At 41.2% G+C, this 60,948-nt stretch overlaps 2 protein-coding genes and 1 long non-coding RNA gene across 4 annotated transcripts; 2 read left to right on the top strand and 1 right to left on the bottom strand.

Moving 5' to 3' along the window:
- The first annotated feature begins 4,323 nt into the window (after positions 1 to 4,323).
- On the top strand, positions 4,324 to 17,405 carry calcoco1a (calcium binding and coiled-coil domain 1a). The gene is made up of 15 exons (XM_027155288.2): positions 4,324 to 4,509; positions 5,797 to 5,946; positions 6,043 to 6,145; positions 7,521 to 7,723; positions 8,621 to 8,812; positions 9,136 to 9,284; positions 10,525 to 10,594; positions 12,231 to 12,386; positions 12,711 to 12,965; positions 13,537 to 13,662; positions 13,770 to 13,865; positions 14,055 to 14,142; positions 14,343 to 14,587; positions 15,121 to 15,209; positions 15,893 to 17,405. Exons 2-15 carry the CDS (start codon positions 5,815 to 5,817, stop codon positions 15,918 to 15,920), a joined length of 1,932 nt encoding a protein of 643 aa, XP_027011089.2. The 5' UTR covers positions 4,324 to 4,509; positions 5,797 to 5,814; the 3' UTR covers positions 15,921 to 17,405.
- Positions 17,406 to 18,495: 1,090 nt separating this feature from the next.
- On the top strand, positions 18,496 to 20,150 carry LOC125140080. Its single transcript, XR_007139308.1, has 2 exons — positions 18,496 to 19,084; positions 19,221 to 20,150. It is a non-coding gene; the product is annotated as an uncharacterized LOC125140080 (long non-coding RNA).
- A 2,424-nt stretch (positions 20,151 to 22,574) lies between these two features.
- On the bottom strand, positions 22,575 to 57,053 carry rarga (retinoic acid receptor gamma a). 2 transcript variants are annotated; one of them, XM_027144828.2, is made up of 9 exons: positions 56,792 to 57,053; positions 47,726 to 47,998; positions 27,934 to 28,082; positions 27,451 to 27,592; positions 26,313 to 26,476; positions 25,904 to 26,080; positions 25,612 to 25,816; positions 25,016 to 25,174; positions 22,575 to 24,799 (listed from the first exon to the last, which is right to left on the bottom strand). In XM_027144828.2, the coding sequence occupies exons 2-9, from the start codon at positions 47,880 to 47,882 to the stop codon at positions 24,420 to 24,422; spliced, it is 1,533 nt and encodes a 510-aa protein (XP_027000629.1). In that variant the 5' UTR covers positions 47,883 to 47,998; positions 56,792 to 57,053; the 3' UTR covers positions 22,575 to 24,419. The 2 variants fall into 2 exon arrangements, with proteins under 2 accessions (XP_027000629.1, XP_027000630.1); XM_027144829.2 differs by lacking the exons at positions 47,726 to 47,998; positions 56,792 to 57,053 and adding an exon at positions 38,158 to 38,731.
- Between the last annotated feature and the right edge of the window lie 3,895 nt (positions 57,054 to 60,948).

A 60,948-nucleotide genomic window follows, 5' to 3' on the forward strand; every position in this document is an offset into this window, starting at 1 on the left:
ATGTGATTTAAAATGCCTGTGTGAATAACCCAGTGTGAATTTGGAGTATTAATCAGCCATAAGCTCTGTAGTGTGTATCGAAAGGTCATGTGGAGTCCTGGCCTGTGTCTTAGAAGGCAAGACAGATGATCAGTGGACAGTGAAAATAGTGTAAAGTCATTGACGTGTATAATGAGGGTGACTTTTAAAGAAGGGAAGATAGAAGGAAGTCTTTCTCTGCCAGAAATGAGTGGATGTTAAGTCAGTTTTTAAAGTAGTAATAGTATGCAATATATAATAGCATCATAAAACTATTATTAAAAGGACAACTTTGGCTAACTCTTTTCTGACAATGGCATCCTAAAGCTGAAAGAAGCAATAATGTAAAAAAAAAAAAGTGTGTGAATGTAAAATCAAACAAAAAAGCATGTTATGGCCCGAGTTACGGTCTCCTCTTTATTTCTACATTATGATTTTATTCAAAATATTCTCTCAAAGACATCTTAACATTGAAATCTCCTTTTGCACTCTACTGAAGAGGACCAAGGAAAACATTTACAAAATGAAGATAAATGCTAAATTATAGTTAAGATTCTCTGCATGTGATTCCATTTAGCTAGATAATATAACATGTCCTAACACCTAGCTGGATTTAATCAGTGTTAGTGTCAGTAGAGAGAACCTCATTTTAATTAAGCACTCTGATATCAGCAGATGCACAGTGCCAACATATTTTATCTCATCTCTGAAAAAGCTTGTTGATGAACTAATTAGGTGATGAACTGATTATGGACAGGATTAAACATAGTAAGGAAACATTTAACAATACAAGACTGCAGGACCAGGAGGAATCACTGTGTAAAGTTTTGGAGGAAACTATTGACTACTACTGTTACAACAGAGCGGTCAGTTTGCATCGGGAAAAAGTAACCGGTCAGTGGGTTAGCTATCAATTTATTTAGTTATTAGTGTGGGAAAAAAAGACAGTATGCCAACAACAAGCTCTGAAATTCTGTGCAAAAGTATGGACATACATAGCTTGGACTAAGGCTTTACATTTACTCTTCTATATCACGTCAAAACGACATGAGGCATGAAGCTTGTCATCCAAGGAGGTCAAGAACACCACATCAATCAGTCCTTGTTCCCATCCCCCAATGGCATGCAGCCTTGCAGCACCACCCACTCCATATTGCTCACATGCTATCGGTAAAACACCCTCAGCCCCTTTATAGGCCCTGCTCATTTACTGCATGCATAGGGATTTGCAGGCTGGTAGGGTAGCCATCTTGTTAATAATGGCTGCTGTTGTCTGCTTAACGGTGTACGGTCGAAAGGCACGATGTCAACTAATAGACATAATATTTGGATGGTTACAAAGTTAAACTTGAGGGAGATGCTGATCGTTAATAGGATAATTAGAGATTAGGGAATGAAGTCGAATGCTAACTTGTACTGTAAACTTCAGACTCACTGTAGTATAAATATTTTGGTATTACCTCCGAACTCCAGCATGGGCCAAAATTTTATTCTAACTAATCACACAGTAAAAAAAAAAAATCTAATAAATAAGCATGAGATTTACTTTACAGTAACCCTCCCTATTAGCTTTGCCTCACATGCAGCTTATAAACACCTCATTAGGAAATTATAGCTTGAACAGTTTTTATGTCATGATTTTATATACATTTTTAAATATGCCATGTTTTATTACTTGTATAAATATAAAGGCACAGAGTCCTGATGAAGAAAAGCAAAAGCTAAGGACCGTACAGGCCAAAAAAATACATACATATAATGGAAAAGAATGACATTTATCTTATTTGCTTAGAATATGTTACTTTAATAAAATGTTTTAAATCACAATTCTTTTAAATGTCAAACACACTACCACTTAAAATATAAAGCCAAAAAAAAAAAAAAAAAAAAAATGGGACAAAGGTGAGAAAAGATATGAATGGTACTGAAAAAAAAACCTTATATTTTACTATATATATTATTTTTGTATAACTGTTACTGTAATAAACCTGACATTGGGAAAAATATAATAATAATAAGCCACTTCACACATCTGGTTATGATTATCTTTTTTTATAAGGCCTTTTATAACTTTAGTAATAGCAATGATAATGTTTCCTGTTATCTCTGTTAATAACTGCAGTATTATAGACCATAGCATTATTGGGTTCACTCCACTCTTGATTTTTTCAAGGAGAGGAAATATCACACATCCATTTTTTTTACTTCTTCCTTCCTGTCCTCATTCCCTTTACTCGATTGTTAAGGTGCACTGCCATCTAGTGGTCGAAGAATTTTATCTTTTTGACCCAGCCATGTTAAGTACACATTCATGTAGCAATAAATAAATAAAAAATTAAATAAATCATATTCCAAACCATGACTAAGTCTCATGTCTATTTTTGACTATAACTGCCTCAACTGGTTAAGGCTCTGGGTTGTTGATTGGAGGATTGGGGTTCAAGGCCCAGAACAGCCAAGCTGCCACTGCTGGGCCCTTGAGCAAGGCCCTCAACTCTCCCTGCTCCAGGGGTGCTGTATCATAGCTGCCCCTGCTATCTGACCGTTGGGTATGTGAAGAAAAGAATTCAACTGTGCTGTAATGTATATGTGGTGATAATAAAGGCTTCTATGCCCCTTCTCTCTCTCTCTCTTCTATAAAGGTAGGCTTTCTACAAGATTCTAGAAAGTGATTGTTCCTATTCAGTCAAATGATACATTTTTATGTTAAGCAGCAATGTTGTACAAAAAGCCTTGGCTCACAGTCACTGTTACGATACATCTTAACAGTGTTTTGAGGCTGAAGTCATGGCTCTGAGCAGTCCAGTGGAGTTTCACACCAAAAACCATTTGAACCATGTCTGCGTAGATGTCGCTATGTGCACAGGGGTTAAAGTTAAAGGCCTTCCCCAAACTGTTACCATAAAATTGGAAGCCCACATTTGTCTAAAATGTTTTTGTCTGCTGTAAAATAAACATTACTCTTTACTAAGAGGCCTAAACCAAAACCTGAAAAACAGAATCAAACAATTATCGCTGCTACACCCATCATTACTCTATGCATACTAGTAGGTAGTGTATTCAAAAAACATCTGACAAATCCAGATTCAGCCATCAGACTGCTAGGGAATCGAAAGGATGACCAGGGCCTATCTATCAGAGCTTTCATAAACTCAGAAATTTCATAAACTGACTATTGGCAAAGTTGGCATCCTAACACAGTGCCACGTTTAACCTTATTGCATCTCTTAGTACTGTCAATATCTGTTTGTGGGGACTGTATAGCTATGAACCATGCACATGTTAGCAATGGGCTTGGCTGATTGTAGTCAAAAATAATCTGAACTCAGTAATTAGGAGAGCTGTGAACATGAACATTAGGAAAAGTGTGACCATTATTACATATCAATAACATATAAAAGATTAAATCAGCAACATAATAAACAATTTAAATAAGATTCACACTTATAGGATGTTCCGTGTATAATTCAATTCAATTCAATTCAAGTTTATTTGTATAGCGCTTTTTACAATGGGCTTTGTCTCAAAGCAGCTTTACAGAACATAAACATAGAACAGAAGGTAAACATAAAGAGAAATATGGAGAATTAATATAGTAAAATTCAAGATATATAGTTCACAGTGTGTATGTATGTATGTGTGTATATATGTATGTATGTATGTATGTATGTATGTATATGTATTTATCCCCAATGAGCAAGTCTGAGGTGACTCAGGCAGCAGTGGCAAGGAAAAACTCCCTTAAATTGGTAAAGGAAGAAACCTTGAAAGGAACCAGACTCAAATGGGAACCCATCCTCATATGGGTGACACTAGAGGGTGAGATTACAAATATACAGTCAAACAAATGTTGAATTTGTGTAAGGGTCACATGGAGTTCAGATCTCCTCTTGGTATTTTAGAGTCCAACTGGAGCTGGTAGATCTCTAGATGTCTCAGGATTCTCAGAGTCAGCCTCATCTCAGTGGAGGTCCAGAATCTTCATCGCATGGAAGATGATCGGAGCTGGTAGACATACTGCACACACACACACACACACACACACACACACACACACACACACACACACACACACACACACACACACACACACACACACACACACACACACACACACACACACACACACACACACACAAACCTCGCGAGAACTGTAAGAAACCTAAACCAATCAGAATCGTATCCGCTGTTACGCTCATGGTGACGTCACTCGTTGCTGACCAGTCATACTGCGTCTTTCTATTTGGGAATTGGAGTTTTTTTAAGACTCGGTTGTATAGACTCTCTACTGATGAGTACGACATTTCCCACAAATCAACTGAACTATGCATAAAAAAAGACGTGGCTTTGTTTTTTGTTTTTGTTGTTAAAGGTTTAAGGCACAGCTCGTTCCTGACGCATAACTTTGACAACATTTCTAATGACACTAAATCTTAAGCTAATCGCACGCTTGGCTTTTTACAGAAAACTGCACTGAGTAGCTGAACTCGGGTGAGTTATTTGTCATCATCTGTGATGAAGATTAAACAGTGGCGTAGCTGTCTGTACAAAGTGTGAACGCACGCATGGCAGCACGCAGAATAAGAAAAGAAAGCACTCTGGGTCGTGAATGACTGCAGACGAGCTATCTGTAACTTTTTATCATTCCTGAGAGTTGTATTCTTTATTGCTTTTTAGTTGCAGGTCCGTAAATCGGTCACCGCGTGCAGCTTTGGTTGTTTAAAGGGCACAATTGTGTAACTACTTACGTCACCATAGTAACAAGACACGCGTTATGTTGCACCTTGTTCTTGCTTCATCGCTGAAGCTCACGGAATAGTTTCTATTTCGGATCAATTGTAACGTTAAAAACAAACCGCAGCTTATGGTCACGTGAAACGGTTGTGCTTTTTCTTAATATTGTCAAAATACACTATATATGGTAGCCTAGTGGTTAAGGCGTTGGGCTACTGATCAGAAGGTCATGGGTTCGAGTCCCAGGTCCACCCTCAGTTGTATAGGTTGAAATAAATTTTATGTCACTCTAGAAAAGGGTGTCTGCTAAATGACAGAAATGTAAAATATCTTATAATATTAATATTTTATTTTGATATCGTACAGTATGTGTGTCATATCCTTCACCTCTGTAGGGTTTTATATATAAGGGTCTATCAGTACACCAAAACCTGTAATACAATGTTTTGCAATTCCTCTTCCAGTTAATTACTGCATATTTTGCTGGATTATTAGGGCTTTCACAGCACTTGAAAATCGGTCAATACTTTATACAATAATGTTGAACATAATCCATAACTTTTGTTGACCGTGCCTTATTTAGCTTTACGCGGACTGTGTGTTTTAAACCAGGCAAAACACTGAACTCTCCAAGGTCACTCAGGAACTCACCCCAATCTATAAATATGCAACTTGGGTACTTATCGTGCTCCACCTGTCATGCTGGATCGACTGTACATGAGACCCACCATCTCCTATAGCTGTTCTGCAGCTTCAGCATGTGAATTCCTGCCCGTGTTATAGGAGAGGTGATTACTGTTGCTATTGTGGCTTGCGGTCTTAGTTTTCTACGCAGGTGGCCTGAGTTTGACTTGCAGTATGGGAACTTGTTTTTACCTGCCTCAGGAATGAAAAACTCGGGACAGTTTTTTCCCCCTGAGCTGTACCACTTTTGCTCAATAACAGACTGGGCAAACGTCATAAACACGACCTTATGCACTGCAAATTTCGAATGTCAAATAATGTGTGCCTTTCAGTTCAAAAAGATTTTCCCTGTTTCTTTAGAAGCACTTGTTTTGGATTATGGAGAAAACATGGAAGGTGGAGTTTCAGAACGTGGGTAGCAGCTACTACCCACAGAGACGAGTGGAATGCCACTACAGCATCAGCGATCAGCACAGCTGGACCAGCAGTGACTGGATCGGCCTGTTTAAGGTGACAATTAGGCGGTCAGCACGTCTAGTTTAATTATACATTTGTTACATCTAATAGTGTCCATATTCATAGATTATTGTATCTGACTTTTCCCAGGTTGGCTGGTCATCTGTGAGGAACTACCATACATTTGTGTGGGCTCTTGCTCCAGCCAGCTACAAGGAAGGGACTCAGGCTAACTGCTGTGTCAACTTCCAAGGTACAGTAAAAGTCCCCCTTTTTTCTTCATGGGCCTTATTATCAAATGATCAAATACTGAAAGCACTTACAAAACAATTGTCATGTGTGCATCAACCGATAAAATCTGGTAATTGTCAAGGACTAACTGATTGTTTATTTAAATTGCATGCACAAATATAATGATCAGTAGTTTGATAGTAATGAAACCATAGAAAGACTATGAAGATGATGAGGAAGGAAGGAAGGAAGGAAGGAAGGAAGGAAGGAAGGAACTAAGAAAAGAGGGTAAGCAAGAAAGAAAAAAGAAAGAAGGATTGAAGGAAAGAAAGAAAGAAAAGAAGGGGAGGAAAGGGGAAAAGAAAGCAAGAAAGAGAAATTAGGGGGGAAAGCAAGAAAAAAGAAAGAAAGAAAAAGAAAGAAGGAGGGAAGGAAAGAGGAAAGAAAGAAAGAGAAAGAAAGAAAGGGAAAGAAGGGGAGGAAAGGGGAAAAAAAGAAAGAAGTAAAGAGGGAAATAAAGAAGGAAGGCTTAGGACATGCTTTTTTGCTGTTTAGTCATCTTTTTGTTGTCTGGAGTTCTGTGTGTGCAGAGCTTTGCCTTCTATTGAGTTTCAGCACATCTCTAAATGTAAATCAGTTAAAGCTTTTTGGTAATTTAATTGTTGGTAATTGCTGTTTGTCATCATACACATCGAGCATTAAGAAATTCTTTGCCAAAACATTTAATGGTTTTTGTAGGCCAGCTAATGTGACCTAATATTCACAAAAACTGCTAAAGTTAAGAGCTATCGAGTTTTCTAATCGTCATGATGAAGTGTGTTTAGACAGTGATTCAGTCAAGGAAATATATTAGACAATAAAAAAGAAAAGTCTGGATCAGCTCCTGTGTTAAATGACTCTAGGCTGTGTATGTGTTTGAGTGAGTGGAGCTGCATGGCTTTGAGGTGATCTCTTCAACTCGGTGAGGTCATCGGCCGCTGATAACAGGAGCTGTGCAGGAAATCGAAACTATATATTAGCCGCAAATAGCTAAAAGATGTTGATATAAAATCATTACAAAGGTTGTACTTGGAGGGCTTTAAATCCTCAAGCTCATGTGGGTTCTAGGGATATTCATGAACCTGTAAACCATAGCCATGAGGATCATTAGTTTTAATTTAGTTACAGCTGTGGAAATCACAACTTGCCATTATCATAGGTATAATTATCATAGAGTTTATAGTTATTAGCCTGTTTGATTGCTCCATTCAATTAAATGTGGTCTAGTGCAAATCTCAGTAAGTCAAAAACAAGCATTGCGTAAATCATTTAACATTGTGAATGATTAAATTGGATTTTATTTTATTCCATTTTGGTGTACAAGTGTACACATGTAACCACGTTCTGTTTTCCCCCAGCTTGCTATTTGCCAGGCCCCAGTACTGAGCAGTACCAGTTTGTGTATGTGGACGGGAAAGGCGAAGTATGCTCCCACAGCCCTGCTTTCACCTTCTCGGCTCCAAAGCCACTGGAGGAGTTGGTGACACTGGAGCAAGCCTTGGAGGGAGGTGAAGGCAGTGAGGACATGCTGGTTGTCATTCCCAAAGCAGAGCTTCTGCAGGTATGAGCAGATGCTCAAAAGTTCCAGTTTTTAATGCAATGAAATACTATAGCGTCACATAACTTTGTGTTGCATCTAAGGGGGTTTTTACACCTGGTCACTTCATGCATTTTCTGTGAATTTTCTGCTATCCGATGGTAAAAAGACCAGGTCTAAATGCCCTCCGGAACGTTTTCGAAACGGATATAAATCCGATCGTTCAAACCCCTTCAGGAGGTGGTCTGGGACGCATTTCAGATGAAACTGGACAGGTGTAAATGAATGTGGTTGTTCAAGCCACATACGTCAGCGCTATACAACTCCAAACGGAAGTACGTCACTCGCAAGTGTCTTACGAGTCGTGCATCGCGCCAGAAACAAATATGTTTTCCCACCAGTGCTGCTCCGATCTTTCACCCAGGTGTCTCGTTGGGTCTTAAAATGCATCAAACAGTAAATGCTGTTTTTTGTAGCAACCGCATACACCAAAGCGTGTTCCATTTCAATTACATTGGAAATGAGGTAAAATATATTTGCATATTGGGTGGGAGCAGAAAGATCGGATTGATATCAGAGTTGCCAAGACGCATTTATGTGGCCTAAAGTAAATGGAACAGATAGCTATTGGATCAGAGAAAAACATATGAAGTGACCAGGTGTAAAAAGACCCTAAGCAAAGTGCAGTAAAAGTCAGGTTTTGGATCTCACATAGCACTTTTGCATGGAGGAACTGGGTCAAATGAACATTTCAGGTCATTGTGCTGCTGTTTTCAGTTTGGCCAATCGGTTATCTCCTGATACCAAATTGGACAAATAATTAATATCACAGCATTGGGGCATATTGTGGTCCAATGCTGTGGTATTTTTTTTTTTTTTTTTTTGCTTTCTGATTTCTTATAAATCTTTGCTTTTCCTCAGAGCCGACTGCAGGAGTGTTTGAAAGAGAGGGCTGAATTATTGCTGGCTCTAGAAGCAGCAGAGAGGAGCTGTGAACACGAGCGAGAGTGCTCACACAGGACCAGAGAGATGTGGGAGCGGAGGAGCAAGGAGCTGGAGGAGGAGCTCAGGCTCACCAGAGAACAAATGGAGGACATGAAGAAGAAGCAGGAGGTAGAAGAACTAATAATCCTCCTCTAATAGTTCTCCACTCAAACATAGTGCTGTGTTTATTCTGACGCAATATTCATCTCAGTTAAATGATGATCCTCTCATCCAGACCTAACGAAAGGTTCGGTTCAGTGTAGTAGATAAACACGGAGGTCCTTCTTTAGCTGTGCAAGTGAAATGCTTCTATTTTGTGGCGTCTGACCGGATGGTTTATGTCTCTCTGCCTACGTGTCTCTGATCTGTCTGTATCTGGTCTGTATATTGTAACTTCCTCATATTGTTTCAACACTTTTTTAACTAGACATTTAACGCTGTGTGTTATTTAGGAGCTATCAGCTCTCACCGAAGTTCTGCAAGACAAGAAGCAGACCCTGCTGGTTAAAGAAGCGGCAAGTGAGCAGAGGATCAGCCAGCTGGAGGATGACATCAGAGTGCTCACTCAAAAAGCCCTGGAGAGAGAGACAGATCTAGAGAGGTAAGACCTTCTGTCTGTAAGGAAGGCAAAATAAAACAGTCTGCCATAATTAAAGGCAGGGTCTCCGATTTTTGAGAAATGCTTCAGAAAACCGAGTCGGGCCGAATGATAAACAAAAATCAAAACAAAAATCAAAACAAACGTGTAGCCAATGAGCAGAAAGGGGCGGGGCTTATCAATATGCGGCGGAGAGACTGTTCAGTGCGCACGTGTGACAATAGCAGAAAGCGGTTTTAGCATTGACATGGAGGATAAAAAACAAAGAAAGAAAGAGAAGAAAGGTTTACGATAAGGCAAGAAGTAGGACGTGTTAATATAGGATCAGCTTTCCAGCACTGGAGAGAACTGAAGGAGCAGGAAGTTGGCCACATATTCACAGGTTGGAGTTTCCCGAGTCAATAGCTCCTGAGCTAAACGCTGTTACTACACAAATAACACCTCTTTTCTATCGTAGTAATGTAGAGAGGCAGCTACAACCATGTTTTGTGTAGTAACAGTGTTTAGCTCAGGAGTTACTGACTCTGGAAATTCAACTTTACTTAAGACGCAGAGGCGCTTTTTCCCTTCTGGATAGGTAAGTAACATTGGTTTTGCTTTGTTACACAGAACTAATATATGCCTTTGTCCTTTGCATGATTATGCTTGTGTCATTTTTGCTTGTTTGTTTATCTGCAATCGTATTGTTCTTCCCTTCAGCTACTGTATGATAAAGACATCTCTCTCCATTATTTGCCTGGGTTACGTATGTATGCATGGGCGGAGCTATCAATACAGAGGTGGGACCCATTTGGGTTAGGGGCGTGTTTGTTTTGATGATTTCAAATGTCGACATCGGCTTTCAAAAATCGTAGACCCCGCCTTTAAGTAGGATTCACGCCAACTTGCCTTAATAATTATACAGAAAATCCATAAATTCAATCATAAGATTTAAACTTGAGTCTTTTTTCTGCCTTTACCTGACGTAGTATTGTCAGTGATGTTCCCCACAGCCATTTCTAAAACAAGATTTCAGTTAGGATTAAATTCACCCAGCAGGGTCAAATCCCAAATGGTTTGCAGTTCATTATAAGTGTTCCTTTTCCGCTAAGTGTGCACTATATCGGGCCCGGCATAACGGCTTCCTTCACCTAGTTACAGCACTACATGCACAATACATCAGCATGACCGACTGATCCACAGAAGCAACAAATTAAGCGTGTGACAAAATAACAAAAATAACAGACATGTCGTTTCCTTCCAGGATGAAGGAGCGAGCCAAAAAAGCTGCAGCCCATAAGAAAGAAGCGGAAGGTGAATACAAGAACATGAAGGTACATCAAGCTTGCACAGATTATTTAATTACATAAAGCTTTGTTGTATATCTTATAAATGTATTAAAGTGGGTTCACTCGCGCGCGTGTGTGTGTGTGTGTATACATTATATCCAGAGCAGTATAATGACCATAAAGAGATATATATGAGTGTACCAGTTTACTGCAATGCATAATATATGTAAGGAATGAAACACAACAGGGTGTAGAGTTACAGGAATATAATAAACAAGGTAGGATGATGATTCTATAACAGCCGACACTAAAACTATGCCACAGTCAATTATTAAAGAATGACATCATTTTTTGTCATTTTTAGCTGTTTTTAATTATATTTAAAGTTCTGGAACATCCCAGACTGGGGGACACGGTGGCTTAGTGGTTAGCATGTTCGCTCACACCTCCAGGGTTGGGGGTTCGATTCCCGCCTCCGCCTTGTGTGTGTGGAGTTTGCATGTTCTCCCCGTGCCTCGGGGCTTTCCTCCGGGTACTCCGGTTTCCTCCCCCGGTCCAAAGACATACATGGTAGGTTGATTGGCATCTCTGGAAAATTGTCCGTAGTGTGTGAGTGAATGAGTGTCTGTGTGCCCTGCGATGGGTTGGCACTCCATCCAGGGTGTATCCTGCCTCGATGCCCGATGATGCCTGAGATAGGCACAGGCTCCCCGTGACCCGAGAAGTTCGGATAAGCGGTATAAAATGAATGAATGAATGAATGAATGAATGAATGAACACCCAGACTTTTGTTCACTTCTATTCTGTCCTGCTTTATTATATCATAACGAGACAAACATTGTTGCAAAGAAAGTCAGCGATGTTAACATTAGTTAAGGTTACAGCTCTGACCGTCACTGTTTAAGACGAGAGTCGAGACGAGTCAAGAAGCTTGTGTTGTCATTTCAACGGTATATATAGCTGATGCAGTACATGTGAAAATGAAATGAAACGACATTGTGCTACATAATAAGGCACAGAGCTAACGACTTAAAGTCAGTTGTCCTAGCTACATAAAGTGTATCGTGTGCATACTGTATATTATACAGTACATTGTGCAAAAATATAGGGATCTGAACAAAGAGGGTTCTAGTAAACCTATTTACTTTACCTTTATGTAAAGTAGCAGCAGTTGGATGAGGTATCGAAATGTCCTCTTGAGATAAGACTTCAATGACGAGCTTCAACGATGATCCTTCCAAAACATCTTCTACCGTCGACAGAATACAGTACAACTCACCTGTTCAGTTGTTACTATAGAAACGTAAACGTATTCGAAAGCGATCGTTGATAACATAGCGACGGTTGAGAAGAGGTTTCTGAAGTCGACCGCTAATGGATGCTCAGGTGTTTTTGAGGTTATGGTGGGTGTTTTCCATAGCAGTGTTTTGTGGTCAGTGGTGTAGGATTTGAATGTAATTTGAATGTGTTTTTTTACTCTGTTGTAATACATGTAAATATAATTTGGCTAATGCATGTAAAAAAAATAATAAAATAAATAAACAAACAAGCCACAGACAAAGAAAACCACAGGCGTGGGTACCACTTATGTGCTACGCGGTCACGGGCAATTTGAGAAGCTAAACAAAACGTGTGTGTGTGTGTGTGTGTGTGTGTGTGTGTGTGTGTGGTGTTCTGTTAGGTGAAGCTGGAGCAGACCGAGAAAGAGCTTCATAGCCTCTCTACGGAGTTCCAGAGTTTGAGAAGCTCTCTGGCTCAGAGAGACACACACGCCCTGCAGCTCCGAGACACCATCACCACGCTGACGCACAAACTCAACAGCGCACACAGGAAGGAGGTTTGTCACACAGGCGCTCTTTCTCTCGCAGATTCCTTACAGACACAACACCTACTTAGTGTTTGTGTTCAAACTGATTATTACATGCAGAGGAGTGGCAGTTAAGACAAAACTCACTCACACTGACTTATTGGATTTCATACACACACCTACACCTACACCTACACCCACACCCACACCCACACACAGCCACCAGACCTTTCAGGCAGAGAAAGTTTAATAGTCTGTCACCATCCTCCCACTTACACAGACATGCACTCACACAATCACTGCAGTATCAAATCCCCACACAGACCTGCTGAATATGGTGGTGTTGTGATGCAGGCAGCCAGTGAAGCAGCTTTAGCAGAGTTACGCGGTGTTCAGGAGCGACTGGGTGCCAGCGAACGCTGTGTCGAGACTCTACGGGCTGAGATCAGAGAAATGTCGGCTCAGAGAGACAGCGTCCAAGCCGACCTTCACCAGGCCAGACTACAGGCCGCACAGCTCACCCTGCAGCTGGCAGACGCCAACCTGGCTCTGCGGGAGGCTCGTGCCAGCTGGGTGCAGGAGAGAGAGAGTCTGCAGTGTAGCACTGAGGTGACTAATGAGTCAAGCCACAATAATGGGGAAGTGTGCATGAGGGACAGACATTGGGGATGTTGACAGGAGGTGGAAGTTTCACGAGTGTGGTCTTACATCAAATGTGACGTACTGAATAAAAAGAAAACCTTCTAACAATTGCATATGTACGTGTGTAGATATTCTTACGAAACAATTCATTTAATTTATTTATTTAAGGAATAACAAAGACATTTCAGAATGCATCTAAAGCAGAAAGTACTGTAGTTATGTTGAAATTTATATATTGCCACTTAATAAAAGGGAAAGACACGTTATAAATGAATGAGGGGCTCTCTCTCTTTTTTTTTAAAATAAAACTAATTAGACATAGTGCCTAATAAATCATTATCAGCTACTGAGAGTCATCATTTTCCACCATTTCTTTGCAAAAAAAATTACCGTTACATTTAAAATGAGGTGATATTAATCAACAAGAACTTCCGAATTTTTTTCAAGGACACTAGAGATTTTTTTAACAGAGACATAAGAGCATAAGAGAGAGTATTGCATGTATCGATGTTTATAAGAGTCTTTATTGTCTGCGTAGATGATCAGGACACATTTGGACAGACTGAATGACGAGATCAAGCAGAAGGAAGAGCAGCTGCAGGAGGAGAGGATGGAAAGAAATAAGGCAGAAGTGGAACTCGGGCGAGAGAAAGACTGCAATCGGGTGCGTGCAAGTACAAACGTTGCTCATTTGGAGGTAGAGAATGACATCACAGAGGAGAACCTCCATACTGACCTGGTTGTGTGCTTGTTGTGTGCTCGTGTATACAGGTGCAGCTGAGTGAAACACGAAGAGAGCTTCAGGAACTGAAAGCCAGTCTCAGGGTGGCTCAGAAGGAAAAGGAGCAACTGCAGGCGGAGAAAAAGGCAAACCGCTCGGTCTAATAATCTCATCATAAAGATGCTCATTAACAGATTGTTTTCTTGTACCCTGATGATTAGGTTCCCTTAAACGGAGGACTGCAGTAGAAAAATTGTCATTCAGATCTAAATAGATTGTAGGAAGTGTTACAGCTTGGTGCAAAGCTTTGACTTTGTGTGTGTGTGTGTGTGTAGGAGGTGATTGAGTACATCCACCAGCTGGAGCAGAGGCTGGAGACCCTGAGTGGCTCTAAATGGAGCGTGACTACATTGTTGCAGAGCAGTGAGTGACTGACTGCTCATCTTATGTTCTATGTTGTCACGTAGAACCAAACCGCACACCGTCATACAAAACACTAACCGCTTACCTACACTGCTGTCCCACCGATATACTAATCCTAGATTGGGATTTTTGTTTGAACCCGATCGTCAGGTATTACAGAAACTGCGTCTCGTACAATAGTGGTGTGTTTTGGTGCACAGGTCAAGCAGACAGCTCCCTGTCAGAGTCGGAGGACGAAAATCCAGAGGCACTAAGGCCCGTGAGTCACTACAGTCTGTGTGAGCAGCCCCAGTCTGACCTCCTTCTCATTCTGCCCACTACTCCTCCTCCATCCCCACGACTCCTCCACTTGTCTCAGGCGGTGGTGATCAGTCAGCCCGCTCCGCTCTGCTCCCCACACCAGCCTAGTGACGACACACACCCACACGTGCACAGCTCCGAATCAGTAAGTTAAAAAGATTACTTTTTTCATCAGTGTTTATCAGTGTTTCAAAACATATCTATAGACAGGACATTATTCAGAATAATTTTATAGTCACACCCTCTAGTGGCTACCCTTGGGGTTCCCTTTCGCGTCTGGTTCCTCTCAAGGTTTCTTCCTCTTCCATCTCAATGAGTTTTTCTTCACCACAGTCGCCTCAGACACCTCAGGCTTGTTCATTAGGGATAAATACAAACACATTTAACTCTAAGTCTAATATTAATCTATTAATCTTTAATCCTGAGATAGGCACAGGCTCCTCGTGACCCTAGAAGTTTGGATAAGCGGTAGAAAATGAACGAATGAATGATTGAATTGAATTGAAAAAGAGAAATTTAAATACTGTACCTTTTTAATGGCAAAGCAAAAAAAAAAAAAAAACCATCTCCTAGCTTGTAACATTGACCAGCAACTCACCAGAAATAAAATTAGCATTAAATGCTGTTACTGTTGTTGTTGATGCTGATTTCATTGTATTGTTATTTTGGTTGTTACAGGAAGAGGAGTATGATGTCTTTCAGTCAGGTGTGAATAGCTCTGAAGAGATGGCTCTCCTCCTGCCTAACCACAGAAACGCTCTTCTCAGGTACACAGTATACGCACTTCGAGCTCATAAAATTTCCATCATAATGTCACAGTATGATTTGCTATCACTTCTTCTCATGGCTATTTCTATCTATGTCATGTTTGTGCACACAGGCTACCATGTCACTGACAAGTACACACTGGCCTCATGTCCTTTTTCATAACCGTTTCTCAGAAGAAGTGATCGTGTCTCACACACACACGCACACACACACACTCCTAACATAAGATTTATGGTGACAAGGCAAATATGGTGTGGAGATGGAAGTTTTGAATGCCTCCTCATAAAATTAGTGAGGGAGAGAAGTGAGAGAGACAGACGGCTATAGCTAGGGAGAAGAAAATAGTGTGTGTGTGTGTGTGTGGGAGAGAGAGTGAGTGAAAGGAGGAGGCAGAGTGTGAACAGTGGATGTGGGAGCGGTATGATAGGAGGACAAGAGGACAGATAACTTGACAGCAAGCTGTAGCAATGATTTACTAAAAGGGTAGTCAGCGAGCACTGGCCAATTTTCAGCATCATTAAAACCTTCTCTCCCTCACTTCACTCACTCGCTCAATCACACGTCCTGTCCTCTCTCCTCTTTTGTCCCCTCCTTACAGCTTGCGTTCTCCTCTTCTCTTTACTTCTTCATTTTTTTTCTCACACTAATCTCTAAAACTCTTCTTTCTTCTGGTTCACTTTAGTGACGTGGACGAGAGCCCCCTGTGGTGAGGAGTGGAACTACAGGATCACAGTAACGTGTACTGACATATGCAACTTGCTTTCCATTTTCAATGCACTTTCTGTATGCACAAGCCACAATATTTACTAGTCTTTGACACACATTTACCTGTTTGAATTCTTAACACTAGGGATGCGTCTGAAAAGTTTGAAAAGCTCAGACGTCAGCGTCCGATACCACGCGGTGGTACGGGACACGAGTCTGGCGTACATTTTAATTAAAACACGATGACATGAAATGTAAGCAATCTTTATTAACAACCGTATCAAAGAAATGCACACCGCTGAGAATATCCTGAGGACGATTATGTTGTGTAAACAGTGTCTTTAATAAAGAAGGTGAGGTTGGCCAGCATGAGCGTGCACCGCAGTTTCAGTGTGTGCTCATTACAAATGCACACGAGGTCCAGTGAATTGTAGGCGTACAAAATAACTAGTGAGCGTAGAGCGATGCTCTTTACACTCATTCCAGCCACCCTCGTGCTCTCTGATAACTGTTATTTTAAACACCATAATATCTTAAACATAAAACAGCACAAGGAGCTTATTCCTAGCAGCGACCTCTATAAACCTTCCATAATGCAGCTGATCGATAAATCGGTTCCTGATTTCCATGTGAGTTTCAACACGTCACAAATCGAATCAGCGCATTATGAATTAACACATATCAAAATGATTTTATGCATTTAAGGCTACATTTGAATTCTGATCTATAGCATTTTACTACGGTTTAGAACATGCAGTATTGCAATATTGTACGTAAAGCACATTTGAATCCATCTTCGGAGGATGGATTCAACAGATAGGATTTAGTTTGTTCTTTACTTTATGGCTATCATGTCTAATATTTTTGAAGGACACAGCAGGCACCTGGAGTTAAACAGGACATGATCATGGAAGTGTTTGGACAGACATGAGCAGTCCAGACTGCAATAATCATACCAGTTATAATCGTGACATATGAAAACACTTTATAAGCTCTGTCTCTGTTTTCCACCATTTAAAGTTTTGTTTTGCTCATTGAACTAAGTAATGTTTTACTGGATTTCCTTTAAGGCATGGGTTCTCATCATTTGTGCAGCCAGGGACCTGTTTAATTGTTTAAAAAAAACATTTTTTAATCCCATCTCTGTACTGATTTGTTTTGTGAATCAACTCATCATGCAACTATTGAAATATTTGGCTAGTTATTTAATTATGTGCAATAGTAATCTTGCTATTTATTCGAGTTGCAGAGCTTTTTATTCATTGGATTTCCCACAGACACAACACATTAGGCTCTCAGACATTATTTAAAGGTTTATTTGTTTTTGAGTTGTCATTGGATTCAACTAGTGTCATTTAATTGACCAGTCAAGTAGGCTATAAGAAATCCATGATAAATAGATAAGAATAGAATAGAATGTTTTTTTTTTCATTACTGAAACAGAAATACAAACATGGATGCCCTTGTGTTTATATATATATATATATATATATATATATATATATATATATATATATATATAAACAAACATACACATATATTTTATTGAGAGCCGCTGCTTGCAGGTTTGAATGTTTTTTTTATTATTATTATTATTATTACATTTTTTTTTGTTATTCTATAACTGTTTTCTCTTCATATACTGTAAGCTGGCTGATTTCATCCCATATTGTGCTACTGTTTTGTTTTTTGTTTGTTTTCACCTGTAGTTGAATAATTTGCAGCCATTTTTACAGCGTATTAAACCAGTCCAATATACAGCACAGGTTTGTACCGTACACGAGCTCATCGATGTAGGTGTCGTCGTCTCGTCACTACATAAATTTAACCGGGACATCAGTGAACTTGTTTTATTAAATGGTCAGCATGATAACTACAAAAGACACAACCTTTTAAATGTACTCTATACTTTTCACCTCTTGGTGGTTTGTAGCTTTTACTGTTGTAAACTAATTAGCTTCCATCTGCTGTGCCATGTCGGTTTGTGTTTATAGTACCACAAGTTCTTCACTGTTTCCAGCCCTAAGCTTTAATTCTATATAGACATATATCCAGATCCTCTCAGAAGAACTTTTTTTTTTTACAGTCCTTCTGTGTTCATAGCAATAAGCTCTTTAATTTCTTTGCTTTTTCTTTGTTTTTATTTTCTGTATGTTCACTTATCTAATATGTATTTTCCATACTGTGTTGTACTGTAAGGGTTTGGGTGGGTTTCAACAATAAAGTATTGATAATGCTAAAATTGTATTTTATTTACACACACACTCACTCTCACACACACACACGTGTAAAATATATATATATATATATATATATATATATATATATATATATATATATATATATATATATATATATATATATTTATTTCATTCATTTCTTGAAACAAGGTTAAAAAAGCAATCAAACATAAGAGTATGAGTTCAGTTCACATTCAGGTATAAGCTTGTGATTATATTCCTAGACATAAACACACACACACACACACACACACACACACACACACACACACACACACAACACACATACGTTTTTTCAACGTGATATTATTAGAGACAATAGATGTGGCAGTGTGTTTACTCTGAATTTCAGATTTGTCTAACATCCTGTTTGGTTGCACCGATTCTAGACTGCGCATGACTTGCATAAGTGCACTCATAATATTTCCTAACCAGTGTATCACATGCTAATGATTTATCCTAAGAGCAAAATAATCTTTTCCCATTTAATCACTTTTCTCTGACCTTCATCACTCTTTTTTTCTCGCTGCCGTTTTTTAAGCACCTCTCTTATTCTTTCTTTGTGTTCTCCTTGTGCAGGGGGTCTAATTATAAAATCAATGGAGCCGGGCTGCCTGCTTTATGGCCTCCTTTAAAACCTTAACAGGGAAATCACTGTAGGATTGATGACTCCCTCACTCTTTATCTCTTTTAATTAGAAATGTAAAAGATATGAAGAGCCAGAGGCCAGAGTAGTGCACCCAGGTTTTTACGACTTTTCACCCCTCCCTCCACTTCTGCCAGGGTCTGATGCTCTTCCTCCGAAAGGCTTTCTTACTCCTCTAGTGCCATGTTTCATAAGCCTCCATTTTCTATATGCTTTTGAGTTCTCTCCACACGCTAGTCTCTTGACGCTTTCTGCCTTCAGCTATTAATTCATGTGTCACATGGTATGGGAATGCTAATGTAAAGTGATTTAACTAGCCTCCGACTGCTATAATTCATTAATGCATAATTCATTAATTTTGCTTTTCAGGTCTATGAATTTAATCCTTGGTTCCTAATTCTTCTTCCTGCTTTTCATAGGTAGATTGCAACAGAGTGGTCAGCGTCGCCGTAAATTAAGGTTCTGCGGCTCGACAGAGCACTCAAGCTACGGGATATTTATGGGGGAAAAAATTAACCGAGTCTTATCTGCAACGTCCAAGGCACAAGACCATTCCAATTATTTTTATAGCTCTCATTAGCAAAGAACAGACAGTTAGCACCAGTGAGTCCAACATGGACCTTCGTATTTTGTACTGTAGGGGGGGGAAAAAAAGACCCACATTCACTGGCCACATTTGTCAGTAAATCTGATTCATTTTCTTGCTGTTATATTCTATCTACTTCAAAATTGGACAGATTGTGATCATTCCAGGATGGCAGCAGTTTCTGAACTCACACCAAAATCACATTTTGTGCACATTCTGGTGAACATTGAGTAAAGGTTTTGATCTGGTCGTGCACGGTGATATCCATAGTGCTGCTGCCACCTGATTAGCTGGTTGGATCATTTGATAGACGTATAGAATAAACTGCCTGGTGTCTGTATATCAAATAAAACATCTGGTGGCTGGTGGATCTAAAAACAAAGCATTGTTTGGTTGTGTTTGAACTCAGTAGATTTATAATGCTGGGATTTTTTTCTTTTTGCATCCAGGGTGGCAAAAAAGACGCATTACTCTAATGGCATTGGAATAGCCACGATGATGATTTCACTCATCATTACTTAGATCATATCATTAACTCTGTCTAAATTGTTTCTGAACAGCAACCGAGATTATCCTCTGAATCAGACTAGAGGACGAAAAAGTACCCTGTCTTTTTAAATTCGTCAAACATCCCACACCCTTCCTGTGTTCCCATAGCAACATGTTATTGGCTTGAATATACGAGGCCATTTAGAGCCTCCTTGTAAAAGAGCGTATAATGTATGGACCTTGTTTTAATTCGAGCCCTGGTTTATTGATTTCTGTTTAATGAAGTTTCATTATAGCAATCATTTAATTAATAGTGCCATATCCCTCTTTATCGCCGGCCTTAATCTCTGAATAAAAATAACTGTATGTTCTAGGTGTCATCAGAAGGATCAAACAGTGCAGACTGGATTTTCATGAAAAGAGTTGAATCCGATGTTAAATTGAACACTACAAGTTTTTACTAAAGAGTGTAGATATAAAAGCTACATTCATAAAACACATAGGCGGGCTTTGCCTTTATAAGCCTCCCTTCATCTAGTACTAATGTTGTTTCCATTGCTTTGAGACAAGCATGAATCAAAAAACAAGACATGCAGCCATATGGTTGTGATAAAAACATATCAAATATTTAAACCTATATGAAGTCGTACCCTAGGTTCTTTTTTTTTCAGGCATTTTTATGCAGAATGGAGACGATTATGCATGTGTATGAGCCTGGTTTGTTACTGATTATGAAGCTGACCTACAGTATATCTACTACACTGGCTTTTATTGTTTGTGCCTCCTGCTGAGGATTAATAAGACTGACAGAATGAGTCATTGGCCTTACTGGCTTTTGCATGCATGCATAATGAAGCTGTATGTTTTTGTTCCCCAGAATTAGTACACTCAGAACTTTATCGCCCCCAAGTGGATGGATTTATTCTTAGAATTGTTTGTCTTTACGCCTTGCCTGTTTCTTTTCTTTCTTTCTTTCTTTCTTTCTTTCTTTCTTTCTTTCTTTCTTTCTTTTTTTTTCTTCTTTTTTTTTTTTTACTATTATGCAGCAATGCTATAACCATACCCTACGATTCATATAGGATTGGCTCCTCCCCCCACCCACACACAAAAAAATCCTTTTTGCCTTTGCCTAATAATTATAGAAAATTGAATGGTTTAATAAGGGTAAGGTACATTTTTATATTAATACAATAAATTGCTTTGTCTTTTTGTTTGCAGATCATCAGTTTAACACTGTACTTATTTCGATTTAATCTGTAAGCAGAGGTATGTACCCAGTATTCCTGACATACAAGCACAAGGCGTTGCTCATCCTTGCTACACCTGATTCAGTGACCTGCTTCATTATATGATTAGGGTGCCATTTGTGTCCCAATAATACTATAAATCTAAAACCAAAATCATTTTAAACTCAGGTAAAGATATAGATAAAAAGAAACATTTTTAAATCAGAATTGTCAAAGTGTAATCATTACAAATACTTAAAAATATTACTGGTGCAGTAAAAGTGACATCCATTATTTTTTCCGTTATTAAAAGTCCTTTTTTTCGCATAAGTCTTTCATTATAGGTTATAAAAGCATATTACATGCACAAAAACATTCACTTAGATTATATATACTCATGTTTAAGCCACATGTTCAACAGGAAATTTCCTCAGGGTCATTTTAAGAAGAAATATTTCTATCATTTATTTTTATTTCTGCTTACTGAAAAGATCTGTTAGCCAGTTATTGGTCAAAAGTAAATTATTAAAGTAAATGTAAAATAAATGTAATTTATTTTATAACAAATTATATATATATATATATTTTTTTTTTAAATATAAGAAATGACAAGGGGGAACAGTGGCTTAGTGGTTAGCACATTCACCTCACACCTTCAGGGTTGGGGGTTCAATTCCCGCCTCCGCCTTGTGTGTGTGGAGTTTGCATGTACTCCCCGTGCCTCGGGGGTTTCCTCCGGGTACTCCGGTTTCCTCCCCCGGTCCAAAGACATGCATGGTAGGTTGATTGGCATCTCTGGACAATTGTCTGTATTGTGTGATTGCGTGAGTGAATGAGAGTGTGTGTGCCCTGCGATGGGTTGGCACTCCGTCCAGGGTGTATCCTGCCTTGATGCCTGATGACGCCTGAGATAGGCACAGGCTCCCCATGACCCGAGGTAGTTCGGATAAAGCAGTAGAAAATGAATGAACGAATCATGTCCCTATTTTCCTTGTGCCATTAGCATGGAGGCTTTGCTAATTATATGCTTAAATGCAACCTTGTTAGTTATTTTCTTCACTCAGTTCTGGAAAAAAAAGCTTTCATTGAGTTTAGTTAAACGAGCTAAATGACATTTGAGTCATAGAATTACTCAAGTATTAATATTTAGTATTCTGTTCTCTTCCAGTTCTTCCCACGCAAAGCTAAGCAAATTCCAAGCAACAGCCCTTTTATTTTGGCTGTTGTATCAGAACAAAAAATGTCAGAAAATGTTTTAGAAACTTACTCTGATCCGCAATTAACGAACGCGTCAAAGCTGTAGAATAATTGTAGAAATCATCATCTTTACATATCATAGCTCAGAGTACAAACTTGTTTGTATTATTCTACAACTAGATGCTTCATTTTCAAACCTTTACCTCTGAAATGAAATAATTTGCAAGAGATCATGCTCAAAATGGAGAAAAGTGTACAAATAATAAAATACAGCCTTGCAATCAGTCATTTATTGCCTCTGAATGTTTATATGGCTTTTCTTTATACAACAGAGCTGCTTGAACATGAACTGGAGTTGAGAATTCCTCAGCCAAATTGAGGACATGAAAATGAACAGGAAAAAAAAAACAGACAACGTAATATCAACATTTGGTTTGCAACACAGCAACGTGTTACAGGAGGTGCTACACTCCACAAGGTGCCAGGACATGTGTGTGTATGTTTCTGAGTAAACAGGATAGAGATGAGTGTTCACAAGAGACAGGTGATGTGTGTGTGTGTGTGTGTGTGTGTGTGTGTGTGTGTGTGTGTGTGTGTGTGTGTGTGTGTGTGTGTGTGTGTGTGTAATGAAGAGTGGGTGCAGGTTCACATTCTCAATGTTTTAGCACCACACAAATGACATTCATCATTCCAAATCTAAGCTCAACAGACCTCACAATCCCAGAGACAAACACACACACAACTGATTTATGTATTGCATAACTGTAAAAGTGGCACATTACACACGGTCACCTAATTGCATGCTGTTTTTTGGCAGTATATTAAAAAAAAGACCATCATTTCTATAATAAAAGAGAGCATATAAAAGTTGTACAATGGCTTTACTAAGGTCTGTAGATGTCACCACTTCCAAGTAGGACATCTAAACTGAGCAAACATATTCAATACTACACACACATAAATATTGCTGTTTTTTGCAGCATGCCTGCAGGCAGCTGGCGTTTGGTCCTCACCGAAATGCCCTGAGTCTGAGTTTCCGTTTTATTTTCATATATAGAAAGAGTTCTGTCGGCAGGCTGGATGTGCTTTCGATATGTGGGGTTAACGTGAGTATTTTCATGTGTGCTTGAAAATCATGGGAGAAGCATTTTTCCTGGTATCCATGTCTCAAAAGAACATTAAAGAGGTGATCATTCTTTACCGTGAGAATCTAAAACCTGCCTTATATTTACGGACCAAGTGAGTTTGGCTTTTTAAAGGGGATCGCTGACATCTGAAAAACTCTTTGCCACATTATATACTGCATGCTTTGGCACAAAAACACTCTTCTGTTGGCAGGAAGATACTGCTGCTTAAGCAAACAAAACTCATATCAGCAGTCCCAGTCCTACATTGATCAACTAGCAGGAGTCAAGGAAGAGAACGACCTAGCGAACTGATTAATGACTTCGTCTACGATGAGCCAAGTGCTTGAGAACCCAGTCGAACGTCTGGGCAGAGACTCAGTAGACGTTTTGCCGGTAATAAGGAAAAGATCGTCTCTGTCTCTCCTTGGGAAAGCTATCCAAACAATGTATAACTGAAGAAATAGTATACAAAGACAAAAATATAAAGGTATATAGATATGTATGGGCATATTCATAAAAAGTAAAAAGGCTGAAAAAGAAAAGTCAAAACGGTATTCAAACGCATCCCAAAAGTTATGAGCTGATTCTGTTTGTTTGTTTCACCTTGCAGGTTTTTTGTTGAACCTATCGACTGTTGACTGTTTTATGTTGTGTCTTTCTGTATGGCTGCTCCTTTATCTTTAATACAAACATGATAGTATAAAAAAGTAACTGTTTTGTCTGTACAGTCCTTTGTTTTGTCTCACGTCTTCCCTCTTGCCCTTTTTGCAGAGTTCCTGAGAAGAGCCGTCCATCTCAAGTCTTCACACATTGTGCATGTGTGTCTCATTGATGACCACGAGGCCTGAGTTAGGGTTGGCTGTAGGGATATAAGGCTCTAAGTTCACCCCTATGGGGCGGATTGCTGTTAGAGCAGGGTAACTGAGGGGAAAGAGGGATGAAGGTATTGGTATGAGGTGTGGGGTGGTGTGTGTTTACAGAGAAGAAGCCGGATCATTGGGCCCTTCCACCATGGCTCTTTCTGGACATGTCCATATTGGGTTCCGGACCTGGCCAGGCCTCTCCGTCACTGTCCGTTCCCCTCTCCTCTTCGGCGTCTTCATCTTCGTCGTCCTCCTCCTCTGGTGATGGCTCACTTCCGTTCTCGGTGGCCCAGCTCTCGTCCTCGTCCTCACGCTCTGTCTTCATGGTGAACGGGGGAACTGTTGGGGGAGGAGGGGGAGGAGGAGGAGGAGCAGGAGGAGCTGGCTCGGTTTTGCTCTCACTGCACTCTGGCTGCTCTTCAAACGCCTCCGGATTCTCCAGCATTTCCCGGATCAGAGGTGGCATTGGGCCTGGGATTTCCATCTTCAGGGTGACCGCCCTCTCTGCTCCTGTAACAAACCACAGTAAATGGTTTAAATGGGAAATTCTCTTTTCTGTTTAAGGTCCAATTTGTTGGAACTTTTTTCCAAAGCTAAATTTAACTAAAAAATCTTCCAGTGGTCAGATTTGTTCTGTGATTTTTCATGTTTCCGCCCTTATTCCTTTTTTTTTTTTGAAAATCTTGTGTCATATAAGCAAGAATATCTCTTGAAAACTGGACTGACCTTTGGTGCTGATGCCACGCAGGTCTGTGATCTTCATCAGCATCCGTGGGAACATGTGGGGTTTGTTGGGCCGACGGCGACGAGCGTAGATTTTCAGTGCCTCCAGCAAGGGCTCCTGTAAACGATCTACTCGCTGGGGCTCTTCTAGATCCATACGGTCTGGGCAGAGACAGACAAACAAACAGAAAACTTAATACATTAGGTGTTGCTTTTTACTCAAACACCAGCACCAGTTTAATGAAATAAAGTGATGACTTTGTTTGGTTATCTTGTCATTCCTAATTTTATTCCCAAATTCTAATGACTCAAGATATATATTAAACACCCACTCTAACTAAGCAATATTTTAGCATATGGTGAATAAGTCCATACTGTCCAACAGATTCTCTATTAGTTTTCTGCTATTTGGCTTTTATTAGAAAAGCAAAGTAAGTTTTATTGTTCATCTGAAGGTTTTCGTTTCTGCTCAACCTTTTAACAAGTATAGAAACAGCTTTAAAGATTATACTACAAGTTCAATGGCTTCGACCTCTTACTACTAGACAATTGTCCACCAGATGGCAGCAGTGATACTCTATAAGTGCAGAATGCAATACCTCCACAGATAAGACAGATGGCACTGAGGAGGCCTGTTTCTGTGTCGTCCATCTCCAGCGGTAACAGCTGCCCAGCAAAGGCAAAGACCAGATCAGTTAGTGGACCAAATCCTGCATTGTGCATCTGAGTGCGGTTTAAAGTGAGTCCATCTGAGAAGGTCATTGTATCCTGCTCCGGTGTGTAGCGCGTGCAGATCCGCAGCATCTACCGTAACATTGACACAAAAAAAGTGTTCATTCTTTGGCCTCATCAATGGACATACACACTATCTTTATTCAACAGTTTAGTTACCAGAATGTCTAGACAGGCTGATTTGAGCAGGGTGATCTGGTCAGCAATGGTGAGGGAGGTGAAGCCGGGCAGGCGCTTGGCAAACTCCACGATCTTGATAATGCACTTGGTAGAAAGTTCACTGAACTTATCCCACAATCCAAGATCCAACTGAACACGGTGATCTGAGCTGGAGTTCTGAGAGAAGATAAGACAAGGAGAACCAGAGGAGGAAAAATAAATTAGCCAAGAAGGGATAAAAATAAAAGATACAAGAGTACATCAAATATGACAATATTTAGTTTAATATTTAATAATGTTAAAATTACAGGTTTAAAGTTTATGGGGATTTTTTTTCCTAATTTAAATTTCAAAATATTATCCGCCCTTTGCATGTCTGAGCAATTATTTGCTGTGTGGTTCTACTTACCGTGGTGTATTTTCCCAGCTGGCACAATGAAGGGCACGTCTCTTGGTGTGCTTTGCTCACTTTGTTTACCAATTCTTCCAGTTCACCACTCAGCTCGTAGCTCTCAGCCGGCAAAACTTCCTCCTTCACGTCCTTCTTCTTCTTATTTCGGTCATTCCGCACAGCTGAGGGTTACGAGAGGGGAGGCGAGTCAATACCTCAGCCATGAATCAGACCTCATCAAAACTACAGCCAAACTATGATCTTGGCAGGTGGAAGTGCTTTTTGGCAAACGGCTGACACTGTGGACATTTGTCTGGCTCACAGCAATCATCCCTAAGAACCGAAGGACTAGTTCACCAAAATCTGTGACTCATAAATCAACAGCACTGGGGAAAGTGACCTGAGAACAACTTCGTGTAATGTGTGTGACCTGTAGGAGAACATCTCTGTGTTGCCAAGCCTAACCTTCTCCATAACCCTCTTGCTCACCCTCAACCCTCACCCTCCCTCCCACCTTTCCTCCTCCCATTCTTTCCTTCCTCTCAGGATATCCAGTAATAGCAAAGGCACAATGTGATCCCGGTTTCTACATACATCCCACACATATAAAGACACACATACATGTCCCTGTGGACACATAGAGTGGCCAGTGTGCCACTGTCCTGGTGTGAGATCACTGCTGTGACTCTGGCATGTGAACAAAAACACAGCCACTTGCAGTCTTTGAACTTACTACTATTGTCTCTTACATGGCACGAATCTGTCCGTGCCAGATCATAAAAGTGCCATTTGGAAAAAGGCTACAAAAAAATTAAATTAAATAAAGATCAAGAACTGATGGATTGATGGAGGTAGATGGGAGACTCGTTTATAAGGTGATACTGGTTTAAATAATTTGTCCATCTGAATACTCATTGAGTTGACTTTCTCAAAAGGTTATAATCATTCATCTTTACAAGCGCGACAATAATCTGCGACTGATGTGCACTGTGCTGCAGGCTAGGTTGCTCCTTCTGTCAAAACTTGTCGTCTACTGCCTTTCTATCTGTTCAGATCTGTGTTTCAGTCTCCGTGGCTCTGTATGCGAATATGTAAGTGTCAGCATGTTGTGTGGGCACGGTGCCAAGAACGCCTACATGCAAACCAGCAGCCTCACCTTCCTTGGACATGCCGACCTCAAAGCACTTCTGCAGGCGGCAATACTGGCAGCGGTTGCGTGTGACCTTGTTGATCTGGCAGTTCTTGTCGCGGTGACAGGTGTATACCATGTTCTTCTGGATGCTGCGTCGAAAGAAGCCCTGCAGCCAGGCGAGAGAGTGTTGTTAGCCACTGCTACCTATCGTGTTCACTTGCTCTTATCTGTTCTCTTTTTCTCTTTTCAATGGGTTCTTAACTTCATGTTTGAACATGCAGAACAGAAACAAAGTCCCCCATGACCATAGGACTATAGTGAATCTTTGTCTATTACACACACACACATTTTATATATATATATATGTATATATACACACACACAAACACAGATGGTTGCCCTTGTTCCTGATTTTTTGTGACATTTCAGGTTCAAATGAACGTGGCAGACTTTCACATCCGGGAACAGTACATCTGCAGAAAGCATGCTTTGGCACATTCTTCTTACCTTGCAGCCCTCACAGGAGCTGACGCCGTAGTGGTAGCCTGATGACTTGTCTTGGCAAACGAAGCACGGCTTGTAAACACGAGGTGGCGGGGGTGGAGACGGCGAACTGGGTACCATCTCCTCTGAACTGGTGCTCTGAGTCTCCACCGCTGAAAATGAAATAAAGATGATATACATTACATGCTGGGCCATTGTGTAATCCTCTTAAGATATCATCAAAGGATAGGAAGGATTAATATATCGATGTCAAAAAATTCGTATCTCCAGAGGCAAATGAACCAGATGGCCAGACAAGCTCAGTGTTTCTTTATTTCCATCCATTCAGTGAAGAAGAGCATTCATACTTAGCTAAATGGTGGTTTGTTGTACGGTCTATTCTGTGTAATTAGTGACAGATTGGAGGAGGTTAAGTGGGGGTGACTTCTGTAGGATTAATCTCACCTAACCCCTCCCTCTACCCAAACCTCGACTTAGGGTTTGGTATTTTAGAAAGATTTGGTGGTTTAACTGACAGAAAGAAAGAAAGAAAAAACAACAACAGTTTAACACAGTGCCAGATAAGCAGGAGCATCACTGATTTTCTGATAAGATATGCATCTCATCTGTCCATGGGGCTTCAAGGCTTCCTCTTTTTTGCATAGCCAGCTGATTGGCTTGTGTGTTCTTCAGCTTATAGACACAAATTCCTTTCCCTCCCTCAAAACATACTTCAAATTACATACTCGCTGCCCAGAAGCATCTTTCAAAAAACATGTCACCACAACGACAAATTACTAAAACATTGTGTTTTTTTTCCCCCCCAAAGCTACGATTCATTATGTGTGTCTGAGCGACAGTTCACACAACACTCATGTGATCTGAAACAGGAACCTTTGCTGGACAATGCCTCCTGAGCAACACTTCTTTCAGCTTTCACCCTGTGGTCTCCCCTAAAACTTCGGCACCACCCCTTTGCCACCTCTTGACACACAAACCCTATTTTTCCTGGCCCTAAATTCCTGAGTATGGTCCTACCAGTTTTTATTGGAGACCCGGCCTCATAAGCTTGGCCTATAAAGGTGCTCTCAGGGCCATGGTGGAGGCAACAGCCTGGCTGCAGCAGCTTTTACTGGGGTTCAGTCACCTCGGGCAGCTATTCACACCACCAGCTGTAGCCCTGGCCTGTTAAAAAAAGGCCCAATCATAAAACAAAATACAGGGAGGCTTTAAACTTCTAACTTTTATTGCACACAATCCCCCAGCTATGGTCAATAGAAAGCACAGAGACTAGCCTGAACTTAACCTACAAACCCCCTCCTTTTTCTCTTTCTCACACACCACAGGACTCAGCCAAGGCAGTGGCTTGGCATTTTACAAGACTTGGGAGACTTCAAAAAGAAGAAAAGAGGGCATAAAAAGAGGAATTTGATAGAAAACAGAAAAAGGACAAATGAGATGGGGGCAGGGAGAAGTAAATGTTCCATGCTTAGAACCAGCAACATCTCTGTTCATGGCCATGGTTACACAAACACCGTGGAGCTGAAAATTAAATCTACATAGCGCCTGAACGTTTTTTTGCAGAATGATTCACCTGTTTCATCTCGATTTACTTGTCACGATCAATGTAATGAATGTTAATATCAAAACAGTCATTTATAACATTTTCGGTACCAGAGAAAGGACTTTTACAGGATGGTGTTAACGGTTACAATACTAAATCCTGTACTGTCATCACAGAAACAGACGATTACTGCCATGGGTTAAACCCGATATGAATAATTTGTTTATGTAGTAATCTTTCCAATATTGTGACTACACCGCTTTCACACAGTTTAAAAAGGCAGAACCATGTGTGAAGTCAAGCGTGGACTACTGATTGGCAGACAGCGAGACAGGAGGGGGACAAAAATCCATCAGTGTCTGTCAACACCCCAAACTGGTTCCTGTGGTAAATAAGGCTTCTCTTACACCTCTTTCACACATCATTCCAAAGTTCAGTCAACACTTCTGTGGAGCATACAATGGGACAGGTCGTCTCTGACAGCTGCTCCCCCCTCAGACCCAATAGGTCCTCCACTCTGGTTTCTCGACTGATCTCATCTTACTATTTGGAAAACAATTCCCTGCAAAAACACCAGGCCTCCTTATCAGGGCCTCCATTTGCATGACAATCTGCAGGCCTAGCTGCTGGCTGATGGAAGGACAGGTTGGGGGCGGGACAGGGCAAGGTAGGGATGTCAGGGTCATAGTTATCAGTAGCCACTGCTCATTTCCTGTTGTGTCATTTTACTATTAATCTTCTCGATTTTAAGCTCTCTGCACACAAGAGCCATATGAACAATCACGCATCAATGCAAATGTTCGATCACATTTAAGACTCTTCTCATCTTATACCACTAAAAAAAAAAAAGTCAGAATCTTTTTTTCCTTGGCTTGAACAAAAAAACTCATTCTCAAAAGATTTTTTTGGGTTAAAATAGTACCATCACTAGAAGACATGTAAAATAGATGCAAACTAACGTGGCATCTTTAGGAAAAAAGCTTATTTCTGGCTTTGAAATGCAAACAAATAAAAAATGAACACAAAAGAGATGTAAAAATACATACATGGTTTACATAGAAGTATTAGAAAGTATTAGAAATATCACTTGACACACTCGGGATAATAACATTTCTGGAACAGATTAGAATTTGTTACTAATTACACACATTAGCACACAATATATTCTTGCTGCTTGTTTTTACTCTAGTGGCCTAGGGGGACTCTTAGGAAGACTGATTCGTGACACTAAGCACCAGGATATTTTCACCTGGTAGTCTGGTTGCTGCTTTCAAGAGGTTAATATCTATAGGTGAATATTTCCAAAAGACAAAATAATGGCCATCTCTTAGGAATTATCAGGACCAAAGTAGAACGTGGCTTGATGTCAGGTGCCAATACTTTTGCAACCCACCTATAGTTCGAGAACTGTTAAAAGATGAAAACAAGGCAGTATGCCTTTAGGCTTAAATATATGGGTAAACATTTCAAGTCTAAATGAAGAGCTTGTCTATAAATGTATGGATGATGACCAACAAGCTATGTGCTATAAAAACATAGCACATGCTGGGTGCTGTCTAAAAGTAAATGCTTCATGCGTTTTGTGTTGCAACGCTACTTATACTAGAAGCATATGACGCATTGGCTAAGGAACAAATATTCTTTCACAATAGTACAGCAGATTTTGTGTACGTGACTGTGGGTGTGATTCAATCTTCTGGAAACACTCTTCCCAGATCTAGTCTTGGCCTGTGCGTGCACGTGTGCGTGTATGTGTGTGTGTGTGTGAGAGTGTGAGAGCAGTTTTGTGTGGGTACTTGCATGGCTACCAATGACCCTGTTTCCAAAGCACCAAATTTGATTTGCAAATCCAGTCAACTCATCTCAATTCCCCTTTAAATGATTCGCTCAGCATTATATCTGCTGAAATTGTGGGACCTGACTTTGATACTATTATTGCTTAACCCAAAGCATCAGGCTTTGGTTTTTTTTTGTCTCAGTTGTGCATGCCCAGACGCTCTGTGTGGCAGACGGTGCACAGATTGGCCAGGTTGTCTTGAACAGCATGATTGATAAGCTGACTGGCACAGACTGCATGAGCAGGAGGATTCTCTCCAAGCCTCGCCTGACAAGCAAGGACGCACAGTCCTCTCCAGAAAACTTGCACCAGCTTCCTGATGGGGGACCAGGTGCAGCTCACATGCTCTTTTTCCCCCTCTCTCTCTCTCTCTCTCTCTCTCTCTCTCTCTCTCTCTCTCTGTCTCTCTCTCTCTCTCTCTCTATTTCTCTCTCTCTCTCTCTTTACTTTGCCTTTCTCTTTGTCTCTGCCCACAGCTTCCTGCCATCCCCGGCACATGGTTGTCAGCACAACACTTCACTATAACACAACCACACTTCCTTCCTCCTCTCTGCCTCACTTGCTTTTTTTCCACTGGATGTTTTTTGATTGCTGACGCAAAATGAGTGGTATTTCCACTATTATTCATAAATCATTTAAATGACAAATGTCTTCAAATTTACTATCAGTCGAAGACAACTGATTTCAAGTAGTCACTGATCACCCGTTTTGACCATCCGTCTTAACCACACGTATAGACCAATCGCACTCAGATTTCTGACCGGACTATTTGACTTGGCCCATAGTGGGTTCATTAAAAAAAATGAGTAATGGACTGTTGTTACAGCAGGAGGTAGTGCATGCATGCTCTTATTAAGGTACTCAGCAGTAGCAGTTCCTGTCAACAGCTGAGTATGACTTCATTATCTGAACCCCCACCTCTTTCTCAATTTCTCTCCTCCCGCTGTCTGGACATGTTGTGAGATTTTGTTTCTGTTACAGCAAAAGCCTTTCTGAAAAAGCCCTAACCTGCCAGACGACTCAGAAGGGTGAAAAAGTGAGAACATGCACCAAACTGGACAAGACCACAGAATCTGACTGAGACTGGAGCCACAAAGAATTTGCACCCTTATGTCATAAACAGCATACAGGCATGAATACACACACACACACACACACATGAGCACTCTTAGAGCAGAAATGGCCTGTGTGTGCGCACACACCTTTGTAATGTCAGAACAAAACTAGCTGAGATGCCAGCACCTTCCATAGGAGCTATTCAGTAGGTGGGGGAAGCCAGAACCTTAGTGTTTACTAAATTACCCTTGGATTCAGAAGTACAGATTCAACACTTTCTTCTTTACAGTGCCTCATAAACCACTTTTAGGACACTTTTTTATTTCTGTCAGCATTTGGCCATGAAAGCCCTTCCTCACTGCACAACACCAGTCCATCAAAGAAACAAAGTTACCATGAACCACTCCATCTTTCTAGCACCCTGCTGCAGGTTAAACAACCATCTGAGCAAGGTCCCACCATGGATCTATCAGGGTGACCTAATCTGAACAATTCATTGTGAGCCAGTAGATGGAGATCAGACCCAAAGAAGACAGATCTCTGGCACTGAGCTTGTCATGGCCTGCCAAGCCTCATATGTGAATTTAGTTTGGGGGATACTGTCTCCTCCGATTCCTCTTCACTCCAGTGGCTGGATCATTCTTGTATGGGCACAGACGCTGGGGTGTTGATCTGTCTGCATGCAATAGAGCCAAATGACAGGCTCAGCCTGGTCTACCATTCAGCTTTGATCCCAGGGCTTCTGCTTGCTCTCACACATTTCCTTTCTCCATCTGTCTAGCCGTCTGCACTCACCTGCCATGGTGCCATGCTCCCACGTGTTCCTATGCAACAGATTTAAGGAACTCCTTGTATGGCCCTTATTGCTTCCTTCCCCAAATAATAGAAACCAGAAATGTAGAAGTAGCAAGTTGGTTGACGCCTTTGTGAGGTAAATGAAGACGCCAAACACTCAGGAATTTCGTTGTTATCATGTAGAAATATAAGCCCAGTAGTGTACAAATTGTAAGCTGTTGTAATAGCATTGTAGATTTAAAGTGTTACACCCTTTATATTGATATATAAATTATATTATATTTATTATAATATAATATATATATATAATCACTCCTCTTTATTTTTCTGGTTAATATTACTGGTTATGGACCATACAGTGACTCACTGAAATTTAACTTTGTTTCTGCATATTTTCTTACAATACTCATGGGTTTCCATTCAAAGCTGGCTTTAGTACTTAACAGACAGTGCAGTGCGACTATGGCTTCCAGTTCTCTGTATGATTTGTGTACAATATTAGCTCTAGCAACACAAAGCCATTCAACATCATACACTATACCAGGGCATTGTATGGTTCTTTCTAATGCCAATCTTAGAGTGGCATCTCACACAAGTGTGAGAAACTTCTGCTTTAAGCAACAGAAACCAAGAAATGATGCTTGATTACACGGGTGGAATTTTTCTACCCAGCAAAGCTATGAAAAAAAAAAAAAAAAAAAAAAAGATTACCCAACAGAGCAGGGTGTGGACTGGCAGCCTTCAAAGTATCACATGTTGAGTGATATCCTGTTCATGAGTTTATCTGAAAAGGTTCTTCACTGGAAACCTACTTGTGAATCATTGCAAGGGGGGGAAGTCCTCCCCATAGTTGTGTTACTACAATGCTTTTTAGATCAAAAATTTTTTTGTATTTTTTTTTATTTGTGTTATAGGTCAGGCTTTTGTCATACCAGCCAGACAGTTTCATACCTGCTCATCAAAATGACTATATCAATAAATCTTCACAGACTTCGTCTAACAAAGCACCTATGACAAAAATCCTGAGCATTTACATTAGAGTATAGAAACCCGGGTGGTGCCATCTAAAGAGGTTAGCAGGTGATTTTAAAAATGTTTCTCAAATATTATTACCATGCCAGACCAACAGAGGTAGTTTTTGTATGGCAAAAAGTCCTTATATAACTTTGTACTTAGAGTAAAGTTTGAATATAGTGCAGTTTTTCCTTGGGAACCGAGGTTTGAGATAACATTAAATAGTGAAATTTACAGTGGTTTGCTCTTTCTTGGCTTGAAACCACTGTCCTGTATGCCAAGACCCTTCAGCACATGTTCACACACAACAGTAAAGCAACTACTTGCCAATGCCTAGCCTCCTGCATGCAATGAGCTTCTCAGTAAACAGCCACTAGAGTTGAGGACCGCACAGAGGAGCTGGCCAAAAGAGACATCAACAAGCCCGTCCCAGAATTCCCTAAAGCATGACGTTCAGCCCTGTTTGTGTGTCACAGAAATCTGAGACGGGGAAGAAGACAGACGGCTAATTAAGTTCCAAATCTGGGACGGAGAATGGGTAGGGCCACTAGCACGCAGATTTGACTTGCATCTGAGATGGCATGGAAAATCTACAACAAGGTAGTGTCAGAAGCTACTGTAATAGCAGTGACTTGGCAAATGTTTGGGTAAAGCAGAGAAGCACAATGAAACATTTTTATATTGCACTGATTCCAAGCATAATTCCATTGCCTAAGCATAATCTTGCTTGAAACAGCCATGTGAAAATTATAGAGTCATTCTGTTTTTTGACAGAAAAGATCTCTTATTTACAGTTCCCTGACCCCAGCAAGAGGCTCTACGGCCATTATGGCAGCAATCCGGATTCCAGCGGCCCACTGTGGAATCTCAGCGGCCACGTCAGGCCTCTTTTTTTTCTGCGACTGACAGTATAAGAAACTCCCTTTTCAACACATCTATCCACATACAGGTACAATACATCACTACGCACTCCATATATAATGATTCATGCTCATGCACAGATATAGTAAACCATGATGCAATCGAAAGAGGCAGAACCCGGTCTAACCGAAGGACAGCCGATCAAATTTTATTTTATTTTAAATGTTATGCCTGTTTAAAGTGGAGTACAGAGACAATATATCAGTGTATACATATAATCCATGGATAGATATATATGCGGGGTTAGCGTAGAATGATCCGAAACACAAATAATTCTGAACTGCTAAAACAGAAATCCCTCTGCAGCCTCATAAACACAGAGTACAAAAACATACCCTTCTCACTAAGGGGCCACTAAACGGTCACCACTACGTACACACACACACACACAAATACACACACACACAACACCATCTATCCATTTTTCTGTGTTACACACATAGGCACATCGCTGTTTTCATCTACTCATATACCCAACCCCTGCAGCATTGTAATCTTTTAATTGAATCTTTTGTACAGGATGACCTCCATTAACAGATAATTAATGAAAGTAGGTGTGTGTGTGCATGCGTGTGTGCGTGTGTGTGTCCTACATTGAGAAAGCAGCAGTTGGATCCAATCATAAAATTGTAAATGTTATGTTTTGTCTTGAAAGAAAAAAAAACCCACTAAATGTCTGGTCCCATGTATTAATGTGTGTTTCCTGTTTATTCATAGTAACAAATGTTCAATTCTTAAATCTTAAAAGTCTTTGCTTTTGTAAATTTGTAAAAGGAAATGTGATGGTATCGTTATGCTAACCAATATGTTTCAAAATCATTGACATTGGTGTCTCAAGTGTACATACAACCACTCCTTCAAGTCTTTTACACTGTTCAAAGTGTTGCACAATTTAAAAAAATATATATATACTTTGACTTGTCTTCCTTTTCATGGTCGCAACAAGTGCAGTGCACGTGGCGTGGCGCAGAGAGCTGACTCTGCCCAGCCTGTAACCTTTACATCACCTTTGACACCAAGAATGGAAAGAGATGCACAAAAAAAAATACCCAGGAAAGCTGACTATGCATCCCAAAGTGACCAGTAAGGGTTTTATTTCTCCACCTATTGCAAGCAGCTAGAGCTTTTACTGAATGGTACAAAGACAAAAGCTTTTCATTGTCAAGTGGGTCTCTAGGATGGTTCAAGGCTCCCTGGATGAACAAAAGGTGCAAACAATTACAAAAAGCTCCTGAGGTGGTGTTAGGAAGTGAGTGAGTGAGAGAGAGAGAGAGAGAGAGAGAGAGAGAGAGAGAGAGAGAGAGAGAGAGAGAAAGAGAGAGAGTCATCCATAAACAGAATATCTGTGTCTCACTGGCAAAGCAGACATTTTTTATGAGGGAAAGTTCCTTCCTGTAGACTACAAAGACAATGTTGGGGATTGTAAAGTGTTGAGACAGACAGACAGACAGACAGACAGACAGACAGCAAGCAAGCAGCAGAAGTCAACCGTCTGAACGTCCCTGAATCAGCCGGCCATGCTCCGCAGCTGGTTTGGCCCTAATGAAATATTGGGTTTGAACATCAATTCATCTGCTTCATCGAGGGGGACAATGAGTCGAGTGGCTGCTGGAGGGGGACAAGCTGGCCTTGTTTACTGAGCTTTAGCGGGCATGCAGAGCTGAAACAGGACACCGGTCCTTCCCTCAGGCCAGCCCACGCTTTCCCACCACATTTCTAGCTCCCCCGTTTCCTGGAACTCAAGAGGCTACGAATTCGTACAGTCGAGGAGCGAACGGATACTTTTCCTGCTTGCGTGTGTGTATGTGTGTGCGCTTGCTCTTGGCTGGTGAAACCTGATTGATTAAATAAACAGATCTCATCACGCTCTGATCTGGGGAGGCGGTGTGGAGCGCGATGCCTCGGCCAGGCCCCTGACAGGGCATCTGTCTTCATTAAATGGCGGCCCAGTGTGGCTGACAGCCACTGAAACGTTGGTGTCTTCAGGATTAATGAAGACAGATGACTCACCCCACAGAGGCCAGCACCAAGGAACAAAAAAACAGAAGGTTGAACAAATAAAAACCCTAAAGCGCAGCAACCGGCTCCTATTTGAGAAGCTGAAGAATGAGAGCTGTGTTGCTTGTGCAAATGCTCATTTTTTGGATTTGCCTCAAAAACACAAGGCTGTTCCTTCTTTCTCCTAACGCACACCCATGCATACACATGCTAAACTTCCTGCGAGACTGAAAAAAGATCCCAGTTTTGTCTGTGCTAGGACAGGGCCCTTTTGGGAGCCAGAAGACTGTCAAAAGCAAGGGAGGGCCAAAAAAGAGAGAGTGAGTGAGAGATACAGAAAAGGGGGACTATCCAAACCACAGGAACACAGTACTGCTGCTTTCGACACAGCTTGAACATTGATTATCCAATTCCCTTTCTCTTTATTTCACTTAACGTCTTAATTTATTTATCTGCTAACCCCTTAGCCAGATGCTTGCAGTTCCCTAGATAAGTCCTTTATGTAAACAATCCTTTATTCTAAAATATGTCTTTCCTCCTGCTGTGTTTGTGTCCTGGGTGATGCTGGGAATGATAAATAGGGTCATGGACAGACTTGTGGGGACCTCAGACTTGTCTGCCATCAACTGGGACGTGAAGAAAACAAATCCAATGTGCATTACTGAAATGATAGCAAAGAGTCTGATTCTCCTCTAATCCTCTCTGAACTCTCTCTCTCTCTCTCACTTTAAATTTTACCTTCCTGTTCTTCGCTGTTTAACTTTTCAACAACTGACAAGGTCGGGAATTAGGTTACCTGCATTTGGGGCTGAAACCAGACACTCTGTTTGACATTCATTTACAAATAATAACATTTCAAACCGCACGAACATACACACTCATACTTCTCTGGCCACTCACATGGTCTACACAAATAAACAGTGTGACGAAAGATCCCTGGTGTAAGGACCCTCGATGCACAGCCAATGCACAGCCGAGTCATAGCAAAGGCTCGCTAAGTTAGAAACTGCGTGAATGAGTGCAAGATGACAGCATGGACAGGAAGAAAAAGAAACGCACTTACACTGAACGGCTGTAGTCCCTGTCCAGGCGAAGTGATCTAGCCCTGTAAAGAAGGGGCTCGCCTTCCTCAGCATGCATGCACCACGGTTAGTAACATCGTAGAGCTGCCGGGGTCCCATCCCCAGAGGCTCCATACAGTCGAACATGCTGCCTTGTCCCCGTCCCCTACGCTACGACTCTCCGAAGTTAACAACTGCTTCCTAGCTCAAAACAACAAGAAGGACAACAAACCACACTGGGCAGATGGCAAAACCTAGGCTGGAATTTCTCTTCTCAGGATCTGCGCCTGTTGTTCCTTTCTTCTTCTATATTCTTAGTGCTGCTTGTCTGCCTTTCACTTGGGTGGAATGTGGTGCTAGTTCCTGGCTGGCTGAAACTCTCTCTCTCTCTCTCTCTCTCTCTCTCTCTCTCTCTCTCTCTCTCTCTCTCTCTCTCACTCAGTTCACCGGATGCCCTTGGGCAAGCTGCTCTTAGTCTTCTGTAACCGACCTAAATAAGAGCTCCACATAGCACTCGCAGAGTCCCAGGCAGAGAGGAACAAACCAACTGCTTCAGTCCCGCACCCACGAAGGGGGTGGAGATAGAGAGAGCGAAAGGAGGGAGAGAGTGAGGGGGAGAGAGGAGGAGAGAAAGAGAGAGGGAGGCAGGAGGTGGGGCAGAGGAAGGGCCAGAGTTAGTGTGTTTGTGTATGTGTGCTTGCCAGCCCTGATCTGGTTAGAGAACAAACTTTTATTTGAATCCTACTGTCCTCATATTTGGTCTCTTTTGTGATTCATATTTTAGCACACAGCACACCCGAGCCATGAATACACACACGTTCAAACACTCGTTTTTCTCTGTTCAGCTTTAGTGACTCTACACCTCCCCCATTTCCCCTGCAGTACATATGAGACCCCCGATCCCTCCTTCCCTTTTCAGCTCCGTCTCTAATCATAACCATATTAAAGTCCAGCGTGAGTGAGTGAAAGAGAAAGAGTGAGTGTGTGAGACAGAATGAGAAAGAGAGAGAGAGAGAGAGAGAGAGAGAGAGAGAGAGAGAGAGCATTGTGCTTAGAGCAGATGCCAGAGGGAGAAAAAAAGTCTCCTCTTTTGTCTCCACAAAAGACAGCAAATGACTGATGACCACTTCTGTGGGACCTTCATTAAATATGTGGCATAGATTCAAATACATTGCTTTTTCACTTTGTCTAACAATTTGACAACTAAACATTCGCTCGAGCCGATGGTTTGCATACGATAATTTTACAAACAATGCGCCGTTACCTGAACTCACGGATTGTTAACTTCACCTGATGTATGAGACTTTTCCGCTCGTTCCGATCATCAAATCCTTCCAAACAGTAGCTAATGCATGCTCAAAAAAGTAGCTAAAAGCCACCACATGATGTCATGGGCTGATCTGCATATTAATTGAACTGTCATGGAAATTTACATATCAAAAGGTGTTACATGAAGAAGGACGATTTTTCCAAAGACGCTGGCGAAAGAATGGACTACAGTGTTGGATCAGAAGGAAAAATAATAGATTACAGCTCAATTCTTGTTGGGGGGGGGGGGGGGTGGTCATGGCTACATAAAGTAACCGTTTACACATATAGATAGAAAATACTTACATTTCTAGCAAGAACGCAGACAAAAAAGAATCAGTTCTAGTGAATAGTTTGGAAAAAATTTTGGATTCTGATTCATAACAAGAGAGAGAGAGAGAGAGAGAGAGAGAGAGAGAGAGAGAGAGAGAGAGAGAGAGAGAGAGAGAGAAAGAGAGAGAAAGAGAGAGAAAGAGAGAGAGTACAAGAATTGATCAGTGATTGGTTGTTAGGAAACATTAGTGATCAGTGATTACGCTGCTCTCTCAACTCATACAACGTGACGTGACGTGAGCTGGAGATCTGTGTCAAGTGCAGGCCAGCTGCCAACATCTGCCTGGATCTGCCGCCAGGCTCTTATTAAATTTTTCTTAAAAGTTTCTTAAGATGTCTAAAAAAAATTTGAAAAACAAATTCTTCAAGTTAGCAATACTGAACTCAGGTTGTCAGGTGTCTCTTGTGGGCGTTTGTGTGTGTGTGTGTGTGTGTGTGTGAGTGTGAGTGTGTAGGAGACGAGACATTATGAAATAAATAGCTCTGCCAGTGTCACTGCCAATGGCTGTCAGTGTCAGAACAGCTGAGGGAAAACAAGACCCTCGGCAGGGTTCAAATCTAGCAAACAGCTGAACTCGATGCCAGAAGCTGCAGACACGGCTGAGCTTACAGACCTGCTACAACCGCCTCACCCTCTTTGTTTGCAAAAAGTGGTACAGCCTGGACTGCCTCAGAAAAAGAAACCATTTCCTGTCAATCTGTGCTGTTGGTTAGCTTCTCTGTACACTCGTCTAGTATTTTCAGTCTCGCTCTGCAGTTTCTCACTCCGCATGTGTGTATATGTTTATATCTGTTCACAGAGCACAGAAGAAGCATTTTTCAAACTTGTGCACTGGGCCTAGTGCTGATTACACTGTTTATTGATCCTGAGGCTCTTGACTTTGTTATGGTTCTCATCTATTTTCTTTAGGTGGCTCTCACACACAAGCAGAGACAGAAAGAGAGGGGAGAGACGGAAAAGGGGCGAGAGGAAAAGGAGGGGTGTGTGTGTGTGTGTGTGTGTGTGTGTGTTGGGGGTAAGGGGTTGGTTAATTGCCCTTTTGTTTGAGCTGATACTAAACATCAATTGAGTTGCTTTGCTCCTTCTTGTAATTGTCAGGCCATAAAGAAAGAGCACTTTAAAAGAACAGATCAAAAAGTGGCATGGTCGAGAAGCTGGTTGCTACACTAATAAAACTTGGCCTTTTCAAGTTTAAGTCGTGCTGAATGTCGAACCCAGGAGGTTTGCAGAGTTTTCTGTCTCTCATTTTTTTATTTACCGTCTGTCTCACTTTCTGAATGATGCGCATGAACCCGAAATGAAGTCACTGTGACGAAACGAGATGAAATGCATTCGTTTTCTTGACGGGTTTCATTTCATATTCGTATGCAGAGAAAAGAATGTGGAATTTCCCTTGTGCCAGATAGTCACAAAAAAAGTGCTAGCTATTAGACTAATTCGTGGCCTGTCGGCTATCTTCACCGAATACGGACACAAAAACTCAGTCACACGTTTTTTCTTCTCTCTTACTTTCCAAATCGAAGAGTTTTGTTAGACATAGCTCCTGTACCTGGAGGGAGGAAAAAAAACGGAGTTGGCTCAGACATTTAATCCGCCCCAACATCGTAGCACCGTTGACCTGAGCCCCCGCCCTCCCTTTCCTTCCCTGTCCAAAAGGAGTGAACTCCAGGAGAAACCCCCACAGGGCCACTAACTTTTCCCCCCAACTTATCCTGCTCTTCTTTTCCCTCTTTCGCTTTTTTTTACCTCATGGTTACTTCTGGAAGAAAGAGGTACTTTACACACATCGAACTCTACATATCCGCCTGTTTGCCTTTTATTCCGTTACCTTTCAAACGTTAAGTCAAAAATGATTAGAAAAAGACGAGACCCAGTACTTTTTTTTTCATCCTTGCCAAAGACCAGACTCTTTTAGTCTGTCTTCACCCACCCTCAGCCCAGTTTTTTCCCCTCCCTTCTCTTTCTCTTTCCCCATCTCGTGTGACAAAACTGCAATGACAAACAGGCCCTGAACTGCAGGAAATCCATCTCACTTAGCTGGCTCTGTCATCTACCCTCGGCAGGCCGGAGACGTGCTGCACGCAGACGAGCTGCAGAGTAACGTCACGTTCGGCTCAGGTTCAACTACTGTGCAAGAGAACAACAGAAAATATGTTCAAAATGCATACATAGATATACAGACACATGAAAGATTTACAGCAACTCAATGAAGCAAAGTGCATGAAAGGGTTAAATGGGTTAAAACCGGAGGTTCCTGGTGCCATAGAATGGGAGATATAAAAATGACCAAAAAGACACGTTCGGATAGTAAAACTACAACAGAAGTAAAACTGCAAAAATATCTTGCATAAAAGTTACAAAATGATTACAAAATTTACACTTAATGATGAAGTTCTTCAAGTGAAGTGATTTACTGATTTACACAACTGCCAGTTGTTTAGCAAACAATTAAGCAAGAGACTTTTGTCAACTGGGGAGGATTTTTCACCACCCGAGCCTGTTTATGATGATATCTTAGACAAGGAGATGCTGCGTGTCTTTGGAATCGATTTGAAAATGTTGTACTGTACGTCTGAGCTGACGTTGGTGACGGAGAGCCACGGGTTGATCAGTGGGAGGTCGGATACATCCGACTGCAAGGTTTACATTTAAACTGGACCATTAGTCTATTGTTAAAACGTTTACAGATGAAGAAGCTCAGATGGTGTGTGAAGACGGAATCCCATTAGGGATCGTGATCGGAGAGTGATTTCAGCCCGGTTATTAAAAACGACGCAAATTTGAAATTAATATCCTGTAAACATTCTTTTTCCCAACCGATAGATGCTTGGAAAAGGGACCATTGTGTGGGAAAATGCACCGATTGTCCATTTTTCCTGCTAACAAGCTGCTAGCATTTCATTGGATGAACACAAGACTAGCATGAAATTAAAACGACAATATACTTAAAACTTGAAAAACAAAGCTATGGGAAGCAGATTTTGATTTCAGAAGCAAAATCATTTAGGTTCAAAGGCAGTTGAAATGAAAAATAAATAAAAATATTACACAAGCACGAATAACCCAAGACTATACTTTTAGGCGACTCTTTGAGCTTCAGACCTACACACACGTTTCAAGCCACAGATTTCAAAGCTAGTCCAGGGCAAGTCCGCACATGTGGAAGCACACACTGACCAATTCTCCTGACACATAGCGTACCACACATAAAGGCACATGTGCCAAGCGCATTCCAGAGAGTTTTGTAGGTTTAATCATGTTTATGGAGTAAAACTTCGTTGATTATTTGGAAGTGAGTGTTTTTATCATTTCCTGCTTCCTGTCAACTTTTCCTTTGCGAGTCTCTCTCATCAATCAGCTGATACTCGCAGGATGCCGTCAGGCACATGTTTGGCTTGGAAAGGGCATGTAATCGTGTGCTGACGTTTTAACTGGGATGAGTATCGGGTGTCGGTTTGGTAAGAGGGTCTTCGCTCTCTCGAGGTCGAGGGGCGTCAAGCTTTCTTTCTCACGGTCAGTCCTGAGTATCTTAATTTGAGCCGATTATACAATTATGAAAGTTTTGCCAAAACTCTATCCCCGCCCCCTTTATGATCCGTCCTCTTCCTGGTCGCCATTGTCGTGTCCTTTTCCTGCACGTCACACCCGCTCCTGTCCACTGGACACTCAACCACTCGTCCAACTATTGATACCCACACTTAATCTTCATCTTTCATCATGCGGAGACAGCAGTGACCCAGAGTTCTCAGTCCTTCATCCCACCACTTTTCTCTTTCTCCGTTCCACTGGAAAGGCGAGACTGATACAGGATATACTACTGGGGACTGGAGATGTGTGCAGAAGTCATTGCTAATAATGATGTGTAAAACTGCAAGGCAGTGAGCGCATGCTCTTGCAAGGCTGTTTTTATCGCTCTGTTATGCTCAGACAACACCAAATCTCTTATATACACTGAGCAGTGTCCTGAGCCAAAAAAAGAATCAAGGCTTAGGAAAATGTCTCTGAGTTTGAAAGCCTAGCGAACAAACCATGTAGGAATCTTCCACCCTGAACGATTTGCGTTATCTCTTTATAATTAACGTGTGTCCTTCAGTGGTGTCCTAAGGGTGTGTAGTAAAATGTCATTAACGTCTTATTTTTCACTGTTTAAAAGTTTCCTGTATTAAACCTGTCGTTCTGATGAAGACGTTAGCTGTATTTATTCACCTCCTCCTAAACAAAGTCATGCATCGACGCTTAAGTCCTTCAGTCTCCTAATCTGTACACAGATCAGCATCCAGAGTTTCAATTATAAGCCTAATGACACCATAACCGCCATCATGCTCGTTAGACTGCTAACTAGCTGAACCGTAACTCCGCTGCGTTTGGATTGATTTCCTGACCTGTGAGCTTCACCTTCTGGATTTCTTATTAAAAGGACATTGAGTTAAATAGTGAGTGTGAAAAAAAAGCTTTTCCTGTTGTTTTTTTTTCCTCTTACAAATATTTCAGTACAAACAAATGAAATGTTTTTTTCCCGTTGGAGATTTTCTTGTAATGTCCTGCATTAGCAAAAAGATCAGCTGAGGAGATGAAGTGAATAAAGTTATTCAAGTCCATCTTTTATATCGGTTACTCCCGGACTCTTTGTTCTGTTCGTGCCTTAAGCCCAGATGAGGGTGAACGTGAGGGCATTCAGTTCTGGCCACCAACAATGAGACTGAATCATCTGGAACGTCATGTCTTGATTGCATTGTTTCCTGCTGTAACGATTTATTAGCAAAGACTTCAAAAGGACGGTAAACGGACTGGTGAATACATCAAGGCCCCACGTGCCTGATTCATTCAATATGAAGTTGAACAGAGTTGTTTACAATAAAGGCTTTTAGCAAAACCGGTCAGCTTCTATTGGGACTTGGGCAGAGAGAATGAAAGTGAAGGTGTAAACAGGAAATAATGAAGTCTTTATGCCTATGAGGAAGTGTCCAGACCTCAAGTATATACTTTACTCTCATTCCATTTCTCTGAATTTTTTCCTCATTCACTTTTCTCTCTCAAACACACACACACACACACACACACACACACACACACACACACACACACACACACACACACACACACACACACAGGCATGCACACATTCAAAGAGCAGTGGCAGCCAAGAGCCGGGCTGAAACCCAATACTTCAAGTGAACTTTTTTAAAAGAATAAATAATCAGGACCAGCAAGCTGTTTGCACTCAGACCCTTAACCGCCACTCTCCTCTAGATTTTCCTCTCCTCTGATTTTTAAACAGTCGTTTCTCAGCGCTCTTTTTCGTACAGGCAGAGAACAATTCTTAAAAAGTACCGTGTGCGTGTGTGAGAGAGAGAAAAAGTCGCAAGTGGTTTTATTTCCCACTTTGTTCATTTTCATTAATGTAATTTTCAGTGTTTATATGGAAACATGAGCTCTTAGTTAGGTGTGTGTGTGTGTGTGTGTGTGTGTGTGTGTGTGTGTGTGTGTGTGTGTGTGTGTGTTGTGTTTGTTGGCTCAGTGTGTCTGATTCATGCAGATTTTTGTGCATGGCAAAACAACTACACCAGTTCCTTCCTGAAGGGGCAGCATAGCACACTTTCTTTTCTTTTCTTTTTTCTTTTTTTTTTTTTTTAGAAAAAAAGCAACATGCTGGAACTAGCACACCATTCCTTCAGGACTCTCAACATCCTAGAAGGATTTGCCAAAAGGAAAAAAAAAATCAGTATGGAAAAACTGCAAGTAAGCAGCTTTACTGTACATAGTAAAGACTAAACAAGACCTTAGCAATTGGTGTCCCAGATGGTCCCGAGGGGGTCTGCGGAGATAAATGAAATGAGTGTTTCAAAATATGCCTCCATTTTGATTGGCTGAAGTTTGCTGGAGCGTTTCAAAGCTCAGTGTAAATGTTATCACATGGTAGGTGTTACTAATGGGCTTCCAACCGTTTGAGTAAAGGCCTCCGATTAATGACAGGGATCAGCATAGATTTGGACACGTGGGGTTCTAAGAGTGCCACACACACACACACACACACACACACACACACACACACACACACACACACACACACAAGACTATCACTTAGAGCTGAGCACCAAGCTGACATACACTCCTGAAGAATCTTTTTTTATGTCCTCTCCCCCTGTTTTTGTTTGTTTTATTAGCCTCCTTCTTTCCTTTCCCTCCTCAGTCTTCCCAAATTCTGTCTCTAGCCTATGGAAACAGGCACTGCGGAGAGACATGTGCCAACACTTATGATCCTGAGAGATGCTCGAACCTGTCTACACATCTGCACGCTGTATGCGCAACAAAGCCAAGAGCATGTCTGCACTCTGCAGGCAGTTACACACAAGCCTAAGGAAAAATGCACAATACACACACAGTTAGAAACAGGCTCCTCTTTGCGCTGGGCCCATTATGAGCCGGGGATTTTTGCTGTCTAGCCAACAGACTGCTTTAACAACAATGGGGAAGCCTGTTAAAGCAACTCCTTCAAAAGTAAACCAGCACTGCGACACTTGTTTTGCCTGCAATGGCAGCGTGTCAGTAAAATGACTTATGGCATGTGTGTCTGAAAAGAATGTCAAACTCCATCCAGAAGAAAAAAAAAATGGAAAATTTGGGGTTTTGACGCTCGCCCAAACCCAAGGCCCTGCTGAACTCCTTTTGTAGGGCAGCCTGGTAGTTTCAGCTCTAAAAAAAATATACTTTTTTTTTTTTAAAACTATCTTAGAAGTCAGTATGAGCCAGGGCTGATTATTAAAATCCACATTTGGCGCGTCAGACTGCTGTGATGAATCCTCTAGCGGCGATTTCCCCACATTCATACGAGTGTTTTTCCACGATGGCGACTCGATCTTGGCTGTCCTCGTATACATAGGTGTATGTTTTTAATTTTCAGGAGAGGGAGACAGAGAGGCTCTGTTGGTGTGTTTTCATAGCAGGGTGTGTTCTTGGATTCCGCCACATTAGGAACGTCACCCCCAGGTGCTCGGGCGCTCTCTCTCTCTCTCTCTCTCTCTCTCTCTCTCTGTCTCACACACACATGTCTCCCCCACCCACTTCTTTCTCTCTCTCTCTCTCTCTCTCTCTCTCTCTCTCTCTCTCTCTCTGTAAATAAATACCTACTGGATTAGGTTGGCAGCAATGAAGGGGAGGGGTGGTGGTATTGATTGACATCTGAAAGGCAAGAGCGCTGTCTGGGCATGCTGAAGAGTGAGAGAGACACCACACCGGGAGAATGTGTGCATGTCTGTGGGACTGTGTAAGGGGGGAACTCATTGTCTTTTTACTTACTTGTTGCCACCCATAAACTCCCTCAGCAGCCAGATAAGATTTCAAATCACTGTCTTAACTTTTCACCCTAACCACTGCCTCACTGACAGGACACCCCCCCCCCAACCCCACCTTCCCCCTACCCCAATGCCTTGCCAGATATTCTCACACACCGCTAATGACACACTCCAGCTCCAAAATAACTTTATAGGTTCGCTTCTTTCACATGGCCAAGATAATCAGGGCTTAAGAAACCGTGTTATTTTTCTGGAATGTCTCAAAGGTTTTGCACAAAAAAGCAGTTTTAAGTTTAATCGTTACCTTCTTTTCGCTTGCCGGCATGACTATTTTGTGTTCAACAGCGCCCTCTAGGATGTAACTGAAGTTGCATTCATTTTAATGAAAAAAGAAGAAGAAAAAATAAAACAAAAACAAAAACAAACAAAAACAAAAACCTCAACTCATTATTTTTAATCAGCTGATTCATTCTCCTTTTTTTCCCCCCATGCCCTCTTAAAACATTTTGCGGCAGCCTGTAAAAGCTAATCATGCTACCGACTAATGATCTGGGCATACTGTTTTAATCATGTTGTGCTCTGTACAGTGTGATAGAGAGAGAGAGAGAGAGAGAGAGAGAGAAGGACTCTACTCACACAAGGCCGCCATCTCTTTTGGTAGGTCCGCCCCGAAGCGGCCGAACAGACTGCCATTGGCCATCAGGTCGAAGGGGGAGTGGCTCCTCATGGAGTTGAAGGCGAACGGGTAGACGGCGGCCGGGAAGCCGGGCATGTGGCTACGATTGGTGGCCATGGCGACACCACAGGCCGAGGCTCTGATTGGCTGGCCCTGTGATCTCGGCCAAGCTGCCAGGGTGATAGAGGGTTAGTTCACCTTGGCGTATTCAGTGCTCCAGTTACTCAGAGGACCTGTACGAATAGAGAGAAAACAGAAAAAATATAAAACATACATAAGCTTTTGATTACAACAACACCATGAACTAGAGCGTGAGACTCAATAAAAGTGCCCAATAAATCAAAAGAGGTGAATGACAACTGCTTCTCTACCTGCCAAAAAAAAGAGTGTACAGATCAGTGTGAATGTATGCGAGAGTGGAGAGGGCTCTGAAGTACAAAAAGTACCAGAGAAAGTAGAGCGCAATAAAAAAGCAAAAAAGGGGGTAGAGGGAGGGGAAAGGAAAATAAGAAAGTGGTTAGGAAAAAGAGAGAGAGAGCGAGCGAGAGAGAGAGAGAGCTCTTGTTCCTGCACTTTTGAAAAGCATCCAGACTTTTGCAGTGCTTCCAGGCTATGCCATATGATTTAAATCACTAGAACTCCACAAGAAAGAACCTCTCTGTTTGTGCTGCCAGGCCAGCTCAGCCCCAGCCAGGCCCTGAACTGCCCCACTCACCCCAATGGAGAGAGAGAGGGAAAAAGCAAGAAAGTTGAAGGGCAACAAAGGAGGTAGATTTTCATCTGCGAGGTTGAACTTTGTTGAACTTCTCATTTTTGCCTCCACATCTCTCTCATGATCGAACCATCCTCTTATTCGACGAACTCGGTGCCGTCTTGTAGGATTTTCGCTTGCCCGGATTGATTTTATGGGTGGGTGGGGGCCAGCGGCCGATCCTTTACATGTGGCTTTTTTCCCCCTGTGAATAAACTGAGCCAAAAAAACAGAGCTTTCTGGAAGTGCTGTGGCTTGTGCAGCAGCGGAGGGGGGGAAAAAAGAAGCAAAGAACTGGAAATAAACAAGTCTATAAGGTGACGGCCAACTGAAAGATGGATTGTGTGGTGAGAGCAGCTCAAAGTCTGGGCACTGGGGGGCACCAGCGGCGGCCATATGCCCCACAAAGTAACTACGGCATTCTTAGACACATGGAATACTGCTTTTTTCCTTTCGATCACACACACACACACACACATAGAAAATCAGTTACACATATATGAAAGGAATACAGCACACACACTTACTTACACACACACACACACACACACACACACACACACACACCCGGAATGATGTAAGATTAAAAAAGATGCCTAGTCTGCAGTAATTTCTGCCATCTTAACATTTTTAAGCACCAGGCTTCAAACTCTCCTCACGGAGTGCTTTCTTCTCATGGGCTCTAAATATGTCTCCTGAAAACTTGAACACACACACACACACACACACACACACACACACACACACACACACACACACACACCCTCCCTGCATGTCTTTCTGGCTCTTTCTCTTTCAACAGAGCCAGTTAATTACAGCCTACTGCTGCAGGCAGCTTGAAACCGCCACTAATTTAGAGTTCCATTACCGTAAACTGTTCCACATGTGCATCCGCGGCTCAGGCGGCCTCGAGTGGCCACGTCTCAGGAAGGAGCGAGGCGGAGAGGCACCCGCCCCCAGCCAGCCACTGCCACAGGGCCTTGCCATCCCTCGCTCTCTCTCTCTCCCTCACTCGCTATTGCTCAGAGTCTGTTTTTCATCCTCTCCAGTCTCCTAAGGGCTCCCCGTCTTTTTTCTTTTTCTTTTTTTTTCTTCCAAGCTCCGATGAAGACCGTGGCCTCACCCCCTTTTTTTTTTTTCACCCACGTCTCCCCACCCTCAGCACCCGACTGCTTATACGACGCCTCGCATGACCCCGAAGAACTTTTCCACATGTAACAGATATCATTTGGAAGTCGGCGCTTGATGAAAGCACACATGGCCCAAAGTTCCACACAGGTGCCTCGGACGCTCGCTCGGTGCAGCGACGGAACAAATGCGTTTTTTCAGCACGCTTCTCAAATAGGAGAAGAAGAAAGCCAGTCACAGGATCCAATCCACAGCCATTACACAATCATTACAAACAGACAATAAGAGATGTGTTTTCTTCACGTTTTTAATCAAAGCCAGGAAATGCCTGCTTCAAATTAAACGCAGACTTTTTCTTTTCCTGACTTCTGCTAAATGTTTGTGTGGCTTGGAAGTTCAAAGTGATGTTAAAAAGGAACAAAACTTTTGGGTCATTATTGAAGCTTTGACATCTAATCGAAATCAAATGTGTATAAAAACTGCTGTAGGAAAAAAAAAAAAAGACTGATCTGACACACAAAACAAAACTATATATATATATATATATATATATATATATATATATAAAATAAATATATAAAATGTGTAAATAAATCCAAAAATTATTTGCCGAATACATCTTCTGGAAATACTTTGAAAGCTGAGATCATCACCATGAGGAAAAACAAAACTTGGAAATTAATCCACTACGAGTGTGCAGAAAAACACTGTTCCGTTTTTAACCTTTTTTTAGATTTCTAAATGGATTCGTTTTATAGACCAGTCTTTTTTTTTATAGACCAGTCTTTTTTTATATTTTTAATTTTTAAGTCATTCTGGTGTGTCCTTAAGAAAAAGTTTCAACCAAGGCATCCAACCAGGGGAACTAAAAAGAGATCCGTGTTTTTAGAAATTTCCCAAAAAACACAGTAATGAATTAATAAGGAGAAAAAAAAAAAAAAAAACTGGCGCCAGTGTGTTTTAATGAGTCACATTGGCTTTTTTTTTTTTTTTTACGTGGCCTGCGCTGGGTTTATAGAGCATGGACTGCATGGAGTGAGCTCATTCCCCCCAACACCCTCAGCCCAGTCTCTGGCACAACCCCCAAGCCCTGGGGCACACACAAACACACACACACACACACACACACACACACACATATATATATATTTATATATGTATACCACAAGCACACATAACTACATACACATATGGTCTCTTATTACGGCTATATTCTGGTAGATTCCAACACACACACGCGCGTTCACCATGTCTGGCAGCTCCAGTGGACTCGAGGGGCACGCAGAAGGCCCACAGTGTTTGCAGGGATTAAAAGCCCAAGCTGGGACTTTCCACCAACCTCTGCTTTCACTGCTGACTCGGGTTCTGACCAAACTTTTTCGACACATCATTAGCCGAGCATGCAGAAGGTTATTAATCCCAGAGAGACAGAAAAAGCCAGAGAAACACAGAGAAGCTCTGAGCGTGGTCCATGATGCGTTCTGTGTCTACGGTGATGTCACAGAGACGTGATTGATGGTCAGGGTTGGCCTTTGCCTGAGGTGCTGTAGACACATTGAAAGAGTGTTTTGGAGGCTCGGGTTTTCCGGAGTCGAGTGTCCCTTTTTTCTCTGGATCAGGTGTCACTTTTGCACGGCCATTCTCACACTCTTTCTTTGCTAAAAACAAACACTTAATACTTGAGCGCTGAACTGGCCACGGGAGAGAGAGAGAGAGAGAGAGAGAGAGAGAGAGAGAGAGAGAGAGAGAGGATGATAATGATGACACAAGATGTCAGGAGGATTAGATGAGGGTGATTAGGGTTTCTGTATATGAACCCTTTCTTGCCCTGTTGATAGGACCCGTGGTTTCTGGGGTCACTTCCTGCCTCCTCGAGTTCTCTCTTAATATTTCCACTCTATACTCTTAACTATATGGATCATGAACCCAGGCTTTAAATTTCCACATTTGTTTTTCATCAAAAGGACATTCTTATGAGAAGGTCTAACCACAGCCTGGAGTCTTGGATTCGTCTGGGTTAAATAAGAGAGAGGGAGAGAGAGAGAAACAACACGAGATGGGGCAAACGTTGAAGGTTAGGATTCTGAGCTACAAAGAAAAGTTATGAGGCCATTTTGCTCAGCATGAAAGATTTTTTTTTTTATATTCGAAACCGTATAAAAAAAAATTGGAGTCGTTGACTGGCACACTTCAGGCTCATTTCTGACGCTCCACAGGAAGACTTGCCCACTCCTGTTCTCTGTGCTAACACATGTCTCCCATCCGTATTGCACAATATCCGCTAACGAATTTGTCCCGAAACGTGTTTCGCAGAATTCATCTGTACAACATGAATTGAGGAATTGTTTTTTTAAATAAAAAAATTCAGTTCCCGTCTATGAAACAGCGAACATTTTAGCAACATATTACCGGGTTTTTTTTTCCATCTGGAGCTCTGGTTGGTAAAACAATCTCAAAACAACCTCAAGTCTCTGTGTTTTGCCAGGAAGACGTTCACATGAGAGCATGGTGAAATCACACCGGCCTCGTGTGCCACGGCTTCCTATAAAAATGCATGTGGATCCAATTGAATAAAGATGTCTGAATGTGAAGTGTGTTGTGCAAAACATTTTGGCTGTTGCAGAGACGCCCTGAGGCAAAGAGGGGTTCGGGTTGGTCACGAGCTTTGGGCAACAAGCGCACATCACACCAAAGTATAGAGGAGGAGGTGGAGCAAGGAGCCAGACGAGCGGACTAAATAAATAAATAAATAAATACCACACACACACACGGATTGTTTTCTTAGAGTTCCATTTTTTTTTCTTTCCTTCTGGCTGCTTTTCATTCCTTCGTTCTCACAATTATGTTTGCCTTTTGCTTCCCTCTGTATAGTTCTGTGCTGATAAGATCTCTGATTGGTGTCTCGTGAGCTAAAACGGACTGATCGAAGCCTAATCTTAACACCCAAAAACACTTTGGAATAACCGGCACTTTGGCCAAACGGTAACCCGACACCTGAGAGTCGGTCTGATTCTCTGAGGAGCTGAAGAATCAGGTAAATTGTCCTGTAATCACACACCTGCGTGAGAGATTTTGTTTCTGTCTGCCTCTTCCGAATGCCAATAGGTGTCACAACAAGCAATTTGCGCTTCATCCGTTTTTCCTCCACGTCGGAGAGAGAGAGAGAGAGAGGGAGAGGCTTCCGATTTAGACACAGACGTCAATTGAAGCATTTCTCCGTAACGGAAACAGGAATAGACAAAAAAAAAAAAAAAAAAAAAAAAAAAAAACACAAGCAGGATTATATATGGAATTATATGTGTGTCATAACATGGCAGCTGGAACAGAATGAGGGATGGAGCTTGAGGTGACGAGATGCTGATGCTGGACCTCAGGAGGAAAAAAGAAAGCAGTGGAGGGAGGATAGCAAGGGAGGAGAACTATAGCCTAGTGGTTAAGGTGTTGGTCTACCAATCAGAAGGCTGTGAGTTCGAATCCCAGATCCACCAAGCTAACACTTGTGCAAGGCCCTTAAGCCTCAATTGCTCAGTTTTCTAACAAAAATGTAAGTCGCTCTGGATGAGGGTGTTTGCTGAACGCCATACACGTAAATGACTTTAAACATGAAGGACGGTTAACAAGGCTAAAGCTTTCTTGTCTTTTATAATTTTTATAAATTTATATAGGTCAAACTTATATGCTATTCACATAAAAATAATCCACTGTTAATGTAAAAATATACATATACAGACATATACGCTAAGACGCTAAGGTTTTAGTCTTTGTTTAGAACTTTCTCAGGATTTGTCCGGCATTCGTCTGGGATTCCAAAGCAAAGTTAGATGCTTTCATGATGTTTAAGCAAACAAAAAAGGTTTTTATGCTTTATTAAAATCGCTTGTTCACGTCAGTGATGTTAAAACGTTCTAGCTAGTTGGGCTACAGTAATGTAGTAATGCTGCCAGTTGTGAGCAGCAAACATTGAAATTTTTGGTTATTTGATTCGACTTTTTTTTTTTTGTTTTCAGGGTTTTGTTTTCATTTAAATTTAAAAAAAATGGAAACGATATGTTTTAAAAGTAGAGCCTTGGCTGATTTCTTTGTAGCCCTGAAACATTTTTGTCTCAAGTGAAGTTAACGGATTTCAGCCCTCGATCACTTCAGTTGTGACTGAGGAGGAGCGTTTAAAATCTGATCGATAATTAATCACACAAAAGGATGGAATAGAAGGATATTAAGTTTTACCCTCCTGGGTTTGAACAAAGCATGACAATGTTCACGAAACGTTCAATAAGCATGTGCTACACGACTCAACCCTAGAATAGTAATCGTGACTGTGTTTCTGACAGCATGTAGCATATTTTCAGTCCATCCATTAACATCGTGAGCAGAAATCACTTACTAAATCCACTCCGATGGATATGGATCAAAAACACGGCTATTTAAAAAAAAAGAGTTACAATTTGCTTGTCTTGTGCGAGCTGTTTCATAAGAGCTCGGATTATTTAATCAGACAATTATGTGTCTCTGGTTACAGTAGCCCATGAGTATAAACACTCACTCACTCACACACACAATATGCACATTAATATAAGTCCTAACATGCACGCAAGTACACGCAGGCAAGAAGAAAAAAAAAAGTACTTCAAACAGCAGATGTTCATCTTTCACACAAACACACACAGACATGCGCACATGTCGCCTGACACACAAAGAGTTACATAGACAGGTCCTTACACACCTGCAAAAATATACAGGGGGAAATAGTGATCTGACGGCTTCCTACGTAATTATAGGGTACAGAGAGACATGTTCCTTAGCTCTCTTCCTCATCTCTCATTTTGCCCTTAAACCACCTGTCTGGATCCTCCCTGATGGTTGCACTTCATTCGCAGATTAAAAAAAAAAAAGACCCCTTTCCCCTTACACAGTGGGGGAAAACACTTCATCTTAACACACTTTTTTAAAAAAAAGGAAAAAAGAAAAAGAAAAAATCCCTCTTTGAAATGATTTTTCATTGAACGGCACTATAAGGATGGAACTTATTCACTTTTGCTGATTTCTTAGAATTTTAGTGGTGAACATAACCACATCAGACAATATAAAAGCTTTAGACCTTCATTAGCTAACAGGAAATGGACTAGAAGACGGTCTCACACACACACACACACACACACACACACACACACACACACACACACACACACACACACTTGTCTTACAACACACATTTGTGAGGACCTTCGAATAATAATCATTCATTCAGCGAATTCATTCCGTGCTACACCTAAATCTAACCCCGCCCTTTTTGATACCATCAGTAACCAATAGGAAGCCTTTCGATTTTGATTTTTAATATTTATTTATTTTTACCTTTTAATATAGAAGCAGTTTTCCTTGAAAGGACCACACAAACATCCCCCAAGGCCAAATTGTCAGATATTCCTATCCTTGAGTAAAAAATAAGGCCACTGTCACATAGAACTTAGTAGATACTTGTGTCTAGACTTTTAAAAGTGAATTAAAAGTGGATTATTTAACCAAGAGTCTGGCTGTGAAGGGTAAAAACCTTATATTACAGATTTGTGCATTTATATATAGAGAAATATAAATGCATACACAAACACTGACATAGACACAGAGAGCATAATAAGCATCCTAGTCATTGTTTCTTTGACGCCAGCGGAAATGAATGGATGCAATTGACGAGGCTATATTTAATCTGTTTATTCACAATCAGCTGAGGAATGTCTGCTGTTCCATTAAGCAGGGGTGAGAAGGCACATTACCGCTCAGGCCCGAAACATTGCGGAACGTGAATATCTGGTTTGACAATAGTTTGTTTTTCTTTGTGACGGTCGCCTTTTGTCTCCGCTCATATAAACTCGTGGTTAATCTGAGGAGACGTAAACAGAAACGTCAAGGGGTTCTAGTTATAAAAGGTAGGGCCTGGACCCATGCGCGCGCGCGCGCGCGTGTGTGTGTGTGTGTGTGAGGGGCGAAATTGATGGCTGTCATGCTTGCAATTTGTCCACCTCTCAGGCTCCTCCTCAGCCCAGATTGTTCCTATCATTGTGTCACGCATTAAAAATAACCATCGAGTCGGCCTGTGCGAAATACCAACATCCACTATTTGAATATCACACGGCGCGAGCGCTCAACAAGGCGAAGTACCGATCAATTAAACTGCAAATCTTTGATCACGCTTCAATTACATGGCGCAGCCTGGATCAACTTTAACTTGATTGAGTCAGCTATAATAATTCCCTTGGCACAATTTCCAGCCAGACATATAGTTTATGTTCACTGAGAGGTCATAACAAATTAGTTACGCGTTCAGAATCACTGAAAGGGGAATTTCACAATGAGGTGAACACCATGAAACGGTTTCAAGTCTTCCTCCTTTTTAACATTTCTTAAAATCAATACCACCAACCTATATGCCGTTACGTTACAAGTTATACCTGTAGAGGTCCGGCTTATCAGGTGACATCAAAGAATAAGAAAAAAAAAACCCAGTGGCGCCACATGGTCATGCACTAACGCTCCCAAGTGTCTTTATTTGCAGTTTTGAACACACAGTATCTCTGAAAAGTTGTGCAATGTGACTCAGGTGCTGAGGAACCTGCTCACCTGGCCGCGTGCAGTCTGTTTCGCCAGCTAGACTGACAGGACGACAATGGAGGTGAGATTTAAAGACATTCCACAACCGCCGAATGCTTTACGGACGCAAACATACGTAATGTGACGGATGTTTAAAAACAAACACATGTTTAGAAAGGTCCCTTCACAACCGGTGGAAACATGCAAATGCCGATCGTTTTTCGAGACGCTGTAAGCATGAAAGACTTATACAATTATTGTGATCTACACACATGGAATGAAATCAAAGAGTGGAAAGCTATATTTGAACCGGGAGCTGGTCCCAGAGTATGGAAACTGTGATTGGTTTTCTTCTCTTTCCCTTTTACTCTCTTTCTCAATCTCTGTCTTCAATTAAGCCTGACAGCGGTATCGGATCAGGCTGCACTCAAAAATGCCTTTCTTTCGTTTTACGAGCTCTCGCAGCAGAAAAGAGAGATGAAGTCGAGGGGGGAAAAAAGAGGAAGAAAAAAAAAACAAACAAACAAAGGCATTGTTTAGAAAGTGTCCCGAGAGCCAAACTCACCCACTTGCGCTCAGCTCCAGCCGCTGTAGAAACTTTCCCAGCTTCACCCAGGATGAAGGAGGAGACAAGAGTGCGTGAGGAGAGGAAGCGAGTGTAAGTGAGCTCTTCGTCCGGCCGGGTCCCTTTAGCTGCAGAGGCAGAGCACAAACCAACTCACCAACTCATTTCTGTCTCGTTCTTTCTTTCACTCTCCCTCCCTCCTTCCCTTTCGTTTCTTCCTCCCTCTCCTTCCACAAGCACACACTCCCTGTGGCTCTCGGTGAGAAATAATTAGGCTCTGTGAATCATAAATGCAGCCTGGGTCATGTGACTTTAAATAAACAGCACATTTTTTGACAAGACACAAAATGTCTAGACGGGAGAAAAAAGAGACGTACGTTTCTTACTCTGTCTCCTAAGTCTCCTTTTTCTTACCCCTCCCTTTCTTCTATGTCTGTCTCTCTCTCTATTTCTCTCTTTTTCTCTCTCTTGTTTTCTTCACCTCAATCTCCCTCTGTCGGAGAATCTGACAAACACTGAACAATGGCTGATTTTTGGATGGCAATAAGGAACTCATTTAGAAGTTCTGCACAGAGTCAGAGCTGACTGAAGCCTCGGGGTGTTCCTCCCCCTCCGTCATACGATTCCAGCATAGTATTCCTCCAACACCAGCTACAAACACCATATCCTGTAGAGGAAACCAGGGGCTTAAATGCAGGTTGTCCGCTGGGTATTATTGTACAATATGCACAACATATTTGGATTAAGGCCTGAAGCGGAATAGGGTTAGACAGAGGGAACAGCTGACACAAAACGAACAAACTATATGGGTCAACTCAAACCTTTTCCACCTAGTAACAATCATCCAATCAAGTGTTCAAGATGTACTTTCATTGATATTGAAGATAAACCTCGAGCTACCCAAAAAAGAGAGAGAAATAAAGAGCAAAGTCGTTATTATTGGCTACAGAATAAGAAACAACTAACACACGTTAGAACTGAATACTTGAACTGTTTCAGAGTTGGCTTTATTTAACTAAATATGCCGGGTGAGACTGGCATCGATTCCACTCACTAATGCAATTACAATTGTAATAGTCCAATTCTAGCTAATGAAATATATCTTCATATATCTATATTATAGATCTTTTACTTCTGATGAATTATTATTATCAATCTGTGTGACACCAGTCATGTGTGTGGTGTGTGACAAGCTCAGAAAAGGGACAGCACCTAGTTTTAGTCACCAGCCAACCTCCAGAAAGAACGGAAGATTTATTTTTACCCAAAAAAATTCACTCTCTAATTAATTAATGCATAAATTTAGCACTTCTTTTCTATGGAGACTATGGAAATGCCATATATGGAGGGGGAAAAAACACCAAAAGAACTATGAGAATTTCCATCATTTACAATATATAGTGCTGATGCACACAGGTCCACTCTTTTTCACTCACTTTGACAGATGAAAGGGACCTGAAAGCATACAAATTCCCCTCTGATACGGTAGCAAGGGTGTGTCTATATATGCCACTCTCTGTATGAGCTCATATGGTTTACATCTGTACTGAATGTAGATTGTACTTGATGGGCTGTTTGTGGTTCTGGGTGTATGCCCTTGGCTGTTCCTGAATCCGATGTTCTGAAATGAATTTTGGTTAAAACCCCAAAACCTCATTGCAGAGACACACCTTAACTAGTTCCCCTTTCATAATGCTACCTCTCGTGTGCCCATCTCATGGGGCCAGAACGGGGCAGGGAAGCTTACCTTTCTTTGATGACTTTTCTTTGACTTCTACAAAAACACATTGTTAGACAAATTGGGACACATTTGCCTGTTAGACCCAAAATCCTCACAAAAAGATGACAAGCTTGAATTTCGTTTTTTTTTACACGACAGATTATAAATCATCTGTTCATTTGCCCAGCGATGGAGCAGGAACTGCAATTCAGAAAGTTACAGCTGCTTGGCTTCCTGCATCTCAGAGGAAACGCTTGGCTTCCCACTTGGTAGCCATTATGTGATGAGTAGAACTAGCTAGCTGCTGGAAATGGAATAAATTGAAGTGAAAACGGGGGAGAAACTGAATCTGAAAAATGTAGACTAAAACTAGCGACGTTATTGGTAGACTTCAACGTCAGAGGGTGATGCAATCAGAGGCATGTGTGACCGATTTTTAAAAAGAGTTATTTATTGTTGAAGTCCAGTTCTTTATAAAACCAAGTCCATATTTTGGGGTACATTTAGATTTCACTTTCTGTGAAATTAGCAGTTAGTACACGGATAGAAAAACGAACATAAGGAAAAGGAAGTATTATGTGGTGCTTTTTCAGATTCTCTGATCTCCAAAGTCTTCTATGACATGAGGAGGAGGAGGAGGAGGGGGGGCATTGAAAGTTACTTGGAAGACAACAACCATGTACTTGCTAGTCTTTGATTTGTTTTATAATTAGAAGCATTCCATGCACTGACAGTGAAAAAACATGTTCATGGAGATGGTGATGGTGGTAGAGAAGCTATCAATACGATCTAAGTGTGAGCACTATATACAGAACTGGAGTATATATCTGAGATGTGTGAGAAAGGCAAAGCTAGCACATTTGGTCAGATCAAGATGAGTTTGTATGTTAGTGTAGAAACCTTGTTGCTCAATTGTGGCCTGGTCCAAGTTTGCAGCCTGGTGGTTAGAAACCTCAAATTCCTACAGGCACAATGGCACACCCAAAATATTGTACATCTGATGGTATATAATGTTTTTTTTAAATACTTTGGTAGAACTGTTGGCCATTAAAACCTATGTAACCAAATGTACGTTTTCCCTTTTAAAGCTATGTCTCACTATTCGGCGATCCTCAATACATTTAACAAAATGGCAAATCAATTAAGGAGGTGGTGAAGTAAGATTTGCAGAAAATAAAACTATTTCACCATAAAGAAATCTTATATTCATTCTTTTCCGTCTAGTTGGACTACTCCATTGCCCAGGCTTTCCAGTCATTGCTCTACACTTACCCCCATATACAATATTGGATCAAATTTCACCAAGTCATCCTTAAATACAAACATCGATTTAAACAGCTGACTGAAAATGAACTTTCGGTCCTGTGATCCAAGTTATAAAGAAGAAGTAAAAAGCAGCTTAAAGTTTCCTAGTTTCAGGAAAATTTTGAGGAGAAAATCCCTTAAATCATCTTTAAATCCTTTATTATCCTTGCAGGGTAATTTCTTGAAGGTTCTATAAAGACAAAGAACATCAGTGAAACAATCTGTGTGTCACATAAAAAGCTGAACAGAAACCAGACAACATTTATTTTATATGGAAACTTTAAACTAGGGACTTGTGTAACTTATTAAGCTGTAATAAGTGAAATATGCTACATAATTAACTGTCTATCTAAAGTATCTGAGACCTGAGTTTTTAAAATGTATTTCCATAATGATCTATTTATCTGACTTGAAATCAGAGGCAGTAACAGGGCAACCGCAGCAGTGTTGGCATCAGAATGTAGTCAACAGGAAATGTTCGACGTAGCCACACTTCACTGGAAGTTTCTCTTACTACTTTCTAAACGTTACTTTTGGGTAGAGTGCTTTTGAAATTTCATTCAGAAATGATTTATACTGAGTACTAAGTAATCTACACATGTCGTACTTAACCTAAAAATCACAGACAGGCAAAAACCCACCGTGTGGCTGCAAAAAGAAAGCCTCTAATCATGTAAACTGGCTGTAGATCTACTGAATTTTGTAATCTCATTGTATAAGTTGATTTTAAGGCCTTAATGTGTATGAGCAAGTGTCTACATCAGTGTGTGTAAGTGTCAGTAGCAGCCAAGTAGTTGAAAGGTCAGAGGTTAGCAGTGTTTGTGTTTCGGAGTCAGCGGAGTGTGCTGGAGGCTGAGATTTATGATCCGTGTGTCAGGGAGACTGCAGAGTGCAGGATAATGAAGACAGATCAGACTGCTATCTCCAACCACCCCCCATTCATTCTCTCTCTCGCTATACCTCCACTTCTGTGTAAAACACACAGCTTCAGTGCGCTTCCTGCCTGACTGTTAACGCTCTCTCTCGTCTCTCTCATCTTCCCGTCAGGCTATCCATCTCTTTCAGATGTTCCAACTACTTCTAACCGAACAGACTGTCAATTATTTTAAATGATGTTATTAAGTACAAACTA

Source organism: Tachysurus fulvidraco, chromosome 23 (assembly GCF_022655615.1).
Source record: "Tachysurus fulvidraco isolate hzauxx_2018 chromosome 23, HZAU_PFXX_2.0, whole genome shotgun sequence".
In the NCBI taxonomy this organism is placed as follows: domain Eukaryota; kingdom Metazoa; phylum Chordata; class Actinopteri; order Siluriformes; family Bagridae; genus Tachysurus; species Tachysurus fulvidraco.

Excerpts from the sequence above, each read along its gene's own strand:
- rarga (XM_027144828.2), bottom strand. The coding sequence starts at position 47,882 with ATGGCCACCAATCGTAGCCACATGCCCGGCTTCCCGGCCGCCGTCTAC. Across the intron at positions 26,477-27,450 it reads GGTCGGCATGTCCAAGGAAG|CTGTGCGGAATGACCGAAAT; the intron begins GTGAGGCTGCTG and ends CGTAACCCTCAG. Across the intron at positions 25,817-25,903 it reads CAGCCTGTCTAGACATTCTG|ATGCTGCGGATCTGCACGCG; the intron begins GTAACTAAACTG and ends ATGTTACGGTAG.
- calcoco1a (XM_027155288.2), top strand. The coding sequence starts at position 5,815 with ATGGAGAAAACATGGAAGGTGGAGTTTCAGAACGTGGGTAGCAGCTAC. Across the intron at positions 6,146-7,520 it reads CTGCTGTGTCAACTTCCAAG|CTTGCTATTTGCCAGGCCCC; the intron begins GTACAGTAAAAG and ends GTTTTCCCCCAG. Across the intron at positions 12,966-13,536 it reads GTCTGCAGTGTAGCACTGAG|ATGATCAGGACACATTTGGA; the intron begins GTGACTAATGAG and ends TTGTCTGCGTAG.